The following is a 72,089-nucleotide window of genomic DNA, read 5'->3' on the forward strand; positions in this document are numbered from 1 at the left end:
AAAATTAATATATTTTCTTTCATGAAAAATGAGGGAATTTTTAATGTATCTTCTTTCTGGAAAGGTGTGTGTTAAAGATAACAAAATGAATTATTTGAAAGCAATAAGTCTTATAACCTTAAAAAAATAAGATGGTTAGGACCAATTTCAGCTTTTACCATTGTGTCTTTGGAGTGCAATCAGATTTTTATCTTTTTATATTTATTAAAGGCTTTTGGAAAACAAACAAACAAACAAAGAAAACAAAAAACAGTTTCTTTACCTTTTATCCAAACCACAGTTAAATAATGTCATGAAAATGGAACTGAAATAAGTGCTGTAGGTTTGGTGCGAGGGGGGGCAGATGTTCTGGACTGCAATGAGTTCTCAGTTGTTTTATGCACCTGCGTGTCTGGTGCCTGCATGTGCAACCACAGTTCAGCAGAGCCCTTGCTGTCCCTTCCTGCTGGGATGCTGTACCACTGCCCTTCAGCAAGCTGAGCCCTGGGTCTGGGCATTTCTGTGCTGGCATGTGGCTGGACAAGCTGTGATAACAAGAAAAGTGCCAGGGCAGGAGCAGAGAGTTGCATGACCAGGAGCAGGCATAGTCCCAAGGTTGCCCATCAGAAGACCAAGGCTGCTTGTCCTAGCTTGTATTTGGCCTTGTGCCTGCTTCTTGTAGTCCTTTCTGAAATGCCTCTTCTCTCTGACTGAACGGACACACAGCAGCACCAACTGCTGGCCCTTAGCCCAGGCAGCTGAACTTCTAGAGCTGGGTGTGGAAGTGTGGATTGCACTCTGGCCCCTGACGACTAGTACAGAAAATGTGACATTCTAACTGAAAGTTCCTTTACTTAGTGTCTACTTCCTTTTTGTAACACACAAAGAAGTATGCACCATATATAGTCTTCATGAGGACAGTGGCACTCATTTGGTAACCAAAGGCAGTGGGAGCAAGTGCCTGTCAAGTCAGAAAATCTCAGTGGTTTGGAAAGACTGAAATCTGTAGAGACCAGTAACAAGAAGCACTGTGATCATGGTGTATGCAAAAAGTTCATGTGGCAACTGATGTGAATTGGGTGCTCAGGATGCCTTGAGTTACTGCTTAAAACTACAGTGTTCTGAACACAGGCCCCCTACCTGGTGAGAAGTATTTCCACTTTGTTATAGCTTACACAAATGGGAAGCTAGGTTATAAGCCACAGGAGGCTGGCATCCTCCATGAATATTAAAGCTATTCATACATTGCAACAAACAAAGGCATTCATTTCTTACATAAATTTTTCATTAATTAGTACCCTATTCACTTGCTATATCTGTCGTTTTTCATGTTAATTAGTCTGCATGTGCAATTCTTCCCTTCATTTGAGTCTGTTGTCTGTTTTGAGTGGATGGTCAATGAGGGTGCTCAGAATCTCCAAGCATGGAATTATTTCTTACCCAGTTACTACTCAGTTCTGCTGAGTTCATTATTGATGGCCATTTTCCAGACTGCCCATTAATGTTAGGACTGTCTTCCCATTTCCTTAAAACAAAAATCTAGCCAAGCATACAATGATCACATTGCAATTGCTTAATTATGACTGTCTAGCTACAATGAACAACTAAGAAAAAATTGCAAAGTTTGATTCAAATCTTGAGGGGCTGAAATCTTGAGGGGATTGATATCAACAGGAGTTCTAGAATCAATGTAGGACTTCTAGAATCAATGTTTGTGAAACACCACTGGACAGGTTTCCTTTCAATGGCTGTGTGCCAACCTCCTGGTATTGAATACCTCAATGAAGAATGAAACTGTGTGGGTTCTCAGTGAGGTGGCTGTATGAGACCATATCTGAATTACAGAGTCAGCTTTGGTATGCCCCATGCAAATCAAATGTTGATTGCATGGAGAAAGTAAAACCTGAGGAGGAAAGTGGAGCACTGGACATATGATGAGAATCTGAAGGAACTGGGTTTGCTTAGTCTGGAGAAGAAATAGCAAGGCTGAGAGGAGGCCTAATTACATTCTTCCACTGTCTAAACAGGGTTTTAAAGATTATGGAGTCATTCTATTTTTAAAGTTCAGTGAAGGGGCAAGGAGCAAAGAATTCTGATTAATTATATATATAGCAAGTGCTATGGGACATAAGCTACGTAATTAGACATGAAAATCAAGTTTTTTGTAAGAGTGGACTAGCTAGATATTAGGGTCTCTGTGGACAGCCAGTGCACCTCAGTAAACTCCTGAATGGTCTCACTATTAATTTATGTAGATGAGATAAGAAGCTCATAGAAGACAACAAGGTGACTGGAAACTGGATGGGTGACTGAAGTTCAAGTCACATTCACAATTAAGTAGTTACCTGACATACAGGAGCTTTAGAAATTGCCCCAATCAGCTCCCTCTGTGTATAGTCCAGTTTGTATGTGTCAGTGTGCTGGTTAACTTCCTATGGGGAGAATTTGGTCCTTCCCTCCACAGACTCCCTTAGGTGGATGCTGTTTCAGAAACTATCCTGTTTAGATAGTGGTAGACAGAAATTTTTCCTGCTCTGATGGTCAGGTAGGACAGTCTTTAATAGGTAGATAATACATTTAAGAAACAAGTAGTGACTAAATATGCATGGGCTAGAGTCATTGGCAGAACTGTGGGACAGATGTAGATTATTAGAATTGAGCACAAAAAGGTCTTGCTGGAGCCAGTTGAAGATGTAGCTGGAAGGACCTTTGTAGCAGGTCCATTGCCATTTGGTGAGTAACTGACCATCCCATTCAAAAAATCTGGTTTCAGATGCAAGTGTTCCATTATGGCAATATTTTATCTCCTTTTTCCTCCCCACCTGTTAACAAGCAATCTGCTCACACTATCTATACAACATTAAAAAAAACAATTTTTCACCAAAAGATGGTTGAACACTGGCCCAGATGCCCAGAGAGGATGCAATATCTTCACCTTTGGAGATATTCAAAGCCCAAGTGGACATAGTGGTAAGTAATGTTCTTTAACTTTGAAGTTCATTCTGCTTAGAACAGGGCATTATTGAGCTTCAAAAATCCTTTCCGGTCTACTTTATTCTCTGTTTACTGTTTTAAAATCCTAAGCTCTTTGGGGAAACCAATATATTTTATTCATACTTGTTCTTTTGCTAATTTAAGAAAAAAATCACAACCCCTGAAGGGTGCCCCAAGGAACTGTAAGAAACCACTATGATAATGATAATAGTAGAAGGTACATGGCAAATTTCTCATTGTAGGGTTTTGGGGTTTTTTTGAATATTTAAAAAGAGTTTTCCAGATAAACAACACTCAAAAGTTTGATTTTAATGGTTTTGAGAAAAAAAACCAAAACACATTCTGACCTTCAGCCAGAATATTTATGGCTCATTTCACTAGAACAAATGTTGCTTATTGTTTCCTAATCTTATGTCTTTCATTTTCAGCTTCAATCAACACTCATATTCTGTAAAATATCATAATCTGTGCTATACAAAATTTGTAAAATTTAAGACTCGTCCATTTTTCTATTTGCTTTTGTGGTCAAGAAAATAAGGAATTGGAAAAGAAAAATAAAATAGAAAAATGTTTCCATCCAGTATGAAAGTTTCCAAACCTGTGGTTTGAACCACTTTTTAAATATTTTTTTTTATTGCACACAAGGTGTGTGAATGCTGAAGAGGTCTGAGGTTTATAAACTATGCTGAGATTCAGAACATGTTAATAGAGATTTGGCACTACTGGATTTGATTTAGCACTATGATAAGCACATCTCAAAGTTCAGGAAGGGCAAACCCGAGAATGTAGATTATCCCTTAAAACCTGGGAAATTGTTTTTGATTGTTAAAAGAGCCAGTCTCAAGGTAAACATTTCCTGTTCTTGTGACATATGTGAAGGCATAGGATGTGTAGCATGGAGTGGGTAAGAGAAATTCCACATGAAACCAGGTGATGATCTTAGAAAAAGCAATTTGCAGCTAGTCAAGAAGGATATTAGGTAGGGTTAACTGGGCTTCATTCCTAAAGGAAGATGGGTGTCAAGAGAGTGACAGAGGTAATATTAAGATCATAAATGGGGGAAACATCAGTTTAAGATGTATCAATTTCACAAATCTATATTTAAGGAATAAAAATTGAAGAAAGAATGTCACAGAAGTAAGTCAAATTACTGAGGATGAGAACTAAAGAAGAGTGCAACTGCAAAAAGAGAATTAGGAAATTGAAGCATATAACATATTTCAACAAAAAAATACTTAGAAAACATAGCAATGGACAACAGTGCCCTGGGAGATATTTACAGGGGCATTTCCAGAACATTCAGGGGAGGTATTAACTCTTGCTCCTTGGAACCCCTGAGATCCCATATGAAATGCGACATCTACTTTTGAGTCCCTCAATATTAGACAGAAATTGATAGCTTAGTGTGGCAGAGGACACTGGCCAAGGACTGTAGCCTTTGCTCTGGGGATGAATCTCAGCAACTGCGGTTTGTTAGCCTGGGGGAGAGATCATCTCAGGAGGGCTTATCAAGAATGCTTCAGCACCTGTGTGAGGGTTAGCAAGAGCCTGAAGGGGTCTCTTCCCACTGCTGCGAGGTGGGGAGATAAGAGACAGTGAGTGTAAGGTGATTTCAGACCAGCTTTTAAGAAACACTTTTTTGCTCTGAGAACAGGCAGGCAGTAGAGCAGGCTGCCCAGAAAGGCTGTGCATTCCCTGTTTTAGGATGTTTTCAATATCTGATTGGACAAAGGCCTGAGTAATCCAGTCTGACTGCACAGATGACGCTGCTTTGTGTAGCAGGATGGACTAAGCAATTCTTGAGGTCCCTTCCAGTCCACCTTCATGATTCCATCTCTGTGTATGTGTTTGGACTTCTGTAAGGCAAGGACACATTGCTGAATTGTGTTTAGCTTTTACACCAAGAATTTTAAGTCCTTTTTTTTTTTTTTTTTTTTTTTTGCAAAGCAAATATACAGCTACTCTTGAAAAAAGTGAGGACAGGAAAAAGTATAGACACAGAACCTCAAGTTTTGTAAAATATTTAGGTTAAGTAATAAGGACAATAATAAAATATATGTGTGAATAATTAAAAAAACACAATTCAGCATATAATTGTTTGGAATTGTATTTATTAACGATTTATAAAGTAAAAATATATAAAAGTATAAATGGAGTAAATGGTATGAAGTGTTCGTGTTCTGTATTTTTGAGAGAAATACTTTTTCTGTAGAATACTTTCCATATTATCATTTTTCCAGCAGAAAAAAAATCTTATCTCAAAAATTTAAAATTTCATCAAGATTAAATGATAGCTTCTTGACTGCTCTTCCTGAAGAGTTATGTCCATTTTAGTTCCTACAGTAGAAAGTGGCATTTAAAGATCCTTTCAATCAAATAAATGACAGACAAGAAGAAACTCCACTGATAGTTATCTAAATTTTTAAAACTTTTTGTCTAATTTTTGGATAAATATTTTTCAGAAGTACTTTGGTTTGCTGTTTTGCTTCATTTTGTATCAGGAGAATAAATTTATTTTTCTAGCAATTTCGTGTGTCATATAAGCTTAAGATCTGTTACTGCTTTATTGAGCGGGACACTAAAAATATTTCAGTATTTCAGTTCTCTCCTAACACTAAGAAATCTTTTTAATGTATTTGTGATATGTCAATATATCTCTTCTATTTTCAGTCTTCTGTGATATCAGCAGTGAACCTCTCCTGCAGAATGCAGTTTTTAATGGCAGTGCTAAATGCTTAAATGCTTGAAGTATGATCTTCCTGCTTTTCATTTCTAGGATTACATCATGCAGGATAGATTCCTTAACAGTTAGTACAAATATATGTCTAGTGTTCAAAAACTCCTAATAAGTTAATGAAAATGCAGTGTGAAAGATATAAAGAATCAGCAAAATTTTTAAAATCTGAGGCCCTCGCTGCCATTTTTTATTATTACTATGGCTCCTTCCGGGAATAAATTAGAGGTCAACGTTTCAGAAATATACTGTAATATAAAACAAATACCAGTCAAATAACCCACATAAAGCAAGGTCCAAGTATGAGCATCTAGAGCTGTAATAAAAGTGCTTTCATGGAGTTTCCATAAAAGATTTCACTGAAGACTGAGAGAAAGGGACTGTTGAATGGTTTTATAGATAGCTAGATTTTCTTTTTTAATGCAACATAAATTTTATTTTACATGTCACTCCTCTCCAACTTTTATTGTTTTAATAGCAGAAAGGGTGAGACTACCAGTGGGATTTATATGCTCAATGCTCATTAATTTTAATAGGAACTGGTCATCAAAATCCCTTATGCAACCCTAGAAACATCAGCCAACATTTCCTGCTATATCTGAGAGCAAACTGCAAAATCAACAAACCCCCGAAAAGCTCTCCCAGTTGAGCTGAGCGCATTTGCTGAATTCCCACAGCACTGAATAGAGAATAGGGAGAAGTCTAAATTCCTTTTCAAGGCCCTGAGTCATGAAGAATGCAAACAGAAGTGCTCTGTAGCAAAGAGAGATAACACAAAATATGATCAAAGCTAGATCATCTTCCCCACTACTCTTCAAGCATCTTGTGTTTGACAAATGCGGAATGCTTGAGAGTAAATGATGAACGTCTTTTAGCTATAAATAATTATTACCCAACTTTATCTAAATCACCCTAAATTTCAATTTGCCTCTGTGAAATCACAGATTTAGCAGTCAAGATTTTAATGGGTACTCAACAGACTGAAACTACAATGAAACATCACTGTATCACTATGATCTTTTGGTAACCACTAAAATTAATAAGAAGCCTTCCATAATTCCAGGGTATGCTAAATCAGGTCACTGGTTTTAGATTAAGTTTCACTAGATGCATCAGCTGCATTAATAAAGTAGTTGCTTTCTGTATCTATAACAAATATATGTCTATAACACTATGAAGTCAAACTTTTCATTAATATACTTTATCCCCTAATCTCTAGTTACCAGAACTCAAAGTCCCTGTGACAAAATTAATGAGATTGAAATACATGCATTTTTTCAGTAAATAAAATTAATGAGTAATTTGTCTAGAGCTGAGATTAATTTATTTTGTTTGACATCAATCATCATCTCAAAATGTCCACACATACTTTTCATGTTATTGGATTATTATTTCATTACAGCTCTCCCTCAAAGTAAGAAAATGTTTTCTCAAGTGTTTTGAACAAGTGTTTTGAGAGTTAAAGGTATTATAGATATAATGGAAATTTTAATTATTATAATAGTGTTCATTGTTCTTCTCTTTCAATAATTTTGTGGGAATGTATGACAAAGCTAACCTTTCTCTGTGTCCTTATTTAGTGGAAATAGGTTAAAGTTCTTGTATTATAAGGTACACTTTTTTTCATCCAAACCACTCCTAAATAGTTTTAACATCCTCACATATCAAATTGAATAAAAAGAAATCCAGTCCTAAATAGATTAACATTTTTAGTCAATCAATGTGTTCAAGTAAGTAAACATTTAAACTATATTGTGCTGCAGAAGTTAGATTTGTCCATTAGTAAAGAAAAAAAAGGTTTTTTAAAGTATTTTTACAGTTTGCCATGGAATACAGAACTAACAGTATTATAAGGGACATAAATCTTTAATAGAAACATCATGCAGATGTTTTTCCAGACATTTTTAAATTAGAATGTAGTCTTTGATATCTTGATGCCAGTCTTCATCTTGCTAATGTTACATTTATTTTCTTTTATTTTGAGAAGGGGTGAGAAGAGAGAGAGAAGAACTGTAGCTTTGCTGTGCAAGTGAAATGCAAAGGAAGCACCACTTTCCTGAAGAAGAAAAATGTTTTCAAACATGTGTTTTCAGTTTCTGAAGTAGTATCATATGATAATATATTCAGTTTTCCACTTAAGTCAAGAATCTTCATTCTTCAATTGTCTGCAAATATGCCTGGGATTTTTACTGGCTGTAGCCTAAATCTGCTCTTCTTGAAGAAAATTTAGAAGGCCAGAATGAATTTTGTGCTGCAAATAATTCTTGCCTACACTGGCAATAAACCAATAAACCCATTATACCTCTACTTAATTTCAGCAACTGCCTCCGTCACTACTTCAAGTTCTTCTTTATGCTTTAATCTGATATTTTTGTCAGTTAAATTAAAACAATTAAATTGTATCAGAAGGATCTTAAATGCAAATTTGGAGGACTAGAGAATATAACCGAGGCTAAACACAGAAGTGAGGAACATGCCCCCAGAAAAAGAGGAGATGGGATCTGTCCAAATCCCGAATTTCAATTCATAGTTAGAAAATGTTTTTGCCCCCGTGGCTCTTCCTTAATGAAGTCTTCCACTTAAGACAAAAATTACTTTTGCAGTCCCAATTACACCCATGCTTGTCTAAAGGAGTTAAACTGATATTCAGATGTGTAACTCTTTGAGTTAGGACAGCTGTAGAGGATTATTCCACTGGAGTGACGATTATGGTTCAGAGCCTTGCTAGCAGGAATTGGAGAAAAACCCAAGGCATTCCACCAGGAGTTCCAGGGCTCAGTGAGAGATGAGCAAACGCTGAAGATTTTCCTAGCTTGTTTACCCTCTACCGGAGTACTCTAGACCGCTCCATGAGCTGTGACTGTTTTCTGAGGGATGCAGTCTCGTTGTATGAACTTCTTAATTGACACTACCCTAGGTGTACCATCTTTCCTTCCACTTAAGTCATGAAAGGCCTTCCTTGACACTGCAGCCCCATTGCTGAGGTTGCCTACTTAAATCTTATTTAGGAAAGTCTTTGTTTTGGGCATTAAATTGCTTCTCAGTTTGGATGCATTTTCTTAGTTTTGTTTTTTTTTTTAAAGTCAGTGTCTCAATATAGCACTAGCTACTGTGTTTATGATAAGGAAGCATGGGAGATGATCCAGATTGCCAGTTGTGCATATTTACAGATTTTGTGCCTCACCAGCAGATGTGTGCGAAGCTTCTAGTCCCCCAAATTGTTCAACCCAATTTAAGTTGTCATGAAGTAAAGAAACATTACACTTTGATTTATGGACACAATAATAGTCTGCTTTGAGATAACAGAAACAAATTAGGCAAAGTAGAAAGAGATTGGGGGTTATTTACTTGTCTTTTCTGACAAAAAAGCAGAGCTGTGGAAATGCAGTTCATCTGACAATGCACAGTATTATTTTTGTTGACAATATGCGGGATGTTTTCAGACTGAAAATGAATATATTTAAAATATCTTGGAGGCAGAGGAGTTACAGATGAGTGTTACTCATCTCCATCACTTTTTATGAGAGAGACTTGAACTGTCTTTTTCTGAACTCAAGCAGATTTTGCGCTAGAAGTGATATCTACTACCTATCTGCCTATTTTACAATTATTTAAAGAAAAGAAAGCTTTTTCTTGCTTATTGTCCCAACTTGTCCAAAGCACATGTTCAACACAATTAAATATGAAACTTACTGAAGTAATTTGAATTAAATCCTGAGTTTCTGATCCAGAATATAGTAAATCAAATTGTAAAGGATGTGAAAATTTTGAACTCCAGGATGGAATGGAACTTTACTGATTCCAATGTTTCTGAAGATTATAATTATTCTGGTAAATGAAGGTCCAAGTTTGTATGATGTAATGGTTAATAAAGGAGATATTTCTACTAGATTATTGAGTTGCTTCCATTATTGAATTTTGGTAGGAAATGAGGTTCTTTCTACAAGACTTTCTATGCTACACAGGTTTTTAAAGCCTGTGTAGCACAGAAAGTCTTGTAGAAAGAACACCTGGATAGTATTTGTCAGATGCTGAGATTAGTGAGTTCTGAGTAGGAGGTTCTGCCATGTTATATCGCTCATGCAAAAAGCTTCCAGCATGCACACATATTGTGATGATATTTCAGAATTTATAAGAGAAAACCACAAAACTAATCACTGAAAAAATCTAAGTGGAATCCAGTTCCTAATTGTTTATGCATACTATTAACTGAACCTCCTCATTAGGAATATTACTGTGCTGCATGTACCACAAAGTATTTTTAAAAAGGAACAGCCTTATCAATCCTTTGAACATATTTAATGGGAGACATCTTCTGGTTCTACATATATACTAATTTTTTAATTGTATAATAAAAAGACTTGTTTAAATTTTGTTCAAATAAACTGCTGCCTTTTCTAAAATTTGATTGCTTCATTGAGATCAACATTTCAATTTGTGACATCAATAATCATCTTAGAAATTTGTGTCTTCGTAGCTAATGTGAAAACATGTCCTGGTTTTAATGATTATGAGTGCATCTGGATCCACTGGACTTCAAAAGAAGCTGTAGAGGCTGAGTATTTATGAAAAAAGGAAATATTTGGTTGAAAGAACACAAGCTTTTGTAGCTGTGTGTGAAAATGTTAGAGTAAATAGCTATTTGTTAACATCACTTAAATTTTAGCAATCCTTATTGGATATCTATTTCAGAGTAGCTTTATCAAATTTTTATTGTTTAATGCTTTGTTATTTAGAGATTGAATTAGTGACACTCACTTATTTTGGGGAAAAATTCTAAGAAGATAGTGTCTTAGCACTTCCCACAGGGCTTATAGGCAGACTATTATACCTATTTGTCCCTCACAGTACTCCCACAGTGAAATTTCTAATTTTTTTTTTTTCTATTGCAAGGAATTAATTTTTCTCTGAATGCATCACATAGGAAAAAGGTTCGTGTCAGCGTGCGTTTCCTTTGCTCTTTGGAAGGAGTGTCAAAATTTTGTTTAATGTATTGAAAGCAGGAAACATAACAAAAAAATTAACCAAGTCCTGTCCATTATTTCAGGTCTCCGGTCAGATACAAATAATCTTAAAATTTTAGAAAGACTAACTGGGCTTTGAAGGAAGTCCTAAGTCTTGAGTAATTTTCTGCTTGAAATATAGCTGTACAATAGAATGGATGCGTGGATTTCACCAGTGGTAGGAAAGCAGAAGTTAATGAGGAGGAACCTGTCATGAAAAGAGAGCTACAGCAGCAGCAGAAGAGTTGACACAGGGCCATAACACAGTAAGGGGTTCCTGATTTCCATCATGCTGAATCTAGGCAGAAAAAGTAAGCAGCTGGAATTTTATGTGCTGTATTTCTTTCAGAGACTTAACAGGTCATTAAGGGACAATAGTACCTTTAAAAGACCTGACCAGTAGGAGAGAGAAGAGGTTTGGTTGCTGAAATTTCTGTAATTACTCACTCCTGTTGTGTTCCTTGAAGAAAGGAGTGGAAAGAGTTTTGAGAAAGCTGACCTGCCCTTGGAGGATGGTTTGTGCTCCACAGGGAAGCATACAAAGATTTATCTCAGAAGTAGTACATAAGGATTAAAGTAAATCTCTACAGTATATGGAAAATTGAAAACTTCATACATTTACTTTTCACAGCCTACTATCATTTTTAAACTTTATTGCATGTTTTGCCATAACATTTATTTTTTATTGATATATATAGCAAAGTAAAATTGTAAAATTTAAGAAAGAAAATTGGAAATTCTTTTGAATCACCTATCTACAGTTTTCTTGTAAGTTAAGGGGATATTTCAGTTAAAGCAGTGAAGACAGGTTCAAATATTGCACTCAGGAGCTGTTTCATATCATTATTAGTAAGAACCACCAAGAAAAAAATAATCTCCTTAATTTTCTATTCTATTGCCATGGAGAAACTAATGTTTTAATTTGCTATCCATACTATTTTATGCAGATATCATTTTACATTGTTTTCTGATTTAAATCTCTGTCTTACAGCTTGATGGGATTTTTGCTTTAAAATGTTCTACAGCACATTCTTCTCTTCCTTTAGATTGAAGCCATCAGGACATGCATTTTTGTTAGGTTGCGCTTGTCTTCTCTGCATCACCTGCTCTTTCTCACATAAATCATTAGTCTTAAGTATAGATTCCACAGATATATAGGCATCAGTGGGACTGATCTTTTGCAGGACATACCTTTATTTCACCTGAATTAGCTCTAATGTGGCTGCATTTTTTCCTCCCCTTGGGTGATCTATCATGAGGGTGTAGTCCAACAGTTTTTTGGCTGTTAATATAGTTATTTCATGTAGCTGGTCAGTAACTGTGCAGCTTTGGTTCTACTTTGAAACCTAGGGTAAGTCTTCAAGAGTTAATCTGAGTGCAGGCAAATGAAATGAAAAAAAGCAGTGAGACTATGATGAAAAAGGCAGTAAAAATGACTAATGCCTCATCTTTGTCTGCTTGTTTTTACATATGGAGATATATATATAAATATATATCTTGTGATTTATATATGGAGAATGATCATGGCATTTGAAGGTTAAAGATTAAATGGACTGTTGTGTTACAGATCATATTTTCAAAAGAATTATCACACTAAATTTCAATTTCAATGAGTTTTCCGTACAACAGAATGTAATATAGGAAAAATTCTCATTAGTCCAAATTTTATTCCAGGTGGCTAGAAATGAAAAAAAAAACTTACTTTATTTTTTTTCCCCTGTAAGTAAAAATTATGAAACTTTAGAAAAATTAAAATGTTGATATAGGACCTTTTAAATATTCTTGTAGTAATGCAATACCTTTTTTTTTTAATATATATGATCAGATTTTCTTCTGGAAGTTCATCTCAAAATTTTTTTTTCTCTCCTCAATCTCCTCTTCCCACCTTTTTTCACTCCAGATAAAACAGGGAAATTTGAAAACTTTTGAATGTACTAAAGAAGACAGGCTGATTGTGACAAGAAAACAAAGCAATCTACAAAACTTTCTCAAAAATTTATTCAGTAAGTAAGACCTGCATATTTAAACCTCTGTCCTCAAAGAAGTTTTGACTTTGGCTATGCAGAATTTCCAGTATATTGGTTAGGCACTCAAGTAGTGTGGACAATGTAAACTAACTCACCTACAAGCAAGCTGTAGAAAAATTCAGTATTTTCATTCCACGTCTAAAATGTCAGTTCTAGTTGTGCAGCTCATAGATGACTGTCAGAAAGTGAATTCTAAGCCTATCTGATATTTGTAGGAGCTTTGCCATTAACTGCAACACAACCACAATATTGCTCACAGCTGTTACTATAGTGATTGGAACTTATTTTTGTCTGACATTGTGAGAGAGTCCTTGGAAGTCTTGTTCCAGTTGATTTCCTGTACACAATTTGTGATGCTGTTGTAATTAATAATGACAATATTGCCAATCAACACTGTACCTATGGTGGAAGTTCTTGAGGCTCCTTTTTGTGTTGTGATTTAAATCCAATACAAACACAAAATTATCTTGAGTGACAATCAGCACCAAGAAAATAACCTTCATCTTTTCAGAATTTCAGATCTACAAAGGTTTCTCTATCAGAATATTTGTAAGGCTAGTTCTACATAAAAACTAATTGTGAAATAGTTTTGGAAGATTTTTCTCTGCTTTTAGAAAGAGAATCTTTGAAACAGACAAATCATTACTTTAAGTCCTGGATCACTTAAGAACCTAAGAAAACCATGAAAAAATTAAAGTTGAATGTTCTACCCAAGCCAGCTCGTATTCCCTAATCACTAAGATACCTAGTTTATTCATTCTACAGATGAAAACAATTTATAATCAGTAAATTAAAAAAGGGCATCAGAATATTTTAGGAGATGAAATTCCAATCATCCCATTTTCAGACTATGTTCTAGTTTACTTGTAGTATATGAGAGATGCTTGCACAGATCTGGGAAAACTTGTACTGATTCCCAAGAGCAGGCACATCCTTAAAGAATGTAGTGAACACTGAATGAAACTCTGGCATTTTATTTGAAAATACCATATTACACTGAGTCTAGATCGTATTATGGAACCTGTATGGAGGGACAGTGCTAAGCTTAACTTTTGTAATTTTAATCAGATACTTACTCTGTTAGAAACATTGACCAATAACAAGTTTTTATGCCTTATTGCTGTACATTTTCATACAAATAATTTTCACTGGGAGGTGTCAGAGCTGCTCCATATGTATGTAACTATGTTGCCCTCTTGTGACCAGCTCTCTAAAATGAGAAGTCATAGACCGCTTCAAGAACAGAACTTGATTTAAAGCAATATTAAAATTGACTACCAATAGACTTGCATATTTTGTATGTTTCTTTTAAACCAAACAGAGCAAAAATTTTATATTTTCTAAACATATTGTGAAATATCTCTAACATGTGCTGATTCCATTCCTTTCTGACCCTTGCGTCACTTTTTGTGGTTTTCTCTTGACATCTCACTGTTCTTAGGTGCCAAACTTTCATAAAAACAATATTCACAACCATGTAGGAGCATTTTATATGTTGACTACGACATCAGGAGGTAAATATTGCATTAATTATTATGTATGCCTATAATCCATTGAACGTCAAGTCATTCTTGTTTTGGTTCTTTATCTCCTGTGGTTCACAAACTGGTTGTTGCTGTAAGCAAAACCACAGAGAAAGTAATTTTTCATTTATTTTGGATGTAAATCTGATTAGACTGCTTTTTGGGCTTTGTTATTTGTTTTGGTTTGGTTGGGTTTTATTTTTTTTTTCCTTGTGTGCCAGTCTTTTTCAAATTGATTCCATTTCTTTTGATGCATGTATTGCTCCCTGGGGCTAGTCAATAACTCTTACAAATGACACTTAAAAAGGAATTTTAAAATTATAACTTTGCTGCCTAATGTAGTTAAATGGCAGACTAGGTATGATTGGTGGACCAGGTTAAAAAGTGAGAAATAGAATAATTAATTTAAAAACTAGGAATAGTGCACACTTGATAATAAACATCTTCTGAGATTACTTATCACTTTAGAAATCCCAGGAGGTTTTTCATTTTAAGCAGAAGTCATAAACAATGTCAAGTTATGTTCTGACTTTATGTAGTATTTTCCAATGTTTCAAATATAAATAGGTCTCATTTTGTTGTCTTGTTGACATTTATTATTGATTCAGAATTTACTTGAAATAATTGACTCATCTCACTGTGTGTTATGATATAGAGTGGTCCTAACATATTTACTTTCAAATATTTCAGCCATATCTAATGGGACCAGTAAAAAGATATTGAATCTAAGACAGCTGACATGGGAGCACAATGAGGGACATACAAGTGCATGCACACTCACCTATATAAGTCTTTTGATTGTATTGACTTCTCAAAAAATCACATTGTTGTTTAATATAGAAAATACTGGATATTGCATGTATCTTCATCTTATAGACAAATATTTAGGGGATGAAGCCACTGGCCCAGAAGGCAAAAACATTCTAGCAAGCTGCTCTTTCCCTAAATAAAGAAGTCTTTAAAGGAAATCTGAGCAAATTAAGACTTGAGAGTTAATTTTCCTAAAACAGGGATTAGGTCTCATTAGATTAGAATTGGTGAAGCCACCTCAGGTTACATTTTAATTAACATTTTTTTTCAGGACTTCTGCAGAGGATGCTTGATTAAGCAACATACTTTAGCAAATATAAAATTCTTCTTCATCGTACTTTGGATCCATTCCTTCAATCACAAAGATATCATAGACTAGGGAGCTTGTATTATCCTCAGAACAGTCGAGGAAAAGATAATTAATAGGTATTTTTCCCCTATTGAAATCTAGATACAGTAATTTCTGAAGGAAAAAAAAACCCAAACAAACCAAACCAAAAAACAAACCACAGTTTAGAAGACCAGAAGCTGTTTAATGCTTTTTTCCAATCCAGGGTGAAGGTATTACTCCATTGCAGCAGGGACTCTGGTGAAGTGTGGGTATGCTATTGTTTTATCTGCAGTTGTGCCCAGCAGCAGCACCAGGCTTTTGTTTATTCTGTGAGTTTGGCTGTTTATTGGCACGCGTGCAGCAAGTTGAAAGGAACAATTCTGCAAAACCAAAGCCCTTGGCCTACCTTTATTATGAATTACCATTATACCAATGGAAATGGTGGCTTTGGAAAGCAAAAGCTCTGTATTCACTTTAATACCCATGTACTGTGTTCCAAATGACCAGAATATCTGGAACTGGCAGTTCAGGTGGAGATTCCTAGTTCATTTCTCTGCTATTCTGTCTATGTGGAATTCTGCACAGACAGGTTATTTGAGAAGAAATCTGGAAATCCAGTAATGCTAAAAGTCATATTTGAGACGTAGGGCACAAATTATATGACAGAAGTAATACTCTGTAACAGTGTACCCGTGGTTACACTTGCACAACAAAATTGTCTGAGTTTACAGAGTAATAGATAAGATACTATTTTAAATCTTTCCACAGGAACTGTTGGCTAGAAGTGTACATCAGCATCTTTTGCTGACATTATGCTAACAGAGGTGTATTTTTCCTTGGAATTCTCAAACTGATAGAAACTGATTGACATTACTTTTATGGTTAATTTCAATAGATGTCTGTTCCAAATATTTTTGGTACATTTCTTTTGTTTGGGTTTTTATCCAGCAAACCATCTTAAATCTCACACAGTGTTTAATGAATCAATACCATATTCGTGTGTTTCAGATTCTCCCAGCGTTTGACAGGGATCTTTAATTGTTCATGATACCTGTGGCTTAGAACAACATAGTCTTGATATAAATGCAAATTTTTATAACTTGGAGAAATACTCCTATAAACAACTTTATTTTATCTCAGGAGTGTTACAAAAAATATGTCCACAGTTATTCATAGTTTAAGTGTTTAAACCGAATCATGCTGAGAGAATACAAGCCATTGATATTATTTATATTTAATATGGCAATTCATGCTGCCTCTTAATTGGCTTTTATGCAGGTTAGAGATAGTTTACAATATTTAAGCTTTAAGCAGGAGTTCACATAGGACTTCATCATCTCTAAGCATCTCTTTTCGCTCTCACATATGGAGAATGAAGTCATGACTGGGATCTTGAAAAATAAATCATTATTAAAGATACATAAGGAATGATCAGATTAGAAAAATATGTCCATTAGAAAAAATGAGAGATTGCTTTGTATTCTTTAGCATTCCATACTATTTTTCTAGAAGTTTTTGTTTATGAAAGTGTCTTTAGTACCAATGATAAATAAAACTTGCACATGGATGATTCAGCCTGATTTCAAAACATGCTGTTCTTACAAGAAGAACAAAATATAAGAAAGGCAATTTTTCACTTCCAACTTTTAAATGTTTGTTAGAATTCTTTCCCTATAATGCAGGCATACTTTCACAATTTTATTAATATTTTCAGGGGTATAACCCATTCAGAAATTACAGATTGAAAATCCTCTAACTAAGTCCATTTGGATCAAATTTCCTTTTCTTGGTCAAAGCTTTTTGTTCACTTTTAAAGAGATAATTTTGTGCTTAGTTTTACTGGAAATGAAATCATTTTAGAAACATCATAATCATTTTCTTAAAAAAATTATAAGCCAGGAAGCAGGTATTTTTAAGATATGCCTATATTTTTTATTAGCCACATTATAAAGATTTATTTGGTTTTAACTTGTTAGCTTAACTTTACAGGAGTGAACAGCTTCAAGTGGGAAAACATGATACAACAATGAGAAGGATTATGTAACAGAGAAATTAAAGCAGACTGAATGTTTTGGAGAACGACAGAATAAAGGTGTTAAGAAAACTTGGGTGCATATGATGGAAAATATTTAGGAAAAGCACATCAGAAAAACAGAATATATGACATAAATAGGCATGTGGGAATTTTTTTTATTTTTATTTTTCTGGGTCATACAGGAAAGAGACTAAAACTGTAAAAGAGGAGATGTGAGGACAAAAAGGGATTCTCATGATGGCTTTTAAAGTCACTGATGACCCAGATTTCAGATTACGGTATACAAGATCTAAAATTCAGGCTTGACTTTGCTGTGTTCCTCTCCACAAATTTTCATCAGATTCACTTACAAGGAACGTTTTCTTGTGGGTACATGCTACTTTTTGCTAAAGATGTGCATTACAGACTTCAGCACAGCGTAATGTGGGATGAGTTCACATTCTTCAACCCTTCAGAAAACCTTCTGTGCTCTTTCAGTGAATCTGTAATGTGCTCCGTAGCAGTCTAAAATTGCATTTGGGCTCTGTTAGATGTAATTCCAGTCACTGTGTGGTAATCTAAATTAACTTCTGTTTTAGTCCCTCAAATTTTATTTAGAAGTTTATAACAGTAAAAGGTTGTTGATTTAGAGTACATTTTCTATGAGAGTTCAAAGTACAACACAAAATTTTATTGGAATAGGATAATTGCATATATTCTTACAGATGGTTAATTTGTTCCACAGTTTAATGTTTGGAACAGAACAATGTGAGTTGTGCTATATCCTATTTGACTTGGAGGAGTTGAGCTATGACACTTTTCTGATAGGCAAGACAGATGTTTGACTTGCATAAAACATGCCAGGCAGTAGAGCTTGAAATATGTGCAAGACCTTGGAAAATAAACTAATGATATTTTCTCATGCCCACAGTGTAATTCTTGTATTCCTGCTACAGCTGGAGAGGGAGAAGCAAAGACAGTTGTGTGCCCCTTTTCCATACTGCAGAAGTTGTGGGTTCCTGGGAGCTAATACTTCAGCTGCAATGCAACACTAGTCTTTTAAACACTTTGTGACTGACTCCAGATTGCCCAAGGAAGTTTGCTCTGGAATTTCTTCCTAGTCACATAAAAAGGAAAATGTTAAGTGGGTGATCTGAGCTTTATACTGTATGAGAGACTTCTCTCACAGCATCTGACCTACAATACATACACAGAGCCTTTCATCAAATTATCTGTCAGAGGAGCTTATTGGTCATCATTGTACTTATCTTACTGGTGGCAATGTTAATGGAAAAAGGAAGCTGAAGAAACTTATCTGAAAAAATTCAGAAGCAGAAGTGGAATTTAAGACACTTCTGTTCCATAGTAAATTCTAGACTCTTCTAAAATATAATGCATTTAAGCTTTGAGAATACTGTTATAACTACACACTAGAGACTAAATTCTTTTGTCCTTGTTCAAGCAAATCCTGCCCCCAGACTGAACTGGGAATTTACATTGAGTGAAGACTGCAGAATTGAGCCCTAAAGGAATATGGCTTACTGCAATAAAAGACACAAGAGAGTTGGAATAAAAATACTGCTAGCGACATGTAGCAATGGAACATTAGGGAAACATTCAAATGGGATGAATTAATTAGAAACAAGACTTTGATCTAATGCTTATGACAGTGTTTATGTTCAATGTAACCTATTATTTGTATTACCTCCACTCTGTCACATATTTTTTCTATTTGCTAAGTAGTTTGCTTATCTCTTACTGCTCATGAAAGAAAATGTTTTGCACTGTCAACATATTTGTTTGTTGTTAATAAAAGATTATAACTAAAAATATAATGATGTGTCAAACAGAACTAACCCTCCAGAGAAGCTAAGCAGATGGAAATGGTGCTGTGAAAAAGAAAGCATTGTAATTCAAATAATTTGCTTTTCACAGCAAATTATCTGTAAGTCCCACCTACAACATAAAAATGATGAAGCAGAACTAGAGCAAGTTTATGAATTGATTTGCTATCCTTTACATTGGTATGAAAACTACATAATATCATATGACATCAAGAGAGTTACATTAGATTTACAATAATGTAAATAAGAAGTCAATAAGCAGAAAGTTAGTAAAGCTAAGTGTTTTAAATACATTTTAATTAATGTTTAGTTTTATTATTATCTCACTGAGGAGATCTATCAAAGTCCAGTTTAAAATTTGCCAGCTCCCAGAGAAAGGTATGAATTATGACTGCTTAGAAAACAAAAACATATTCATTGATGAGGTATCTTTGGTTCATTTTCTTTGATTCATATTTTCATAGTCACATCTTTTTATAGTTTAATCTCAGGAAAATATTCAAAAAAGAAAATATTTGTTTTCTGTGGCTTTTTTTCTTATAACTCTGTGTATAAGTTGACTTTATAAGAATGACTGCACAATTTTTTATTATTAATCTAAAATGAATTCTTTTATATGAAAATTAAGTATATTCCCATTATTGTATTTATTCAGAAAATTAAGAAATCAGTCATTCTAAGTATAATGCTGGAATTAATATGGAAAATCTAACTGCAGCTTCACTTATACCTTTCCTTGCCTAAGAAACCTTCATAAATGAAGGCTATTTACTTTGTGTTGTTACTTTTGTTTTTTGGGGAGTTTTTGTCTTGAAAATCCAATTCCACCTTTCTTTCCAAAGTAATTTAAAATCCATTTCTGTGTAAATGTTTATAAACATTATAAACATTTATGAACTGGTGTTCATACTGAATTCTAGTGCATAAGGCTCAGGCAGTTATACTGACTGCATTATTTTTGTCAAGAGCTAGTGGATTTCAGTTTTATTGTTTCATATGTCCCCATTTCTGCTGATATTTTGCAGTGTTGCAAAGCCAAATGCATATGTTTTTTCAAAGCTGCCTTTGTTCTCTCTCTTTGAAAATATTTTGTTTCCTGCTCCTTTCCTCTTTCTTTCAATGACTTTTAGTGAAATCCTTGCACATGGCAGTGATCTTGGAACCAGATGATCTTGGAGGTTCCCTCCCAGCTCAAACCATTCTATGTTTCTATGGCATTCTTAAAAGGGATTCTGATACTTTCCTCATTAATTTCTGGCAGGTACAAGATTTCAGGTGGTTATAAGATTTATTAGGGGAAACTTCAGTTCTTGTGACACTACTGTGGGGCAAAGCTTGTGTGACTACAATGTGACTACACCTGCCACCTATAAAGCTTACTCCAGTTTGCAGAAGAGAGAAACAAAGGAAAAGAAGGAAAGGAGAACAACTGTTAGCATCTTTACCTTCCTACTGCATCACAGGGTTGAGAGGCCAAAGAGTGACAGTAATCCAAGTATGAACTGGGGATTGGCCTTAGAGACAGGGAAAGTCACGGAAAAAGCACTGGGCCTCCATGGATAATGCTTATGGCTTATGCTGACAATCTATTTAGGGAAAAATAAATAAAAGAAAAAGAAGAAGCCATAAATAGTTGGAAAATAAGCCTCTCAGGGAAAGTAGAGTGTAATGGCTGGTGTGGAACTGTCCTAAGCTTCCAGAAAGGACTTGGAAATACTGAATTCGTTGAAACTAGGCTGGAAATTTTGGAAGTTTTTAATTTTTTTTTTTTTGGCTAGGTTTTGTTTCTAAATATCTATAATGTTGCAGGATAAAAAAATCTTTAAATTTGCACTTTTAAAATCTATTCTGCATAATAAATGAAATTTAGATTAAGTGTCATAGAGTGGAGTGGTTCTGCTCTTGGACTTGTTCCATTCAAATTTCCCAGTGTGAGACATTCTGGAGAATTTTTAATTAATATGGCTTTTCTGACTGGGAATAGAACTAATCCCTAGTGAGAGAAGCAGGCTCATACTTTAGAAAGGATCTTTTCCCACTGCCAGTCTACAGGAAAAGACTTTTGAAAAATTCAGGTTCTCCAGAGACTTACCAGGATGAAGAGCAAAGTCTGCAAATAAGAACTATAACATTAAATGACCTCTATCTTGTTCCAATATGCCATCAGTATGGAAGCAAAATAGGATTAAATCTTTGTTTACTGGTGAGTAAAATTAGACGTGGATAAGAGCTTTTCTGATAGACTAGAGATAACTTTTCTTTCTCTATCAACATGATAAAGAGATCTAAATTTTTTTTAAAGACCCTGAATAGAGAGTCATAGCTGTTAATTTATTGTTTTGGACTACTTAATTGGTAGACTGCAAGAGCTTTATTTATTTAAATACTTTATAATAAATCTTGCTAAAAATTCAAAGTACATGTTTTATTAGCAAAACCAGGTAACTTTGAGTATTTCCTGCTGACTTGCAGAAATAAATGTTCTTATTCATTCAAAATAAAAAAAAAAAAAAAACAGAAAAAAAAAGAAAATTACACAGAAGTTTTTAAAGGCTCGAATCACCTTCACCAAGCAAGTAGCTGATGCTCTTTAAGGCAGTTCCCAGGCATTTGTGATTTTCCCTCTTTCAGGTCTTACTGCTGTAGTAGTAGAGTCAGCAGAATGGAGTGTGTGTGTGTGTTTCAGCTGTTCAAGTTTAGTTCAGCAAATTAGTTTCCCTTTTTGACAAGGGACTCAGGCCAAGAGTCTGAGCTAAGAATGGGAGTTGCTTCAGGGTTGACATATGTTGCATTCTTCCATAAAATGATAGTTTGTTACCAAGATTCAGGGATATCTTAAACTACTGAAAAAAATACCAGTCTCTTCTTTCAAAGATCTTGCACATGAGTGTTTCTACCAAAGTTAGCTTTATCAGTTTAGGGCTATTTACCTTATTAGACAGAGCTGAAATAGTGTGACCCAAGGATGCTCCTCCTCTTTTCTCAGGTTAGCAAAACTGTTTTTGCTTCGGTCTGCTGAAAAGAAATAAGTAACTTTCTAAAAGAGCCATCTGAAAGAGTCTTGCCTTCCTCTGCTGATGCTGATGCCCAAGTTTCCTTTACCCATAGGTCCTATCTCCTGGAAATGTGGTTACCCTACAATGCTTCAGATGAAAAATTAGGAGAAAGAATGTAAAAAAAAAATCATTTTATGGAGCACTAGAAAATTTTTGAAGTACTTTTATCAATGCTTTATCACTTTTTTGCACTTCAGCATCATAAGAAAATATTTTAAAATTTATTTTAGAAGTATGCAAACAGTTTTCTGCATTTATATGTATGTCTTCTTTGAGATTTTGGGTCCATATTAATGCAGTGGCCATTTAATTCAAACATTTACAGTTGTTTATCATTGCAATGAATTGGAGGAAATTAGAACACCTACAGCATGATCTATTTAGAACTTAAAACTGTATGGCAGTACTTTCAGTCCAGTGTAGCAGAGAGTCTGAACCAGCCATAAACACACAGTACAAACAGCTCATAGTGTGATCCACATGGTGTGATTATGGTGGGTCTGGAAATTCTGCTTCATTGTTTGTGTGGGCAGCTAGAGCTAGAAAGAAAGCTGCTGGTAGTAGTGCTATAGGGCACTCTTGGAAATTTATTAGAATTTTTCCTGCCCAGATTGTTCAGGTTTAATCACAACTTGGAAACAGCTGCTCATTACAGAGTAATCTGCACTGAAGTGCATTTATTTATTTTTATTCTAAAGTAATTTCACTAACATATTATTTTTAATTTATATATGTTTTAAAATAAATTATTAGGTAATAGAGTTGAAAATCCATACTTGAAGTTTCATAGGTGTATTTTCAAGAACAAAAGAAGTTAAAAGGAAGAAGTTTTTCAAAATTCTTCTGCCTGCGCTGAACTAAATGAATTCAGATAGTATTTATGGCTGTTTTTTCCTGCAATAGATGCCCATGTCATAAGTGGTTAGTGAAGGTATTATTCGTTAAGAGAAGAATTACACAGAATAATTTTATATGTGCTGAAAATATTTTAATAAATTTATTTTTCCTTGTATCTGTGCCTACCTCAGGCTATAAAATGCAAGTCCTAGAAACAACATCCTTTTTAAAAATTTAAAAGAACATTTGAAGTCATTGAGTTCCAAGTTAATTTTAGTGGGATAAAAAAAGAATTGGAAGATAATAAACTTTCTTGTTGTGTAACTTTATATGATCCTTAAGGAAAATTGAAAATTTAATCCATTAATTCATTATAGAATTATAAGTTACAGGCATTTCTGGGGCACTTTAAATCTGATCATACTATATATAACTAATCTTTACATATGTAACAGGGCTCCTAATCCAGCTGACTTTTGCATATTACTACCCTTCCCAAAGAGGTGATTCTTACAGTTCTTGGTGGTTGGGAGGCTGTAGCTACAACCTCCGCTTTCTCCTGACTTACATTTAAGCCAAGGACTTAGCAATAATTTGCCATTAAGTCTGTGAAGCCTTGAAAGGCTGCCTTTGTTACTTGTTTATGTGTTCTAAAGGCAATATTAATTTGGTATTGCAAGCACAGGGTGCTTGTATTAGGACCATTAACTTGCTATTTGTGTAGCAACAAGTATTGGGAATGCACTTTAATATCTTGGTTTGTGACTTGCAGCCAAATAGCATGTGCAATAGCCATCTCAGGCTCTTCCCTCTTTACACTGAAATAAGCTCCTTCTTGTATTCACTGTAATTTCCAACTCAGCTTGATCTTTTAGTCTCCATTTGCAGACTGCCAGTTCTGTGGCTGTGCTGCAAGTTACTAAATGTGTTTTACTTGATTAAAACATTTGTCCTGCTTGACTCTGAACACAATTTTTTCATAATGTGAATTTTAAGCTTTGGTACCAATCCAAAGGGAAAAATCTCTTTTATCCAAAGTTAAACTGATATTTCCTTGATCTTGAAACTTGATTATACTTTCTGGTTTATAATGTCATTGATCTTTAATTAAATTTTCCAACGTATTGTTTATACCAACAACACTTTATTTTTTGTCCTGTTTTTCAAACCTTATCTGGAAAAAGATCATTGTCTCTCTGAATTTTCTCTACCCCTGCACTTGGTATTTAAAGGGATAGAGAAATGGTGTAGAGTTCTATCTGGGTCTCAGAAAGCAAGGGTGGAGAATAACTGTCTTAACAAAGTAGCTGTTTAAACAAGTAGGATAGAAAGAGGAATAAAGACAGCAACAAAGCCTTACACCAGTTCAGATGCTGGGCACTCTGCATCCTCTGACAGACCACACTGATGCATTTCCCAACTATGTCCTGCACAGATTTTGTCTATGGAGAATTGTCCTCCATTTTGGCCATTTGAGTTGTTATATACAGCTTTCTTAAAGAAACCAAATCTATTCAGCAGTGGTACAGTCAAACAGAGTGGATGTTTGCACCCAAGAAACTTCTTGCTTCACACTTAGATAGGGGCAAGACTGCACATCATGTACTTGTGGGTAATGAGTGGGTGGGGGCTGCCTGCAGACTCCTCAGCTGCAACACGCTGGCTGGCTTTGTCCTGTGGCCAAGAATTTGTGCAGCACCACACAGCCTGAAGCCACACTGAACAAGTGGCCCAGCCAGCAGGGCTCTGCCTGTGCTCATGTCGGTGTGGATCACCAACTCCTTGAGGAACAGCAGCCCGTGGTCAGAGCCACCTTGTGGCACCCTTTGATCCAACTTTGCTGGTTTCTGTTTTTGAACATATTCCAAGTTTCCATTAGGAAATTGATCAGCTAACAGAGGGTTTCTTGACGGTCTGGGATGCTCCCTCTCTTGTACCACCCACCAGAAGCTGGCGCAGCGTGCGCCAACAGATCCCAGCATCTGCTTGTCCTGTGTGCAGGTTTCTCAAGCCTGGAGTATGAGCCCCAGGACAGGAGACATGGGCTGTTCAAGGTCACCAGATCCTCAATACAAGGCTTTCTGCAAGGCTCTCAATGCAGCTGCTGAGAAGGAGTCTCTTCTGTAGCATTTCCTCCCACACTATACTCTCTGGTAACTAGATTTGTACTCAGAATATGAGGATTGAGGTAATCCAGTAAGGAAAATATGTCTTTAAGAAGGAAAAATTACTGAAATGTCCCCAAGCATGTAAAGGAAGAAACAGCAGGGTTATCTGACAAAACAGAATTCAGTAGAGTCAGTAAAATATTGCTGCAAAATGTTTTTCTGTTGGAAAATCTTACTTCAATGAAGTAAATGCAAGAACATTTGCTGGAATGTGGGAACGTGTCAACTGCAGTGACATAATTCCTATGGCAGGGAAAAAAGAAAAATGGCAAATTTGAAGCAGTCTTTTTCTACTTGTTTTGCTTGAAATACATAGATTTCTCAGGGTTGAGAACACTTTCAAAATATTCCTTTGAATATCTACAGACAAATCTGTAGTATTGTCAAAATTGAAGGGTAACTGCATATAAATTGCTCTTAAATTGCCATTTTAAAGTTATTTCAAATTTTTTTCTGTTATGTTCTATTTTCTTCAAGGACACATGAGTAGGCAGAGATATTGGCTAGATATGTGTTAAGTGACGAACACCCTCAGAAGTCAGTGCTTTTGGTTAAACTCATATGCTTTAGCCAAGACTTGCCATACCTTCTCCTAGACATGTAAAATAGGCCAAAAGTCTTAAAAGAGAAGGCTCCGAAGACCCACTCAAAGCACAATATTAAAAAAAAAAAAAAAAAATGGAAAATAAGTTGTAAAAAGTGTGTGACCCAGCAGGAAATAAAAGGAGAAGAAAATACATAAGCCCACATTTTGATGTATCAACTGAACAAGTAGAGATCTGTTGAAATATAGCAAATTAAGTAAGAATCTCAAAAAGCTGAGAAATTATTAACCTTAATAAGGAGTACTAATATTAGTGAATTGTTTGCTTCCTAGGATAAGCACATGGATGTTTTAGTTGTATGATTTACATAAAGTAAAACCTAAATTGCAGTCATGAAAGTTCTGTAAAATTCTTTGTACACTTAAAGAGGAAATTAAAGGAAATGTCTGCAAAAGATATGTCTTTTTATTATCCTCCAAAATAAAGACCTTCTTAAATTAAGCAAAGGACTTATTGATAAGAAAGTTGCTTTGAAGGAATGTGACAAAGCTGTTAAGATGTATTGAGTTTCACAGATATGGAATACTGACAGAAACTTAAACCTATACTTCAGCTTTCTGTATGCCAAGGAAGGCATTTAGCAGTTGTCACAGAAAGTCAAGAGTGTGGATATTTTCAGCAGGATGATAGAGCTGACACACCAGCACAATCTCAGATAAAAACGCAGTACCTAGCCACAATCTATAGAGATTTTTTAACACCAAGAGTCTTAACACTGTTGGAGTAATTTTTTTAAATCCCTTACAGAATTACAGCACACATTTGAAGATTTCTGCAAAAGAAGGCTATTATTTTTTCCATTAGTCAACAAGAAAACTGTAGTGGATTATTAAAATGTGAAAAAGTGAAAGTGCCAATGAAGGAGAAAAATGTTGATGAACAAGAGGCCAGACCAAATGGGAAAAAGATTAAAAGAAGAAAGTGTAAACATGATCAGGCATCCCCAAGAGACTCTTTGCACTTGCACCCTTATAAAACAATTTTATCTAAAGCAGCTGTTACAATCACCTGTAAAGGAAAGGATTAGAGTACACCTGATCAATATTTGCATTTCCTGATTTTCTTTTAACTATTTCCATTTGTCTATGTGAAATCTAAAAGGAGCCTTTTGTATGCTTTCTCTTTTATTGATATCTTTCAATAGGGCCTTAAATAGAAAACATTCTGTGGGCAATTCTGAGAGATATGTCCAGCAAATAACAGTAAAGTGGCAAACCTGCTTAGAGAAGAGCTGACCTTTATTCATTCTGGCAGCTAAAATCTTTGCACTAATGTTCAATATTAATTTAAAGTCTGGAGATATACATAGGTGCAGAAAGCTTCTAATAAATATTGCTAGATCAAATATTGATGCTGCACATCTAAGTACAAAAAACAGAGAGGCAAAATGAAGCTTTAAAACTCTGTCTGCACTTCTGCAGTACAAGCAGCATGGGAAAAAAATTACTTATCAGCTTTCTAACATCCCACTAAATAGCCCCAACATGAGGTATCAAGGGCTTTGGAAGGAATCTACAGTCATAAAGAATTCTCAGTGGAGAGTCCAAATGATGTCCCACACCACTTAGAGCCTTGAAAAAGCCTGCATAGCACGGGTGAGTTTTCCGGATTGCTGAAAGTATGTTGTCAAGTGAGAAACCAACTAGACTGATAAAAAGGTATAAATGTGACTTCAAATTTTGCTAGCTCTTATTTCCTTATGCATCTTCAGTTTCAATCAAGCTAGTACAGAATCTTCCTCACACGTATTTGAATTTAACACACATCCAGTACATTTGAGGTAACTATTCACAGAATATCTCTGTGGCCTTGCATTGCAAGACCCAATGTCAGACATTGCCTTTCCTATAATTGCCATTATTAGCAAGGGTAATAAATGTCTAGTTACAGATTCTATTAAAAGTGTTATGCATATAATATATAATTTTATACAAAGTTTCATTTGTAATTTTATGGTTCTTTATTTTTCTCAGAACAAATGAAAAATAGTAGCATCTTCCTTATTCATTTCATAGTCACTTTCCCTTCCTTACTCCAGATCAGGACATTGATTTCTTTACCAATGTGAAGACAAAATATCTAGAAAGAATGACATTCAGCCTTTCCTTTTCTTTTTCCTTTTTTTTTTAAATTTGATTCTAAAATTATAAAGCTATCTAAAAGTATAATGATTTTTTTAGAATCCACTTTTCAGAATATCACTTCTCCACAGTAGACTTTTAACTCTAATTGTTTGTAACAAAGTGATTTTTACTGAACTCCACCTTGATTTTTATTTTAAGACCCACTCAGTTCCTAAGTTATATATGTTTCTTACCTCTGAAAAATCGATGTAAACACATAAGCTCTGTCAGGTTGTTATCAATGTTTCAGAGAACATAAAATGAACCTAAAAGATAACCTTCCAAAACTCAGAGGAAAAGACATACTTTCAAATTTGCCTGTCAGTCTACCTCAAAGGAGACAAAGCTAGGGAAAATGTCTTAAATGTGATGGTCTCTTATGATCTGTTTCTAAAATTGTGTTTCCCATTGGATAGATCTTTTATCAGAACAAGAGAAAGCTTTATGCTGTCTTGCCTGACAGTGAAGCACACACTTTATACAACTTGCTGCAAGGGTTATCTCATTTAAGCTACTGTGATCAGCAACCTGTTTCTCCCACAGGGCTCTTCAAATGGGGCTAGTACCCAAACATAAGAGGGAAAAATATAAGCATTTGAAGCCAATTTTTTGACACTTTCCTGCATTGCTTCCATCTCTCTTATCTATCTTGGATGTGAGGATCATAATTTCAAAATCACACAGGCTCTAGAAGACGCCAGTCTGTGGTTCAGCCCATTCATGTCTGTAGTACATTTTGTACATAAATAACTTCCCTGTGCATCCAAGGTGAAGAAAGTAAAAGATGCTTTGGTATTATATTATTCATGATATAGGATACCAAAAGAAGTCAAACTGTAAAGAATCTTTCAAAATGTGTAGGAAATATATCCCTGTTCTGTCTACTAAGTTTCTTTAGTATAATATTGAATAATAGGAAAGTTGTTTCAAATTTAAATCCATCAGAAGACAGTTGGAAATTATTTGAAAAAAAAACAAAAACAAAAAGCAGGGGAAAAAAATCAAGATTTTCCTTTGTTCTTAGGCCACCTCTGGCACACCTAGTTTATTTATTCTGAGATGGAGTTTCAAGAAAAGGAGGAAGGGTTTATTGTATTAATTGGTGAGAATAATAGGGACTTGGTTATGTCAATTTATCTGTGTAACATTAGTGATACAGAAAGCACAGCCCTCTGATCCTTCTGATCTAGAGATGTTACATGGTAACTTCAAAAATCTATTGTTATCTTTTTTAGCAAGCACAAATTTTCTTGGCTGCACTGAAATAAAAATTACATCCATCAGCAATATGCACCAGAATTCAGATAATTTCTTTTGAAAGGGATGATACTTTACTGATTTCTACTTCTTTTCAGTCTCTGTATCAGTTACAGATATTTTAGTTTCTGTGTGTCTCTGACTTCATTGCACCTAATCATTGGTGCATAGCATCACGAAAATGTGGAATATCTACAAGCACTCTTTTGACTTCAAAGAGAATCTCTCCCAATACTTTGGAGGGGGAGCTGATGCAGAGATTATCCTGAGGAGAAATATAGTGAGGAACGATGTGGGAAATCAATGCTTGAGAGCCAAGCCGAGCCGAATGTGTTTAGGAAATGTGCCCTGATGGAACTGGATTGGAAACTAATGTTGACGGAAATAACAAGCTTTAACCAATGATGATCAATGCTGAAAAATGGCTGCATAATGAGAAGCAGTCTATGTAGTCCCAAATAATATAAGATAATTTACAATGTTCTGGAAGCATGAGAGAGTCTCAAGTGAGTGAGAAATGCCCGTGTTAACATTAGCTTGAGGCTTTTATTCCAACTGACCTGTCTGTAGTGCTTTAGAACCACCTGTGCAACACATTACAGGGATACATTGTAGGATCTTTTGTACATGTTTGGCATTCACTGCACTTTTCAGAGTCTAGACAAAGTGTATGGGGAGCTTTGTAGTGTACCAGTTGATGCACTGGATAAATTTCTCCACAGTTCTTGTTATTGTGAGTATGAAACTTTACCATTAAAAAAAGGACAAAAATATCTGAAAATAGGCCTAACTCAAGGGGATTTGAGAATTCTGCCAAAATAAAGCTATTTCACTGTCATCATTTTTTACAGTACACACGGTTCATGTACACAAATACATTAATCTCCTCCTCTCCTCTCCTCTCCTCTCCTCTCCTCTCCTCTCCTCTCCTCTCCTCTCCTCTCCTCTCCTCTCCTCTCCTTTTCTTCAGTTTTCTGCTAATTTTGTTTTTTATTGATGCAGCACAAAGTTATCAGATTTAACTGCTAGAATTTGAAACCAGCTATGACACGAAGTAAAATAAAGTATCAGTCTCAATTTCTCTCTCAGTGCTAGTGCTTGTGGCCTTCCCATGTGAGCTGTTACTATGATGAATAAACACACGCTGAATTGGTTCATTAGGATGGAACTATAGATCTCTCCTGATGTTTCCTTTATTCTTTGCAAAAGAGGCCGCATTGTTTCTGTATATTTGGTTGTTACAGCTGTGATGTTGCCAAGCAAAACAAAGTGCCATACAATAAAATGCTTCTGCATATATTAAATGCAAAAATAGGAAGCAGAAAAGATAAACGTGATGCAAATTGAATGGTTTATCTTGCTGTCTGCCAGGCCTACTAATGTGGAGTGAAATTCTTCTATAAATTGTAGAGTTACAATGACTTGTTGGAAGTATGTTCTCATCACAACCACAACTTAATATTTAAGGATTAAATAGAGCTACAGTTCAATAATCATTCTACCCTGGAATCAGATCTGGAGTATTACTACTCTGTTAAATCTATCACTCCCCATATGATGCTGTCAAAAACATTTTAGTCACTTAAGCAATGAACTTTAACAAAAAAAAAAAAAACAAACCAAAAAAACAAAAAAAAAAAAAACAAAAAAACCAAAAATATTCATGATCTTTGGTCTAATGCCTTATATTGGTTTGTCCATTTCACCATTATTTTTATAACCTCTATAAACTTGTCTATACATTTCTATTGACATTTTGTGTCTGTGATTTTGGCTCATTAGTGATTGTTGTTGAGTGTTGGAATCAAGAACAATGTAGAATTTAGCATTTCTGGGCATGTTAGTATCTATAGTTTCGGTTCTTAACAAATGGCACATTCAATCTTTGATGCTATTCATCTAAGGTCAAATGACACAGCTTGATGATAGTGTTTCAATAGGGAGTTTATCCAGATGCAGTTGGACATTGTAAAAAACAAAAGCATTTTAAAAATACAGATTACAGTTTCCTAAACAGCATGCAAAAATGAGCGTCACTTATAGTAACATTGAGCAAAAAGATTTCCAAAAAGTTGCTAAGTGCAATCATAAAAAGTAAACTTAGTTTGCAGCTAACAAAGTAATTTGCTATTACCTACAAGTTAAAAATCTGAGAATCAGACTGCAAAAGCTAAAATATTACTGCTATGGCTACTTAATCAGTGCACAGCTTGTGTTCCAATTAAGCATGACATTACTGTGCAAAACTTTAAGATCATAAATAATAGCATGCCAAGAGTGTCTAATAAGCACTAAAATATCAATTGAAATATTTTCCTAACTTCTGCACATTCTTGATAATTTTTTTCATTCCATGCCTTAGACTTATTTTTTAATTTTACTTTGAACACAAAGTAATTCTTGAAACACAGGTAAGGCAATGCACTAGGGAACAGAGAATAATATAATACTTCTTTTTTACTTGCTTTACAAAGTTGCAGTTAGAATGGAATTTATCCCTGTGCCAGAAAATCAGGCATTACCTGTGTGCCACTTAAGTCTCAGTTATCCTGACAAGAGTTACATGGTACCTAAGTCTTTCTCAGGGCTCATTCTCACTTTTAGTCTGCAGCCTGGGAAAAATTGTTTCCACTTTGCAGATTCTGTGTCAACTCATTATCTTCAGGCTAAACAGCTAGCAGCAAGCAAAGGTCTCTACCTCTGTGTAAATGGGAGGAAATGCACTGTGAAAAGAGATGTTGGCTGCAATTTTATTACATAATGTAGAAACACTGTCCCTGGACAGGATGACATTTTCCCTGTGAGTAGACAGAGACAGCATGGTCCTGCACTGGTTCCTACAACACTGGGGAGTCTCTGGTTTAAGGGGCAGCTAGGAAGAAACCTTATACTTTGTTTCATACACACTGCATCAGCTTCCTGTGCTTATTGAGGGATTGAGCCAAGAGAGAAGAGATGGTGGGCAGGGGCTGGAATCTTAATCTTAGGACAGACCAATAGAAACATGAAGCAGCTTTCCCACTAACCTCACCGATCCATAACAATCAGTGTGTAGTTTGGAATTTACAGGGTTAAGTAGTACCTGCTTGTATTCTGTCCTATCCTTGCTGTATTTATTTTAGTTTTTAGATGGTTTTGTGGTTTAGGAATGGTATTCTCCAATTCAGTGGTCCCATTAAAAATCCACGTTTCCACACACTTCCTTTTCCCCTTCAGCTACAAGCACAAAAGGCAGAGGCCACACAAGAACAGTGAGATAAGAACAAATTACCTGAAACAGAAAAGAGATAAGACAATGAATAGTAGCAGCAACAATTTTAATAAAAAAGTGCACAAAAGAGAGAGTGCAGAGGCTGACCTGACTGAAGTGACACCACCCAATCCTCTCCCTCTGCTGAGGACCATTGATACCCTACCACTCCACCTCTCACACTTGCTCCACTGGAAAGGAATGTCCTTTTTCTCAGAAGAGAGACACAGCCCATTTCTCCCATGAGGCAATAAGGTCAGATGGTGTTCCATGACATTAGTAAAATAGTGCTCACACAGCTACAGGCTCCACTCCCTCACAATGACAGAACAAATTAGCCCTGTTCTTGGCAAAATCAGGATATATTTCATAAACATTCCTTAGGGTAGGTATGGTTGTTTGCTCTCTGTTCCTAAAAATATAATTTTGGCATTGGCCATAGCCAGTTTCTTAAACAAATATCTTACACAAGCCAGAACATGTGGCAATCTTATGATATTTTCACATACTTCCAAACAGAAACTCATATTTACTTTTTATTAGAGAATACCTTTTACTCTTTATTAATATTGTCAAGCTTTCAGAAAAATTGCAAGAAGTCTTGAAATCTCCTTTTAAGATTTCCTGTCCTATATTGTCATGCTGTTGTTTCTTTTACACAAATTAGTAGGAAGAGAAAGCATTATTAACTTTTCAATAAAAAATTATTTTACCTTATTTCTAATCCCTTAGAATATGTTTGAAATTCAGAAAATGCTTCTTGAGGTGTATTAAAACCATGAGTGATTTGTAATGTTTTTTTCCAGGTATACAGAATTCATTCATGTCAACAGAAAGGCCATGGCTATTTCAAGTTAGTTAATAAGAAAACAACAAGATGAAAAATATTCCCTCTGCACTCTTCTGTCTGTAACACTTTTGTAAACTACAGGTAACTACTTTTTGCTTGCAGACATAGGAGAATAGAAGTGTTCATAAGGAAAAGAACCATTAAATGAGAGCAAAAATCACCACAAAAATACATAATCATATGTCAGATAAAATAAATGGAAGCATCACTGAGACCTAAAGCATTATTAAGTACAAGTGAGCACTGATAAGACCCCTTCCTTTCAAAGAAGGAAGAAGACTTTTTTTATTATTCTCATGCTGCTTGTGCTGGAGGAGAAATAAGGACAGGGAATCCAAAGAGTTTCATCTTAGTTGCTGCTATCTAATTCTGGAGCATATATGATTTCAAGACTGTCTTACTGGTGGCTTAAGTAGCCATAGCTGTGTCAGTTTTCCTTTCTACTTGAAAACTGCCTGACTTCTCAAAGCATAAAAGGAACTTATTCAGCCTTAAATAATTCCTGCCTTGTACATAGTCAGAATAAAGGAAAAGAGAAAAGCTGTAATGTGTCCTGCACTGCAATATCATCCTGTGTGTGAATGAAGAGATAAAGCACTAGGAAGGTTCTTCTGCACAGCAGCATCTGCAGTTATACATGGACAATTTTGGGAAAAGACTTGTCAAAGTACAGGTGAACATTTGGATATCCTGCTGGCCACACTATTGCTGATACAGGCCATGATGTCATTTGCCTTCTTGGCCATCTGGGCACAGCTGGTTCACCCTCAGCCAGCTGTTGACCAGCACCCCCAGGTCCTTCTCTGCTGGGCTGCTTTCCAGCCACTCTGTCCCTGGCCTGTGGTGCTGCCTGGGGTTGTTGTGACCCAAGTGGAGGATCCTGCGTTTGGCCTTGTTGAACCTCATACAACTGGCCATGGCCCACTGATCCAGCCTGCCCAGAGCCCTCTGCCACATCCTTCCTGCCCTCCAGCAGCATCCTCCCTACACTCACAGAAAACTTGCTGTTAGGAATGGTATTATCCAATTTCCAAAATTTCTCCAATTCTCCAAAACCATAAATTTACTGAGGGTGGACTTGATCTCCTCATCCAGATCATCCATATATATATCAATAAATTAGCACCACTCAATAAGCTCAGTGCTAATAGGGACATACAAGCAACAGATGAGGTAAGGTATCCCATTATTTTAATACTGCTCAAATGACTATTTCTTTATTTTCTGCAGGATTTTCTGGATATTTTAAGCTGGTCTAAGAATTATCTACTGATGACTCAAGTAGCCATTAATAATTTTGTTTCCTTTTCATTGTAATATTTGTGCTATTTTAAATAAATTGAGCCATTTGGTAGCAGAATATGTGAAACCATTATGTTCATACAATTGGACTGTTTCAATTTTATTTTTAGAAAAGTAGAATATGGATCTTGAAAAACAAAAGTAAAATCTGAAATGTTGTCCTTATGCCAAAAAAGGTTGGATCAGATGATTCTTGAATTCCCCTCACTAATTTTTAATCTATGATTCTATCATCCAATCTATTACAGGAATACTGACCTAAATTGTTTATTTGTAAACAATGCTTAATTTTACTCATAAATGTTAATTGAGTGGTGTGTTGGGCTAAAAGTCTACTGGTTATTTCAAACACAATGAATTTTATGCTCTTCCCTCCATAAATCTAGGATTTGGCTTACATTTCAAGGAAAAAATTTATCCAGGCTATGGATTGTTTTCCCTTCAGCAAAAAAATTAAGAATATATGTTCAATGGCAAATTCCACACTGACAACATAATTTTCTCTGGAATCTGTCCATTAGCTCAAAAGGAAGAATTAACATTATCCTCCTACTTGGCAAAAGAAATTAATTAGGATCAGAAACAGTGCTGTCACAATTTTTACAGAGCTTCTACAATTATAGCATAAAAAATCAGATACACAAACACAAACACACAAACACACAAACACACACATACACACACATACACACACACAGAGGTAAAAGCAGAATTCATGCAATTTTTTGGTCTCAAACCCATTGTTTTGCTCAGCCTATTCAGAAAAGCACAGTATATACACATTCCATTATTTTATTAGCTTGTGAATAATATCGGGATATTTTGATCAAAAAGGACAGCAAGCAGAGTGCTGATGATGCAGCTCCCTTCAGACTTCCCACGGGGTGAACATTCAATCTCAACACATGTAAATCCCCAAAAGAGCAACAAACTGATAGTGATATCCACAGTTATTACCCAAAGATGAAGATCCTTTATTTCAGCCAACAGAATTAACAACAAACTGCTGCCCTCTTAAGCAAAGAGGATGCAGGGAATAAGTCATGAGCCAGCTGAGCATCCTCTTTTGTAAGCCTGCAACAAGCACTGTCCTTTACTTCAGGCAGTGCATAGCTCCAGCTCTGTGCCTTCCCACAGTTCCCATAGTGATGAGCTGAAGCAGCACCTCTGCTAAGGAGAAGACACCTCTGTTTTTGAAAGGTTCTGATGCTCGTAGTTTAGCTATATTTAAATTAAATAGGCAGTAAAATACTCATGGGTATTTCTCTCAAAAAATAAAGTTATGCATTTAGAAAGAAAATGTTTGCTGGAAGGTCAGTTAAAAAGGAGGATGACTGTTGCAAACATTACAGAAGGAACAAAAAATACAGTTTATTGAAGAAATAAAATACATCCTGACAGAGAACTGAAATACAGTATCTGGCAGAGATTTAAGTATGGGGTTAAAGATTACAGTAAAATGGGCTGCAATGTCATCAACTTTGACCCAGTGAAAGCAATTAATGTGATACCAGTGTCAGCTGGGTTTATGACAAAATTTAACCTGTCTGACCCAGAGAGATGAAAATAATGACCAGAATTTCTGAGGTCATAGAATAAATCAAGTCCTTAGTACTCTGTGAGGGACTGTGAAGGTTCAACTCATATCAAAGTCAGAGGAAACTGAGGTCATTTAAGGCCAGGCACTCAAAGGTACTTAGGGGCTTAACTTTCCTTCCCCTCCAGCCTCCAGTAATGTGCATGCTTTTCTGTATCTGATTGCCAATATCATGTGAGTTTAGGTTCTCTACCCTTAGTAAGATTTTATCAACAAGCAGCAAGCAACAGCTTAGCTACTACTGTCGAATAAGTACTGAGAGAACTGTACTTGGCTGTTGTTTCATGCATTCATCAAAAAATAAAATGTGAAAAATGACCAATGCACCATTGAAATGTCCTATATTTTTGACTAAGCAGATTCTTTTTACAGCTACAAACACAGTAATGACTAAATTATATCAAATTCCTGTTCTGAAAATATTATTTTGGGGTTTTTAATTTGAAAATAACTGAATATGGGCATTTTTAAAATAACGAATTCATACAGGGACAGTGTTTTCTGTTCTACCACTGCAGTGTAGTGTCTTTCCTTTTCTTTCTGTGTCCTTCAACAAAGTCTGTCAAAGAGGAAAGTTAAAACTAGGGAAACCGCTGTGTGCTTTGCAGCAAGTGCACTACTAGCGGCGCTGTGGAGAATATGTTTCTCTTATTAAAGGAACACAATGCAATTCAGAAGCCCTTTAGCTGAACTTTGATTTGAAACCTCTCCCAAGTGCCTCATGCATTTAAAAGAGCTTTTTGAATATATTCTGCTTCCAGATTTTTCACTGATATTTTCAAATAATTTTGTTTCCTTGTCCTTTTGTTTCAGTCTCTTTGAAAACAGTAACAATAGATTTCACAAGGAAGATTGTGGAGATGATAATGTATTTGCAGTTTATTTTGATACCTTTGGAAATGGAATTTGTTCCTCACACTAATTCAATTTTTTCTGTCTATGTACTTTCTACTTGAAATATTCACCCACTTTCATACTTTTGCTGGAAGAAACCCCATTTAGGTCAATGGAGCAAGAGGGGTCAAAATGTAAAGATAACACCTCAAACCCAGTGGTTTGATTCCTGCAATATATTTAATAATCTGGTAAAAAAACAAAAGTGTCTATGGACAACCTAAGCAAGAAAACCTGACAAAAGTCTAACATCCTCATACTTAACCACACACGCAAATGAAGTGAAAAGAAAGTGAATGAGCAAGGCTAGTCTAATTATTTTTCATGTGAAATCAGATCCCTGCTTTACAACACCTGAGATTTCTGTTGTTAAAATAGAACCTTCTATTGAGGACAGTCAGATGTTACCAAATTACCTTTAAAGCACCGTTTAGCTGGGTTTACACATGAAAAAAAATTATCTGTAGTGTGTTTACATACACACATGCACAGCATCTTTGATAGATGAAAGAAAAATAAACATTTTGCATCTTTGAATCAAGCAGGGTAATCACAAGCCAGGTTTCCTTTAGGCCTCCAAGTCAAAGTTTCTCCCAACAATTACCTGAGCTTTGACAGACAAGGCTCTTTGTGTGTCAAAACTCAGTTAATTGTTGGGAGAAACAATGTGCATGACCATGTCTGAAAATGGTCATGCAATGGACATGCCAAAGTTCTTCTGTGCTAAAAAGGATCTTTTTATTTTTACTTTTAGCACTAGAAAGATGTTCACCTGCAATCCTCAGACCAGGTAAAAAATTCTCAAAGCATCCAGAACTCCAGCATGGAACATTTTCTTTTATTCACTCTTTGCCTAGACAACTAGTTCATTTTTTCTGTGATTAGCCCTATTGTTTGAAAAAATAAAGTTAGACATCAAGCAGTCATGTTTCTCAACATGTACTTTCTTTCCTGCTGAAAGAGAGAAGAGTCTTTATTCACAAAATAGTCAGTGAGAGACCCCTTCCATTGCACCTAATGTTTCTGGGAGGTAATGTTTGACCACTCTCACCACCTCATTAAAACTTCTCTTCAAGGAATTAATTTGAAAGTGGTAGTTTGTTGTAGTATTCATCTCTCAAATATGTTCTGTTTCATATTCTTCAAAGAATATGTGCCATTTTTAAATTAGGCACAGAAATTTCTCATGGTCCCCTTCTCGGTGTCCCATTCAGTATGGAGTCAAAAGTCAGGAAAGAGGGCAGGCATTGTGATAGAGTTCACAGGTGACTGTAAGAGTGTCAACAGAGAGAACTTCAAAGTAGGGCAATAAAAGCTCTTAAGATTCTTTGAAGAACATTTATGATCAACACTGAGAAGTTGGTTGAGTTTTTTAAGTAGTCTAAGGTAGAAGCGAATGCTTTTACAATATTTTAAATGAAAATTGTAAATATTCATTCTTCCAAATGAATTTTCTGATCTTTGCAATAAAAATCATTACCAGCATCAAAAGCTATATTTGTGTGACTGTATCTATCAAAGTTTAAATTAAATAAAACTGCACTCAGGTAATTTGCTATATTTTTGAGTGCATATGGACAAAAATGTGATATATTTTGCTTCTTTTAATGCTACAAATAGCCTATCACAGCTCAGTACCAAGTAAAAACTTTTTCCTTTATTTTTCTAAGGAAAAAAAGGTGGCATGTCTCATCAGTACACAATACACAATCAGTATTCATCAGAGAACACAGATTAGTTTGTACAAAATAAAGTACTTATTCAGCTGGCAGTAAAGCAAGCAAGCTTATAACAAAACACAAAGTAACAAAAATGGTGGGATGCTGATAGTTACAAATACAAGAAATTAGTGTATTGGTGAAATACAAGAGATACTTTCTGTTATAAAATCATACTGGCATGGTGTTTTAACCACTTGTGTAGAAGCAGCATAAATCAAAATTCCGTATTTCACTTTTCTTGATTGCTAGTTGTTATTTTTTCCTTTATTTATTTTTTGCCTGCATATTTGATTGGCAATGATTCAGAGTCAACATAGTAACCTGAAGATGCATTTTGAGGTGGATTACAAAACTTGCATTATGTCTGTAATTAACTTTATTATCAGCAAGACTTTATAAATTCTTTAAACAGGATAAATGAACAGTTCCAATATGAATTCATATAAAGCTAATCATATTTTACACTTGAGATGTATTTCTCCAATTTATTTGAAAATGCATTGCTGCTTCAAAATATTTTATCTTATGAACAAGTGAAATGTTCAATTTCAGACACTACTTAGGATAATTATACTCAAGGCCACACCCAAAAAGAAGATCAATTATTTAATTTCTTTTCTTTGCCTGCTTTTTATTTTTCTTTATTATATATTGCAGTTAGTTTAATTCAGGTGCACAAGAGTGGCTAAGAATATGACAGCTTTTTTAAATGGTACGAGAACTTTTTAGATTTTCTTTCTAAACAAATGACTAAAACAAGATTATGTAATGAATTATTGACAAGAGTAAATCCTGTTGAAGAATATTTTTCTATCTTTAGATTTCTCATAACATATCAAGGAACCAAAGATCTACTGAGCATTGCTCTTAGAAATAGTGCATTTTACTGATCTATTAACAGTGAGAAAAGTGAAGAAAGGATAATATTATAAGAAGAAAATGCAGATTTTTATAAAATCTGTGGCATCTTTATCATTGAAATTGAGCAATTCTTCCTTTTCACATAGAGGTTTATGATTCTTCTAAATGCATGCACATCTTAGAATGGGAAACAATGAAAATTGCTGGTTTTGTTAAAATATTGACAAAATGAGGTAATGATACAGTTTGTAATTGTACTGCCACAACAATGATCAGCATTACATGTACTATAAAAGCAGAAGTAATCCTTTACATTCTCTCCTTGAAAGCTTTTTTCATAGATCTAATTCTCTCATTGAGAAAGCAGAGGTCTGACTTCTGTCAGGAAATTCAGCTGTAATGTATGCCTTTTTACATGGTATTTTTTCTGTATTTTGTGTTCAGAGCAGATAACTGCCATCCTTTTCAGAATAGAAGAGTAGGTAGCAATCGATATTTCCAAAAAAGCTTAGGGAACATACTGCTTTTGTGTGTCTTATGGTGTCTTTTGATACTGCTGAAGAGTTTTTGTTCTCTTCAGTAATCTATCCAGAGACTTGACCCTATCATTCCTTTAAAATGAGTGACTTCTTTAATTCCTCTTTTCTGAGCACTGCTGTGCTTGAGAGCAAACGTTTTGGGTATATGTGTTGACTGAAAATGTTCCTGAAACTCTGGGCAAAGGAACTGCTTTTTATTGTTTGCTTTGTGACACGTTCAAGGAAAAAGAACTTTAAATTCTTTGCAAATACATAGGATTGAGAAAAAACAATGGGCAAAAAAGAGTTCCCATACACTGAACTTCTCTCCTGATTTCTTGCTTAATGGAAGTAAACTGCAACCTACTCAGAGGTATTTTAAAGAGTTCTTCTTCTTCTACTATTGTGTTTGGACCCAATTGTGAAATGCTGAAGAAAGGTAAATTTGCACAAGTTGAAAACTGCTGAAATATATTTACAGAAGTGCAGCTTCTAGCAATAATTTCTCTTGTCTGGAGAACAACATTGTTTAGCCAACATACTCACTATGGCTCTCCATTTTGGCATCATTTTCCATGTGTGTATGGCATCTTAAGAAATTAATTTTTATACTGAAATGTAAAAAAACACAAACCAACAAAAAATAATTAACACCAGCTGCATTCTTAGATTAGAAGCTTATCTAAATGTGATTTTTACATTTAAAGTTAAGGTCAATGCTATAGAATCTGGATGCTAAAATATGTGTCTAAAAAACTAAGTTAGACTTCTCAAAACTGCCTTTCTGAGTTGAATGGGGGAGGCAAATATTTTGTAACATTACAAAAAAACTATCTGTCCTTGCCTGTCTGTAATTTGAGAAACACATGATCTTTTTCACTAGGTAGAATTTAGGCTGGTTCAGTGTTATACCACTATAAAAAAACCATCTTCCCAAATATATTGCTTTAAAATATGACAGAAACAGACAACTATAGACTGAAAACGACTACATGTTACCTCTTGCTTTTCTTTTCTGTGGATGCTGTCTTCCTCACTATGAAAAATTCCTAATGCTTACATGGGATTGTGGAAGTCTTCATAGAGACAGGCATGTTGAGACCCAGCATTTTTAGAACTCAACATGGGATTTTGTTCTGCTTGTGAATATGTATAGATTCCTTCTTCTATAGTGGGTTTAGTAGTACAAACCCTAAGAAAATCCTTTTCCTTGCATATCTTGTACTTATTCAGTGAAAAGCTTATGAATGTCTACCTTCTGTTAATATTTTGCAAGAAATGACCATTCTGTATGTAAAGTTTTAAAAATCCATAAAGGCTGCAAACCCAACATCTTATAAGGTAAAAGAGCTTTGAAATGCATCTGCTTTGGCTGAAGCAATGTTTTTTACTGAAGAATTCTTTTTCACTAAATATGTTTTTTGAAAAAATTTGAACAGATCTTGTCCAATTTTCTAGTGAACCCTCCTGAGGGTAGGGATGATGCTATGAGCCATGAGTTCTGGACCCATAATTGTATGTCTTTGTTCCTTCTGAGGCAAATATCCTCAATGGATCCTGCAGAGTGCCTGACCTTATACAGTAGGTGGTAGATCTTCCAAGAGAGTGTGTGCTCATACAGCATTTCTGAGTTCTGTGGGCTCACGTGCATAATAATCAGATTAATGACTGCTACTGCCATCACAACTGTCATGATCCTAAATTTCACCCAGAACTTACAGTATCCAAGGAGTTTCTAGTTCACTGAAAAATTACTTCTATCCAACTTAAACTGAAACCAAATTAAAAACCAGGACAAAATAGAGCACACTCTAAACAATGACATTTCCATCAAAGTAAAAAAGAAAAAGCATTTAGCTAGGATATTCATAGGAAACAGTGTTCATATGATTCCTTTTTTTCTTCCAAGAGTATGCTTACCTGACTCAGCAGATTAGTGCTGCTTTGAATGTTATTTTTTTTAATTTCTTCCTTCAACCTGTTACATCAAACTTCTTTAATATGCACTAACAAAGAGTTACACTGGAAAAAAAAATATAAAAATAGATTTTTTTTCCCCCTGGATTTTTCTCTGGTGGTATCATTTTAGATTTAGGTTTTAAAACATTTATGACTATTTTTTTCAATGTCCATGTAATAGAGATTGCTGTTACTATTTCTAATCTATTGCTAGAAAACTGGAGATTCAGGGAGCTGATGTCAAAGTCACCGGCTTTGGTTTCCTAATATAAAGTATCTAGATGGAATCTGATTTCTTAAAAGTTCCTGCTGTTGGTGGTACACAGAAAAAGCACCAAGGATATTGGGTTAGAGAAAATGCCGTGCCATCTAGTTAGGTTGTTTTGATTATCAGCTGATTTTTTGGTGTGTTATCATTGAACCATAGGAAAAAATTGAATGATTCTTAAGAATCATTGAGTGCAACTCTCTGCTTTTCACAGGAAAACCTGAAACGAAATCATACAATTTTGTCCAAATGCTCCTTGAATTCTGACAGACTCAGTGAAATGACCACTGCCATGGGGTGCCTGAGAACCACAATGGTTCTCACTGAGGAGCTTTTTCCTAATGTCCAATCTGAATCTCCCCTCATACAGCTTCATTCCATTTCCTTGATCCTGTCACAGGTCACAAGAGAGAGGACACCAACAGGAGGGAGTTGTAGTCTGAGAAGAGGATACTCACTGTCAACACAGACTGAATAGACCCTTGGCTGAAAGTGCCTGTTTTCATTGTCTCCACAATTATTCTAAAATATTTGGTTTCATACCATGCTAACCTTCCCTGACATCACCTTGTGACTGGTGTTCAGGGAAGTCCATCTGTTCCTTTAGAATTTATAAGTCCAACTGAGGATCCAGAAAATTATAACTGATGTCTCATACTATTGGGTTCTTCTTTTAGTAGCAGCTCTCAATTTCTTCTTTTTCCACTGGTTTATGCTATTCGTTCATGGCCATTTGAGTGGTTTTTCTGCTGCTGGGGTGCCAACAAAGTAAAAAAACAGTATGAATTTGGTGACTAGCTCATCTCAATATATGAAGAATTCAAGTTCCTTCTGATTTGAAAGCAATTTCTTTTTTGGCATATTCTAGAAATGATTGCAAAGATTGATTTATATTTTTCCCTGTGTTTTCTTCATTATTACAATGTCAAGAAAAATCATTGTATCTTAAAATATATGTAATGTATATAATCTGAACAGAAGCTTTTTTTAACTTTTTGTTTCCAAACCTGCAAGCATAGTTTTTGTGTATAAAAAATATTATAACACTGATTATAATAGAGGGAATTGTTTAGATTTATTGCTGTTGAAGCAGTTTTGTGAGCTATAAGGGCTATCAAAAATGTGTACAGCTGCACATGATTTAGTAATTACCAGTGTCCAAAGCATCTATCTCTGGCAGATGTTTCAGAAGCTTCTAATTTTAAATTGCATCAAAAAGCATCTCGCATGTAAGAGAACACTTGGGTCTTGTGAAATGTGAAATTATTACCCTAACTTCTACAGTTTTAAAAGTTTTGGGGTTTTTTTGAAGAAAAAAATGTTTAAATAAGCAAAACTCTCTCTTCTGTTAATAGGAAAATGAAGTAAGATGATATGTTCGTCTCAATCTGTGTTAGTGGCTTCCTTAAATAAATGAAAGAAATTCTATGCATTGAAGTTGATGTGTCCATCCTTAAAACTTATAAAGTGATTCTAAGTTTTACTCTCTCTCTAAAGTGTCCAGAAATTTGTGAACAATTCAGGCAAACTCCAGGCCCAAGAAATAATTTCAAACTATCTTCTAGAAACTGTGTACAAGACTCATGCATTGTGAATTTATGCAAAAAATAAATGAAAAATGAAATATTTCTGCTACAAATTGAATTTTACAATGGAACTAATGCAAAGCTTCCCATTGCATAAGTTGTTAAAAATCAGTGGAGGGTGATTTGGCATTCTGACATGGACAATTTGACTCTTATTTCAGATTATTGTGTTAATTATGCTGATGCATCTTTTCATTACTGTCATTCATGGACCAAAGTGAAAATTTGCAAAAATACTGTTTGAACAGGGAGTGGGATGAGGCAGGTGGTTTACTGGTTTGTTTGGTAGGGTTTTTCTGTTTACTTGCTTGTGGGTTTTTTGGCTGTCAATTGCTTATGATTTTCTTGAAGGTGTCATAAAGAGAAGAAAGATTCTCTTCCCTAATTAATTGCATTTTATTCCAGTGTCACGAGGTGACTTCCATCCATCATGTGTTCTTACCTACTAATTTTGTCATTGCAGTTTGCTGGGTTAAGTCTAGCTAAATTAACAACGTTAAACAAGGTTCCTCTAGGCAATTATACAGAACTACTACCAGAAAATAATTTTAAAAAAGCTGTTATGCTTCAGTAAATCTCTGGAGTTGTTTGGAATTTCTGCTAAAGTAGCTACATCACTATGTAGCATTTCAATGTATTTTAGAGCACAAATTTTGAAGGTAATTGTGAACAGTAAAATAATTTACTTTACTTTTAGATTTTTTGACATTTGTAGTATTTTATGGCTCCAGGTGCATAATTAAAATTTAGGACATATGAGCATAGAAGTCAACCATTTTCAGGTCAGAAATATGGAAGGAAATTACAGCAATTTTTTGATGCAATTGAATTTCCAAATTTTTGGCCTAGCTTCCCTCTGAATATTAATTTCTGAGAAAGAAAATGACAAGAAAAACAGAAAAATACTCGTTCCAAAAGGATTTAAGAATGCCTTTTCCTTATGATCCACTAGTAGTGGAAAATTTTACCCCGGCTCTGGATTTCATCTTTTTGAGGACAACCTTTAAATCAAAGAACTGGGTTAAAGCATATGAGCAGTTTACCTAAAAATATTATATTGATCATGATCCATTTTGTTTTTTCAAAAACTTGGAATTTATTAATATTCTTATCTAAAATGGAATTTCTGACCCTGTTAACATGGCACTCAGATAATTTACATTAAAATGTCACTATACATTTTATTACTAGTTATTGTAAATTTAAAATGTAATATGGTGTGTAAATCCAGTTTATTTTCTAGCATATTAGGCTGCCAAAAGGAAAAAAAGCATACACCCCTGTATAGCCCCTTAAAGAATCATTATTGTCTAGCTGTCTGCTTGCAAAGCCAATCAAATTAACACTGAAATTATTTGGTCACTTTTATATTTGTTCTGGTTGATATGTAACAAAATTAAGCATTCCAAAAACTAGAATATATGTTACTGCACATGGCCTGTTCCATAAAAACATCACAATTAAGATGAACACATTGCAATTAAGTTATAACACATTTAATTTACATGAAAATCAAACAGAAATAATGTAATTAAAAATATATGAATTCCTCTGGGATTAACTGAGTCCCATTTACAATTCAGAACAGGAAATTTTATAAAACATATGTTGTGGTTTAGGAATGGTATTTTACAATTTAGTGCTCCCACTTTCACACTCCAAACCATGAGCCCTCTCTTGCTTGCTCCATTTCCCTGTTCCCAGTCCCTTGTGGCAAGATGGAGAAGAAAACTGGAGGCACAAAAGATAAAGAAGGCTGAGATAAGAACAATTTACTGGAAACAGCAAATGAAATAAGAAAAGGAATGGTAGCAGTACCAGTATTAATAACAGAGTGTACAAGAAAAGAGGAGAATGATTCACACACAATTGCTCATCATGAGCAGTCTGACATTTCCCCCAAGCAGAAAGGACTTCTTCTGTGAGGTGTGAAATGGTCTAAATAATCTCCAGGTCCTGGTCATGACCATTCTGAATACTGCAAAAATTAACCCTATCTGGGCTGGAACCAGGACAACATATGAAATAGAAACAGCTCATACCTTTAGCAGACTGTTTATGGCTTGCCAGTGAAAATTTTCTCTTTTACTTCTGCCTCCTTAGCTTCCATGCTGAATTTTCACTTCTATTATGCTGCCTTTCACTATGGGGATTGAATATGATAGAGAAAAATTTAACGGACTCTATGCATAACTAGCACAAGCCTTCAGCACCAGAGTGGATAACAAATTGTAATCTTTTGGCTTCAGTAAAAGCTATTTGCAGAGCCACACAAACCCTAGGCTAACCTTACTAAAGAATATCTGCTTCATCTTTATTTTCTCCCTTGAGTTGCTGAGCTTCTTAAAGGACCATGATGTCCTTGGTTATGACCTTTATAGTGGAGGCAACTCTCCAGAGAAAAGGTGGTAAATAGAATTCACTAAAATGTCAACTGGCAATCTATGATCTTGCTTTAAAAATACAGAATATGGAGAAATCAATATTGCATGAAAAATCCTAAAGAGCCTTTGCAATTTTCTATTATAATATGTAAAAAAGAATAAATATTTAAGTAAGTATATTAGGATATTTAAGTAAAAATACCATCTAAATTTCAAGGCAAATTGGAAGTTAATTTTTTTGCATAGACTCTCTCATAGGTCTTTGAAATTCTAGAAATTATATACTTTAAATTCTGCATTCACACTCCATTTTTACAGAAGCTTATGTTCCTTTTGCACTTATTTTGGTGTGCATTAGAGGGAATTTATTATTCTCTCTTATCCTTTACAGCTTTCATTCTTTCTCAGATCCAGCAATTTTTCATTTGATAGCTATCTCTCTACATATTCTGCTCTAATTTGAAGGTTTGACTTCAGAATATTCAGCATCTCAAAGGTAAAAATAGAAAAAACACAAAACACAACAAAACCCTGCCAGTCTCCCCGACAAAATTCAAGATTTTTTTATGTTTTTATATGAAATTAATATATCTGTAAGACATGGACATATTTTTAAACATTCCTTATGTCTTATTTCCACAGATATTTTATCTAGCCTGAACGGTTATAACTGCAGTTTGCTTAAGGAATTACAGTATATCAAGCACTGTACAAGACACGTTACATGTATGTACTCCATCCCACAAACTCACAGATATTTTGCTGAGTTCCTGACTTATAAAAATACATCTGAGAAATTTTCTAAGTTTACTGGTGAAAACTGAACATATCTTTTGCTAACATCAATTTTAACTGTTGCATCAAGCAGGCTGCAATACAGATAACAATGCCTGGTTACAGCAGCTACAGTGGTGTGAACTTTATAGCACTCTCATGCAATTGTATGAACATCTGCTTTTATTGCTCTCCTACTTCTCTGCTTTTCAAAATGTGAACAGTATTTTCCTATTATGTTCTGTACTAAGCAAAGCCATCAATTTTAAGCATCTTTTTCACATGCGCTGCAGAATGAAATAATTTTCTTTTCTCATCAAACAATCTGTATAATTAGAGTACTTTTAGCTATCTGCATCAAACAATTAGCGTATTAATTGCTGAGGGTTGGACTATACTAGTGAGCATGTAAGCAAAATTTTATAAATGTGATTACGTTGCTGCAAGAGTAATGAACAGGAATGGCATTTCTATGGACAATGAATCTTTTTCTCCAGAACTCAACAACAAAGATTTTCATTATAGATAGTCAGTTGTTTATCCTCATGGGATATTTCCCTTTCGTTTATCTCAGCTTCCTCTTTAGATTTGAAAGGCCTAATTCTGACCTGGCTTATTTGGATTTTATGCTAAAGGAAATAAATTGATTTTTTAAAAGTTGATCTAAGAAAGAAACCATAACTGGTAACTTACTGTGGCCCAGAGTGTTTTGTGCAACTTCTGAGAGTTCACTGAAAGCTAGTCCCTTGTCTTGCAGATTCTTAACAAATAAGTATGCAAGGCACAGCAGCAAGGCTCCCATGTTTGTTGACAGATACTTAGCATATTATTCTAGTCACTAGGAACACATCTGAAGTGTGCATGCTTTAGTATATACATGGCCTGTTAGTTAAACTGAGAGGTCTGTAATGTGCTTCAAGATTGCTCTTCTAGATTCCCCTTGCAAGCTTAACTACTCTATCATCATCCCAAAGTATCAATTGGGCAGTCTCATCTGTGATAGGTCAGGCACGCAAGAAAATATTCTTGAGACAACAGCCTTTGATCACCATGCTGATATTCAGAATGTAATAGAAGGCCTGGTTTGCAAGGAACCATAAAGATCACCAATTCAAGCCCCTCTATGCGTCGGGAGATCTTTCACTGGTTTGGGTTACTCAGAGTTCTACCCAGCCTGGCCTTGAACACTTCCAGGGCTGGGTCACCCGCACTTGTCTGAGCAATCTGTTCCAGTGCCTTACCAGCCTCAGAGTAAAGAATTTCTTCCTAATCAAAGATAAACCTTCTCTCTTTTGATTTGAAGCCAGTGCCCCTTGCCCTGTCGCTAAATGCCCTTGTAAAAAGTCTCTCTACATCTTGTATCCCTCTTCAGGTGCTAGAAGGTCACAGTTTGGTGACCCCAAAACCTTCTCTTTTCCAGGCTGAACAATGCCAATTCTCTCAGTCTTTCCTCATATGAGAGGTGCTCCATCACTCTAATTGCCTTGGTGTCCTCCTCTGGGCTTGTTTCAATAGGTTGATATCCCTCCTCTGTTGGGGACCCTAAATCTGGATGCAGCACAGCAGCTGGGATCTCATCAGAGTGGACCAAAGAATCCCCTCCCTGGCCCTGCTGCCCACGCTGCTTTGGATGCAGCCCAGGACACGTTTGGCTTTCTGGGCTGCTAGTGCACATGGCTGGGTCATGTCCCGCCTCTCAACCACCTGCACCCCCAAGTCCTTCTGAGCAGAGCTGTTTTAAATCTGTTCATCCCCAACCAGGATTGATACCAGGAGTAGCTCCAACTCAGGTGCAGCACCTGATATTTGGAGGATTATTTATTAATCCTCCTGAGATTCCCATTCTCCCACGTCTTGATATTGTCCATGTCCCTCTGGCATCCTGTCCTTCAGGATGGCACCCTGACCTTTGGATGTGTAAACTGCAGCACTCAGCTCGGTGTAATCCACACATTCGCTGAGGGTGCACTCGATGCCTTTCTCATTATTGAAGATATTAAATAGCACTGGTGCCAGCACAGATCCCTGAGGGCCACCACTTGTCACTGATGTCCATTGTGACCCTGAGCCATTGACTGCTAACATAATTTGGGTTTCTTTTAAGGAGAAATGCCCAACTACTCTACAGTAATACTGGGACTGAATCATGAACAGGAGCAAGTTTATGTGTCTTTATAGTGTCTGTTTTCTCTCTATATATTTTTTTATCTTAAAAAATTAAGTTATCTTTTTAAATTTTAAAAATGGAACTCATTAGGTATGTTAGTATTTGTAAATGTCTTCCTGAGTTAAGGACTGGTAAAGAGGAACTCTTAGCCCAGTGCAGAGGAGCTGTGCAAGAGAGCATCAGGAAGCAAAGTTTAAAGGGTACTCTACTTTTAGATGCCCAAAGAAAATAATCCAATCTTACAGAATGATATTATAAAAATATCATTGGAGCTACATTTAAAAAGAGACTGATACGCTACTGTTCAGGAGGCTCAGCAAAGTTCTTTAGAGATCAATAACAGCTGGACATGATTTAAACATTTTGATGAAACACTAAAAGTTACTGTCTATAGAACAGTCAAGGTAAACCTGTTCTTTACCTGTTCTGCACAGCAGAACTAAGAGATTACACAAGGTTAGTTCTTGACTACTGAAGACTTCTTATAGAAAAAATATTTAGGAGCCTTCTTGCTTGTTTTTAACTTGCTTTGAAATTGGCCACTGAACAGAGAGTAGGAGGACACAATCACATGATTAGATTTTCTTTAAGAATCTTAAGGAAAAGTATTATAATTTTGTGGGAAAGAATAGAAACTGAAAGTGAGAAAAAGTAAATCAATGTTCTCAGGAAACTTTCATCACTTTTCCATTTTTCAGCCATCTGGAATTTTTAATCTTTATATTAATACTTTACAGGGAAATGAAAAGCCTGGGGTCTTCTTAAGCTGTGAAAAAAAAATCAAATTTACAGGAATACAAGGCATTAAAACATCTCCCTGAGGTACTTTATTCTTTAATTGAATGTGGTTCACATGATTCATTATCAATAGAGAGTATTATATAGCATTTTATGTATTATTGAGTCATTGCAAACAAGATAGAAATTTATGCACATAGTGATCCTATGTGTGCAGTTTATATTTTTCTGCTTATTTATACATCATTCTTCTGCAGAATCTTTGTAATAAAGACCTCTAAAACATACTAAGAATAATTTGTGAGTTTTTCCATGAAGCTTTGGGAAGAACAAGCTGGTGTTTTCTGTCATATCCATTCTATGGTTGAAATTATCCCCATCCACTCTAATGAAGACAGAACCTTGTGCTTTTTAGAAAATTATATTTATTTGAAATTTAGAAAAATTTGGATTTCAAAATCTGCATTAGAACTTTGTTTCACGATACATAGAAATTTTAAATTAATTGTGCTCTTAGTGATAGCATTTTATAGTCATCATGACTATAGAAGTTTTATATTTGAGACACATTCTACATCTTTTTAAAGTATTTGTTGGTATACCTTAACATATTCCTTTGTGTACTTGGTTAGATTTTACGATCTTTTATCCTGTAGGTAAAGGAATTTTTTTCATTAATTGCAGAGCATAATTTTTTGTTTACTATAATATTTCCCATTAATCTCTTAATGCTAATTATGTCATAATGTTTAATATTTTTGTGTCTGGTTTCTTTTTTTAGAATTGTATTGGAAACTAAGTTGAGATGCTTTCTACTTAGGAAAACCTTCCCATCCATGAAAATGTGTTTTTCTTCAAAGTATTAAAAAATGTATGGGCCTTGCTTGGTTTTGTTTTGTTTTTTAACAGGATTTACTATGCAAAAACCACAGCCATAAAAGCACATAATGGTTTAGTAAAAGCACTGCAATTTATCACAATAGAATTCTGTGTCCTATGCAAGGAAAATCTAATTTCTGCTGAGTAAAGAAATGAGTACTCTCTACTGTATTTTGTTATTACCTCTGATTTTGTTTAAGGAAAGCTAAACTGCTGTTATGAAAAGCAGGACTTGGTAACTCTCATGACAGTAAAAGAGGGTTAATGCTACATTGATTCTAAATATTCCTCTACCTCTTCACAAGAAATCTTTCAAGGCTGTTGACTTTCCATTCTGTCACAGAAGGTTCCCTATACGATCCCATACCCCTAGACACTGTGAGAGATTGTAATAAAGTAGATAGTTAAAAGTAAATACCTGCCTAAACTGTTTGCAGACAACACAAACAAGATAAATATCAAGATAAATAGCTTTTTTATGGAGAAAAGATGGATGCAATCAGGGAATAAATGTTTAGGCCAACACTATCTAGACGTCTGCAGTTAAATTTAAATACAGTATGTCAAATATTTTGTCTGAAGCCATCACACAACAATTTTTTTGTCCTTGCCAAACTGGACTTTGTGTAATTTTATTGTACTGTCGAAATTGCATGAGATTTTAAGACCTCTTAAAGGAATTTATTCATGCCCTTGTTAACAATTTAAGTCCTAGGAGATGATTTAAGGAAAAAAAAATTGGTAGGGTAAGAGATTCCCATTCTAGATGCCAAAAAAGCAACCCAATTGTAAAGGAGACAAGGAGAGCTCATGGAAAATAAATTCATTGGGATCTTACATTTAGTACCTGGCTAGATTACTTTCCAGTTTATTCAGAAGCTAGAGAAAAGGACAGGATGGTGAGGAGCTCCTTTTCAAAGGTAAATCAATAAATCTGGATGCCTCTCAGAAGTGTCTGAAACATTATTTGATGAACAAAGAAACTAAAAAAATTCGTGGACACCTTTTTAACTTACTGCACTTCCCGTTTCTTTCTTCTGTAACACACTTAGAAGACCAACAATTGGCAATGAAAACAGAAAACATCTGAGTGACTACAAGGATAGATGAAACTATAAATACATGGTTCCTCAAATATGTAGAAAAAGCATTTTCTAATACTTTTTCAATACTCTTCTGGTAGCAAAAAAAAAAAAAAAAAAAAAAAAAGAAAAAAAAGGAAGAGAATAAATTCCCCAGAAAAAGGAATTTTTTGAAGCAGGAAGAGTTTGGTGTTTTAAACTTTTTCGAGATGCAATCAGTGAATTCAGTGAGATGGAATGACTTAATTCTACTTTTAGGAAATGAGAGGACAAAAGGTTTGGATAGAGAATTATGTATAAAAAACTATCAAAAGGGATGATTTTTTTCAAGGATGCTAGAAATAGTGTGAAGAAAAAGTAACAAAGAAAAATATATTTGTTTCTCTGGCACTTTTTTTAATAAATACATCTATTTTGTCTTTTCACATTTACAAGGAGTCAGCCGCAAGAAAATATACGGAGCCCATATGAAGAAATTTGTACTACAAAAAGTGTATACATGCTAGATGTTTATTTGTGAAGCTTCTCTGGACAAAATCATGGCAAAAATTGTCAGAACAAACTAAATAAATCTTAGTTAAAGCCTTTATTTAAGGTCTTAAAGAAAGTAATTCAGTCCTTTTTCAATATATGTAGATACTTCTGAGATTTTTTTCCAACTACCCATAGAATTATTTTTCCACTGCTCTGTATGTCACATTCAAAAATTCCTAACTCCTTTTAATACAACATTTAATTTTATTTTTACAATGTATACACTCCTTGGAGATTAATTTAGGTTTTTAGAATTCTAGACAATAAAATTTGGAAAAGACTCCTGGAAGGCATACAAAACAATCCCTGTCATAACATGACACTTCCATCAATGAAGTTCTTAAAGTCTAGTCAAGTTTACTATTGCACGCTCTTTCTGACCATCCTGACTCCATAAATTTCTTTCTAATATTTCTTTCTTTCTAAGAATTTTCCTTGTTGAAGCTGGTGTCTTTTGGCTTTTGACCTGTCACAGAGGGCCAAGCTGAAAGAACTGCAAAAATATGGTTACCCTCTTAAATCTACAGCTATCAAACAAGTAGATCTAGTAGGGTTATTATTTGTCTGAAGTTTTAGTCTTTATCACAGCTAACAGCTATCCTAAAATCACAGCTCTGTTGATATTTAAATAACATTAAAAATAACAGTGAGAGAATTTCATCACTTCCTGGAGCTGCATCTCTGTCTTTCTCTTCAGTAGATGTAGATAGCAAGAGGTACTTCCATAATCTTCTCCCCTTGAATCTGAGCACATCCAGTTGTTTTGCCCTCTCCTGCCATGTCATAGGGTGGTGCATCTGCGCTAATTATGTTTGTCAGCCTTTGCTGGCCTTGCATCAGTGTGTCAATGTCTCTCCTGTAAAGGTAAATCTCCATTTTCGCCTGTACTTGACATGTGCCAAGTGCAGCCAATGGAAGAGAAAAGAAAACAGCCTAGCTGTCAGAGATTCAAAAATAGGCATGGAAATAAAAGAAAAGAAAACAAAAAATTAATTCAGTGTGCTAAACACAGAGGCTCCAAAAGGGTTCTGGCAGTCACTGTAAGCCTTTAATCATAGGTTCCTTTCAGTGACTTAGTCTGCAGAACAAAATTTTGTAATCCAGTTTGGTCTTAATTGTAGTTTCACTAACATGGGTGTGCACTTTTCTGTTGGATGTTGTTTACTCACTAACTTTTATTTGGTGAGCTTTATTTTCTCACTGTTAATTTTAATGCGAATTGAACAGCAGCAGAGCTGTCACTATAATTAGAAGAGTTATCTATAACAATAAATAGAACTTTATATAAATACAGAATTGTAGATTTGCTTGTGTGATAGATAATCCAAGGTTTAATACAGTGACTGCAATTTGCAGTTCTTCCAGTTTTTATCCTTTGCAGTCTTTTTTGAAGTTTCATATAGTCCAAAATAAACTGGAAATTGAAATTCATGGTGTATCTTTTTGAAAGTGTACTTCCATGTTAGAGATTCTTGCAGCAGCTTATGGAAGGCTGGTACAGCTGCATCACAGGACACTTAAGCTGTGACACAAGTGAAAATAGGGTCATGTTCCTATCTTAAGTCAAACGAGAGGTTGGACTTGCAGGGTGAATTTTGGTAGGAGACTAAAAATTTTCGACTAACAATTTTCACTCTATGCACAGGAACATAGATTTAGGGGATTTTTTATATCTAGCCTGTAGCTCTGATGTCTGGGAAACAAAAGTCACACCTAACCTTCCTAGTAAATCTACACCTGGGCTATGTGCTGTGCCTGGGCCGCCTCAAGCAAAGACACAGTGACTCCACTTAGGGTGTCACTTAGGCAGGTATTTTCCTATAATTGTAGACAAACTTGGGAATGTTTGCACTTTGTTATATCATTGAAGCTGTGTTATTCCAGTCACTTGAGAATTTTCTCCTAATTTCATTGCTATATCCTAATCTAATGTTACTAAATGAAAATTCAACTGAAAAATCAGAATTTTGGAAAATGATAAATGGCTTGAAGATTCTGTATTTGAAACAGCCTAATAAGATCTGATTTTCAGAGGCAGCATGCCTTTAATTAGGTGTATTCAAAATTACTGAGAACTAAGAAGGTTAAAGTCTTTCCTCAGAAGCAGTCCCCTCATACGCAAGATTCACATTTCTCATATTCATCCTACTTGTTCATTCTTTTAATAATTGCTAATTAGGTTCATATTTTTAATATATTTACTGTAAACAAGTATGACTTTATCTGAAGTTAAGAGTTCTTTAGGCTGTTTCTGTAAAAAGGACCCTTTGGTGAAATATTGAGAGTCCCCAAAAAATCCCTCATTTCTGTTATTCTACTAATACACTTAGGAGCAGAAACCGAATTGGCTTTATCAGTCCCAGTGCAGGAAAAATAAGCTATGAGAACACTGAAAGTGTCTGCAAGATTGTAAAATAGGAAGAGGAAATGAGAAATATGTGAACAATACCTTGCAAATTCAGACTTATGGAAAGTCTTCAGCATAGTGTTTATTTTTAACTTGACACTGAGCAGTGCAGTTGAGTAACAAAATTTAATTTCAGTGGAGGAGCAGAAATCTCCCCATCTTAGCATTATTTTCATATGAATTATATTAGCTCCTAATTTTGAGAAATTAATTTCTAAAGAACTTAATATTTTTGACTGTGCTTTGTCTGCTTTATCTTAATATTTGCTTACAATTTTCATTTCTGTTGATTTCTGTTACAAAACTCCTGCTAGTTGTTCTATGTAGTGCAAATTGTTTTATCAAGCTGTGAGAAATTGTGTAACTAACCTACCGAAACAACAACAAAAGAAAATAGCAAGAGCGGAGTAATGCTGGCTTGGTTTCCAGTAGGCATATTTTAAAGTAAATTGAGCTGTAGAACACTAGACTGAAAAGTTTAAGATGAGTTTGACTCCCTTTCTTGTCTTTGGATGAAATAAAATATGCCCAAAATATTTTAGCACTAGCAAAGTGTTTGAAGAATTTAACTAAGGATTTAATGAACTAAATTGTGCATTGTAAGTCCATTAATCTTCTGCAATATGAGAGTGCTGAGTTTACAAAGATCTTCACTAAGGAGAAATAACTGCTTTAAAGAAAAATCAAGATAAATACTTTAACAAGAGATAGAGTAATATCATAATGGAACATATTACCACAGTTTCTATACTTCAGTGATCTCTGCAGAGTACCAATATTTATGACAATCAACGCATTAGAATAAAAACCTAATACAGCACTACACAGATGTGGCATATTCTTATACTGCAATGTGTTACATAAAAGAAATTATTACTTTATATTTTAGGCTTTCCTTGTCATAATACTTCATATCCATATTAGGGATCCTGATTTCATACAGAAGTTTATGTCATCCAGATGGAACAAAATATTAAAAAAAATCATGGCTTTTTTTCCTAAATTTTTTTTTTGTAATCAGAGGATGTGATTTGTGATAACTTTTTGTATTAGAAGGAATGGTTTATTTTAGCTTTTATGCAACTGCTTAGAAAATAAAATTACTCAAGCTTTGTTTAGAAATAGATTTCTTATTCATCTTTTTGTCCATGGTTTTAGAGAGAAGACAGCTATTATTTCAAAATATCAAACTTATCCTTGATGAAAATTAGAACAAAGTTAGAGAGGCAGCTGTCATGAATTTTGCAGCAAAAAAATATAGAGTTTTTTTTCTAAGTGAAATTTTGTGGGATATAGGGTAGAAACTGATATTTCAAAGTAATTGATATAGGTAAACATGCTTTTCTTATTAGAACAGAGTTTTCATTTGGTTTGGCTTTAGTATAAAATCATCTTTCATTGATTAATTGCTTGTTAGAGAATAACTGTACACATTCTTTACACATTTAGGCTTAACTAATTCAAGTGAGTGCTCTCTGTAGAGATTAGTGTAGCTTTTCTTGTGTGCAAAAGATACATGCGCATTTAGAGACAGCAGGCCAACATAGCATTTAAATTTATGTTATAAAAATTTGAGCTTTAAATATGTACTCCAGATCAGAGCTTGTGTGGGTAAATGCAGTCTGCTTTATTACTGCTATGGCATACTTACAGCCACCTGGAGTCCCAGCTGGAAAAGTTGTCACGCAGCATAATTCAGAATGCCCCTGGTGGAAAGATTATTATTTGCTGTTCTATTGCATAGACTTTTAGGCCTTTTTATTAAAACTAACATAATAAGAGAATATGTTTCTGAAGAAGTTTCATGAAGTTTCTTTGGTATGAAAGAAAAAAAAGCATAAACCTATTCAAAACTTGAAAAAACTATTAATTTTGGTTATGTTTAAAGGTTTAAAACATTTTTATTAGCTTAAATGCTTTGAAATTTCCATTAAAATGTCATGTTATGTTGTGTTTGGTAAGTTTAATGTCCTAGTTACTCCTTCTCCAGTTTTACATTCATTTTGGTGAGTGGAAATGGATCAAATAAATAGTATAATGCAGAAATGACTGAAAAAAAATAATATGTCACCTAATAATAGATCTCATTATTAAATTTAAATATTACAAAAGTTTGATAGGTATTAAAACCAGTTGAATGCTGTAGGCATACATTTTTTAAAGGCAAGAGCTTACTATTATTTCTAAACAAAATTATGGCATCCTACCGAAGGATTTAATTCCTTTTGCTAATGCTGTGGAATGACAGCCAATTTTAACCTCTCTGTAGAACTCTTTCTAACAAATCCATTAGAATCACTGCTGTGATGCTTTTAGAGGTGTATTTCTAGCCAACCAATCACTCTGTATCTTCAGATGGAAATTATCGGAACAATTTGATTTGAGCATGGACTCTCCCAGCTGATGCTACCTGTCAGAGCTGCTGGACAAGCAAGTACTGTCGGCTTAATGGCTGCAGCTGTGGTCTCCCTCAACAGCAGCACCTGCCTCACTTGAGACTCTGTCTGTGTTGAACTAAGTAAAGGAATGAACACTGAGTAACTAAAACAACCTGAGCCCAACTGGCAAAATTTTTATTACTGCATACAGCTTATGCTGTTTCCCTTCTTTTATATAGAAGTGAAAATAAAATTTTCTATGAAAATAAAGCATCATGGTGACTTAGGAAATGTCCTGAGGCCTGAAAAAAACCCAAAAATCACTCTGATCTTCAAAGGCAAGAAGGAAACTGCAGCAAACAATATGCTGGTGAATTCCTGGGAAGGTGGTAGAGCAGGGCTGCAGATGGGATCAAGGGTTCTGCTTCTTGTAGACATCCATAGTGGAAGCAGCCCCAGATCCCCTGGCACCAAGCTTCAAGCCTTGGCAGGGTCCTGCTCCCACAGCTGCACTGCGTGGCCACTCCCCGGTGGGCCCAGATGATTCCTCTGCTCCCTGAGAGTGCTTCTGTCCCATTTTCCTTCCCCACACCCATCTTCCCTGCAGGCTCCACACCACCTGCCTCTGTGGGGATAAATTTGCCAGCTTTATCTTCCACTTACTCTTTTCCATCCTGCTGTCATGGGAAGGACTTGGAGTCTGGCATTAGAACATTTCTCCTATTCCCCTAATGGCATGCCAAGAAACTGTGTCCTGTGCTGAGCACACACAGAGCAGCATGAGTCCCAAGCAGAAACCTCAGCTCCAAAAAGGCCATGTTTGACATCTCATCCAAAAGAAAGGGTGACGCCCTTGGGAAGGTCACAAAATTCAAAAGTCCCACTGGGACTTTCTTGATCTGGTCTCTGGTCACAAAATAGTCAGTGAGGGCTGACCATTTTTTGCCTCTCCCAAGCTTTGCCTCTCCCAAGCTCCTTGTGGCACCCAGCACTTCTGCAGCATCCAGTCAGTACCAGCCCAGCCTTCAGAGACTCCAGAAAACACAAGGCATAGGAGCAGCAAGGTGGTTCTCAACCCCACTGATTTTAAACTGATCTTAAAAAGGTTCTTTTGTCTCAGATCAATGGATTGATTTGTGTTTGTAGATACTTTCTTCCAACCTCTTGCATCTCAACAGTGTATTAAAAAATTCCTTTCTGTGGCCTGTTTCAAAAATTACAGTTTTTTTAGAGGGACTAACATGCAAATAAGAGGGGTAAACTGATTTCAAGTTAATATCCTAAAATCCAATAAAAATTAAAGAAAAGCACCTTAAGGGTACAGAATGGCAAATATGTACCAAGCAGTCTTGAATTCTTAATAATGCCTTTAATGTTGCAACTATCTATAAGTTTAGTCAAAAGTCACACAGATATTTTATTTACAACAAGGGAGGCATTTAGGTGAAACTAAATGAAACTTCAAGAAATAAAGAGTCCTTAAGAGACAATAGCATCACTTTCAACTTCCCAGAAAATGATTTTTAAATTCTGCTTTCCTAGCTGATCATCTCTGATTCTTTAAGCATAGATCCAATGACACAGTCGTTAGTAAAATTTCATCTTCACAGAGGTAGGTTAAAAATACCCAAGAGGTGTAGTAGGTGTATCAGCTCAATGGTGTCACTCTGCCCTCATACATTCACTCAATTTGTGTTCCACATTATTTTGAAAGGACAGGTGGCACTACAAGTGAGCTGCATTCTTGTGTTTATAACCTTCAGTGCTGGCGTCCTGGTTCAGAAGAAGACTTCTGTGGTGTATACCATTCAGTTGTGACAGGCCCTAAGTAGCACTCATAACTAAGCTGTCCTGCAATATTTAGTGTTAGGGTGGGAGAGAAAATGACTTGGTGGGAGGGTCAGTTCCAAACACCTTGCTAAAGAAGATTGCTACAGTCCATCAGCTGCAAGCAGCTGAGCAGATGAAGAAAGCCCTGCACGGAGTCACATATTAACTCTATGTAGCTATATATTACTTAGCATGTGTATAGTTGTATTACTGATAAGAGATTATAGGCTAAGTGGAAATGAAATAGCAAATCTCTTTTAGATGCACAGATGGTTTTATATGCTTTATATTTATGGAGATCTAGTATTTGATGTGCTTCTATTAATATTAAGATGATTAAGGATGCATTTTTAAATGTGATTTTGTATCTGAAGTTAGGTGAAATTTTAGCACTGATCACCAGAATTTCAGAAAATATTTCTTACTTCTCCTTTCAGTTCTAAGCAACCTGAGTGATACAGGTACTGCAAAAGAAGTGTAAACTTCAATGAGTAAACACAGCATGAGGAATGTTTAGCCAAAAGCCATAACAAAGTAATTGCAAACAGCCTACAGGTCACAGTTAACTTATCAAATGTGTTAGCATTTATTTATACCTAGGAAAAATGGTTCTGATGAATTGGGACTGATTTGCAAAAAGTCAGATGAATTAGTTGGTTTATTTTGTCGTGAGCCATGCAGCTACTAGGTGAAAGTCTGCAATGGGATTTTTCCTTCTTCTCTTGTAATGGGTATACATCCTACCTTTTCCTTTGCCTCCTAACTAGCAGAAGTAAGCAGATAAGTAAGCCTGACTGCGTGGAATAATGGGATGTCCTTTTATTTCAAACAATTACATTATTAATTATTGGAGGTAAAATCTTTTAATGATACTAATCCCTATGTTTCACAACAGTTAAAGTCTGTAAGGTGAAAACAAGATCTATTTAGATTTTCTGACTTTTCTGATAACTACATATCACAGGAAAAATGGGATTTTCCTTCATGTTAATCAAATTAGCACAAAAGTATATTTCCATTCATTTTATACATGTATATTTAAAGAAATTTGAATGAAAGGGATTTTTTGACATGTTACCTTTTCACAAGTTTGATGCTAAACTGCTGTAATATCTTGACTAGGTACATGTCCTTCTAGCAGTCTTTCAAGATCACATAGTCTTTAATATATACAGTGAAGAATGAAATTCTGAAATCTTGAAGAGGTATAGATCATTATATATTTCTAATCAGAATGTTTACTTGTTAATTTTGAAACATTATTAAACTATATATGCAGGGAAAAAATGGCTAGCTGCAAAATTAACATGATTCTAAAAATACCTACAAGGTGTGGGTTTTCATCCCAAGCCCCTGAATATTTCTGCCTTAGAACTCAAGTCACTTTAACGTTTTTGTCTTCGTAACAAACATCTCGATTTTTTTCACTTGTTTAATCATTTCTACATATGCACCAGTACTAATTTCAATCACAAATGCTTAGTACTGAATAGATATGAATACATATTTATGAGGTCAGTGATAGGACAAAGGGACACAAAAAATGTAGCAGTCACACATGTGGGATATATTATGGTTATCTAGATGTAAAGTAAACATATATTTTAGAAAGAAATTTTTTACTTCATGCTATTAACTACTGATTTTAAAGGATTGGAGAAAGCCCATTAGAAATAAAGTCAATTTTGCATGGACTTATTTCAGTCAAAGCTGGTATAGATGTATCCTCTCTATTCTTATGGAATTAGACACTAAATCTCTTCTTAGGATAGTGATCTACAAAAACTGCAAATCAGTTACCAGTCCCCAAAATTCCTGAGTTGCTTGTGGCTGTGAGAAGAGGACAGGATGAACAGGACAGTAAATCCTGGCTTAGCTAACCTAAGTTGAAACTGTTATTTATAGTTGTCTTAACTATTGCTTAAATTACTGTAATATAAATACTAGAAAAATGTGATCCTTCATTCTTTGGGAATATGTGCCATCCAATACAATATTTTTGAGTTCCAAGCTTTTCCTTTTACGGGCAAGAATGTAATTGGTCATTTCCAAACAATAAATATTCTGTCTGGTAAAACTTGTGTTGTCTTTAATTATCCTATGTTTTCACTTTAAGATGCAATAATTGTTCCATGTGACCAACTCTATTGACAATTTGTCCCACCTACCTCTGTTTCCATGTTATGAAACCCATAAATGAACTCTTTTGAAAGTAAGACTTAAAAGTATTGAACAGTCCTTCACAGACTCCATGAAACAAAAAATTCCATAAATTACATTGCACTCTTATTTCATCCTCATTCTAACAATCTCACAGCACTTCATAGCATTTAATTGTATTTGACATGAGCTTCTACAGTGAAATTTCTTGCTTGACATCACACAGGAGGTGTATGGTGGACTGTCCCTGTGTGCTGAAAGACGAGTCGACGAGGAAAATGTCCAGCCTGAATGGGCAACTTAGGAATAAAAAGGAGATGTATTATGCTTGGAAGGAGGGCCAGGTCTCTCAGGAAGTATTCAAGGGGGCTTCTAGGGCATGTGGGAAAAAAATTACAGAGGTCAAAGCTCAGTTTGAACTTAATTAGGCAACTTTTATAAAGGATAATAAAAAATGTTTTTACAAATATATTAATGGTAAAAAGAAGGGTAAGACCAACCTTTGTTTGAGGGAGGGAACTTAGTAACTGCAGATGAGTAGAAGGCAGAAATGCTTAACGCCATCTTTGCCTCAGTCTTTAGTGGGAAGATAGCTTCTCCTCAGGGCAACTGTCCTCCTGGTTTGGCAGAGGTTGTCAGGGAGCAGAATGGTCCCTTTTATCCAGGAGGAGGCAGTCAGAGAACTGCTGAGCCTCTTGGATGTTCATAAATCTATGGGCCCAGATAGGATCCATCCCAGAATGATGAGGAAGCTGGCAGATGAGCTTGCGAAGCCACTCTCCATCATTTACCAACAATCCTGGCTCACTGGGAGGTTCCAGGTTAGTAGAAACTGGCCAATGTGACAATCATTCACAAAAAGGGTGGGAAGGAGGATCCTGGTAATTATAGTCCAGTTAGCCTGACCTCAGTACCCGGTAAGGTTATGGAACAGTTTATATTCAGTGTCATCACACAGCACTTACAGGATGGCCAGGGTGTCAGACCCAGCCAGCATGGGTTAGGAGGGGTAGGTGGTGTTTCACCAACTTTTTATGACCAGGTGACGGGCCTAGTGGATGCGGGAAAGGCTGTGGATGTTGTCTATTTGGACTTCAGCAAGGCCTTTGACACTGTCTCTCACAGCACACTCCTGGAAAAGCTGGCAGTCCATGGCTTAGAGAGGAGCACTCTGTGCTGGGTTTGCAGCTGGCTGCATGGCTGAGCCCAGAGAGTGGTGGTGAATGGTGCTGCATCCAGCTGGGGCCAGTCACCAGTGGTGTCCCTCAGGGGTCTGTGCTGGGACCAGTTCCGTTCAATATCTTCATTGATGACATTGATGAGGAGATTGAGTCTTTTATTAATAAATTTGCAGATGACACTAAGCTGGGAGTGTGTGTTAATCTGTTGAAAGGTAGGAGGGCTCTGCAGAGAGACCTGGAAAGGTTGGATAGACTGGCAGAGTACAATAAGATGAAGTCTAATAAGTCCAAGTGCCAAGTCCTGCATTTTGGCCACAATAACTCCCTGCACTGCTATGGGCTGTGGACGGTGTGTCTGGACAGTGCCCAGGCAGAAAGGGACCTGGGGGTGCTGGTGACAGCCAGGTGAACATGAGCCAGCAGTGTGCCCTGGGGGCCAAGAAGGCCAATGGCATCCTGGCCTGTGTCAGGAACAGTGTGGTCAGCAGGAGCAGGGAGGTCATGATTCCACTGTACTTGTCGCTGGTGAGGGCACACCTTGAGTGCTGTGTCCAGTTCTGGCCCCTCAGTTTGGGAAGGACATTGAGAGGCTTGAGCGTGTCCGGAGGAGGGCAAGGAGGCTGGTGAGGGGCTTGGAACACAAGCCCTGCGAGGAACAACTGAGGGAGTTGGGAGTGTTTGGCCTGAAGAAAAGGAGACTCAGGGGTGACCTTATCACTCTCCACAACTGCCTGAAAGGTGGCTGTAGTCAGGTGGGGTCAGTCTCTTTCTCCAGGCACCAATTGACAGAACCCAAGGACACAGTCTCAAACTGCACCAAGGGAAATATAGGTTGAATATTAGGAAAAAGTTTTTTATGGAAAAAGTGATAAAGTGCTGGAATTGTCTGCCTGGGGATGTGGTAGAGTCACTATCCCTGGATGTGTTTAAAAAAAGATTTCATGTGGCACTCAGTGCCATGATTTAGTTGAGGTGTTAGGGCTGGGTTGGGCTTGATGATCTTGAAGGTCTTGTCCAACTCAGGGATTCTGTGATTCTATGAATTTCTATCTGACTGCAAGTCTCACGCTTTTGAAATGTCATCCAAGCTTCAGGCTTTTGAAAAGTTCCACTTGTTGAAACACAAGAAAGTCATAAGAAAACCTTAATGCAAACAGGGCAATTGTTACTCTTCTTTACGAAGATCTTATTTTTTCACTTGTATTGGCCAGAGTTAATGAAGTTTCTTCATCTCATTCTATTTGTTTGAATTGCTTTCATTTTTTTCCCCTTTTCTTGTAAAATGTTTTATATTAACCCTTTTCCTCCTTCAATCAACTCTCTGTTTTCACCCTCTACTTAAAGGTGCCAGTGCGGCACTTGTGAAAATGGAAACACTACCCTGAAACACAGTCACCCACACATTCAAAAGATAGTTTTACACAGATTTCCCTTGCATTTGGTTTCTCACATTGTTTTGGGTTTAATATAGCAGTAGCGGTCACTTCTTTTCATAGAATCACAAACTCATTAAGGCTGGAAAAGACCTTTAAAATCACTGAGCTCAACTTTGACCCACCACCACCCTACCAACTAAACCACAGCACTATGTACTGTCCATGTACTATGACTATGTACATCCAGTCATTTCTTGGACAGGTCTAGGGAGGTAACTCCATGATTTCCCTGGGCACCCCATTCAAGGGTGACATTCAATCACCCTTTCAGTGAAGAAATTCTTCCTTATGTCCAACCTTGAGTCTTCCTTATGTCGCACAGCTTGAGTCCATTTCCTCTTGTCCTGTCACTCATTGCTGGGAGAAGAGTCTGACCCTGACCTGGCCTCACCTTCCTGTTAGGGAGCTGTGGAGAGCAATGAGATCTCCTCTGAGCCTCCTCTTTTCCAGGCTAAACAGCTTTGGTTCCCTCACCTGCTCCTCAAACAACTTATTTTCTAGCCCTTCACCAGCTTTTTTGCCCTTTTTGTTTTCTTTCAATTCCTGCCTTTGTCTGATTCTCTTTACAATTCACTATTTTTATGTCTTGACTTTTTAATGCTTTTCTTTTTTATTTTTAAAATTTTTTACAAGCTTATAATTTTCCATATTCCACTTCCTTGCACTTACAGAACTACTTCATATCAGACCAGAAAACTGAGGCAACTCCACTTTATGTATTTGTTCATTTCTGCAGTTTTGCTGCTTCAATGTGTACTGTGATAACTTAATTGAGCTTCATATTCATAACCTTGTTAGTTTCCCTATCCTTTACTCTCTTCTTATAACCCATTCCCTCATCTTTACATCTCTTACATAATTTCTTTTTTTTTTATGATAGAGTGCAATTCCCTTTATTACCCTTTATTTTATTTCCTCGTTACACTTTTTTCATCACTGAAAGCCTGATCTACTTTCTCCATTTTCTACTTTTACTATCAAAACCCTTTCTACCAGAACAAACTGACCTCATAAATATTTTATCAAAATGTTCTCTGAGTAGAAACAATATTGTGTACCAACAGGTTAACCCACATCAAGACTATATTGTCCTGTTATTTAGCTGGAAAAGTATGCAATTTCTCTTTTTCTGCAAAGAGGAAGCATAATTTTTCTGTTCTTCACAAGACAAACCTCTAAAGAATCTATTTTCTTTTTGCTTGCATTTTGAGACTTGTTAAACTCTTTACGTGGTCAATGATGTCTTTCTCTTTCAAACTTTTGTTTCTCCCCTAAAGGAAAATTCCATGAAAAGAAAAATATAAAGAACAATGTTCTAAATAACATATTTAAGAAGACATGAAGTAATTACAGAAATAGAATAAAACAGCCAAGTGTATCTCAGTGATTAAAAAAAAAAAAATTGACATTTCCATTTTAGCTCTTTAGTTGAAGGGAAAGATATGTAATGGAAACACTCAGAAATAAAGAACCTATCATCAAATTCTAAAAAAAAAAAGCCCTCACTCATTTATATTTATTGATTAAATTGTGCCTTATATTATAAGAAATCTGTGATAATGGACAGTCAGGAAATTTTCAAAACCACAGGAACTTAATGAAAAGCCAGAAAGTCATGTTTTGTTACCCTTTTTGTTTTCACCTTGCTTGCACCATTTCAGCTTTCACGATTTTCACTCCTGGGTGACAGGTTTTAAGGGACGGTGTGAAAGAGAGAACAACTGCAGGCACAGATATAACCACACACCTGGAAGAACTTCCTCAATAGTGTGATTGTAATATCCTGAACCACTGGTGCATCATGAAGAACCTGAATAAGAGAAAAAAAATATAGCTAAGTTTTTGGTTCGCCTAACCCTGGTCACAGTTATGATGTTTAAGTCTATATGTGACTATGAGTTTGTTGAATTAGTTGCTGATATCAGTAATTTTTTGGGTATGTATCTCCCATTATTTCATTTCCTTTTTCTTGCATTTAATGATGAGCCGTGCCATCATAAATCAGATAAGATTTTAGGCAACATTTCTTGTCCGAATGCAAAGTAAATATGCTTTAGACTGTCCTAACTTACATTTTTGTTCTCGCCAGCTACAAATTTGTTAAGAACTGACCTATTCTCATTCCATCAGGATGAAAATATTTTACCATCTTCATTCAGAGCATATAAGCAGGTTAACTATTGTCTTTGATCATTCTTTCATAATTAATGGAATTCACTGGTAAGCAGCCTGAAGCTAAAATATATATTGGTATAAGTAGGGTAATATAAACTGCAGAAGGCTTAGAAACAAGTAAAATTAGATATTCTAAAATTGTCTAAAACCCAAATTTATTTCCTAATATAATATGTGAATGTTAAAACACTTTCAGTACAAGCACTTCAGGTTCTTAATATTTGTTCTTGCCTATAGGAATGAAGGCAAAGGACATGGATGAAAATGTACCATTTGACATGTGCTTAGCTGCTATTAAATGGAATTGTTAACAATTAAATGCATCCCCTGGGCAACATTGCTTTAACTTGAGAGGTTCTATGCTTTGTATTAAGAAAATGACTTGAGAAATAGTCACTTACCCCTGCATACCTCAGTGCTGTGATATATGCTCATAAGAAATGTCTGTTTTATAAATCCTTTCTCAGAGTAACAGGGTAAGAGAATAGGAGCAATCAGTAAGCTAAGATTAAAAGGCATGACTCAAGTGATGATGAATGATCAGAATATTCTGTCTACACAATTTTAGTGTTTACATTTCTGACTTACTATGAAGGAGCTACCTTACTTTTGAAGCAAATTTGCCTGGGGAGTGATCAGTGCTTTACAGCTAGGCTGCTTCTAGTCCCAAGCAGGTTAATTTAGAGTTAATATACACACACAACTCCTCCCTCCATCTTTGCAGTCTTCATTGTGGAAACACTGTCTTTGTCTAAGCATTTGGGACCGTTTGAATTCAATTCTTCCGAAACCTTAACAGGCTAAAAAAAAAATAATTGCAAACTATGCGCTTACCTTCTGTTCCTGTCTTGTGGGCCTTAGTTTGGCTGACAGGCAGGATATTTAGAGGCTGTCATTAATGCATCATTGAGCTTTTCTGTTCTTTTCTCTCCTGTAAACCACAACAATGTAAGATCAAGCCCTCCATTATTTTTTTTTTTTTTTGGTACTTGTGCATTTCCTAGTTATCTGCTGAAAGCCTCAAAAATTGGAGTTGTTTTGCTTAAAAATAAAAAAAAAAAATAAAATCACCTATGCTTCCATAATTGTAACAAGTCAGAATTTTAGCTCCTTAAATCAAGAAAGCTACATACTCATGGAGTTGTAGCAAAATGCAGGACATGGGATTTTTAAAATAATAAATATATATCAAATGAGAGTTATGTTTTTTATTTTCAGATAGCATTTTTGCCATGCTGATGCACAGTATCTCCAGTATTAGATGCTGTAATTCCCCCAAGACAGATGAAGCTCATAACACAAATAGTGTAATAGGAACATGAATGGTATGACCAAAATGGAGATTTAAAGCAACAGAGATAAAACCTGGGGTTTCTTTTCTGTAGTTTTTTTGAAGCTTAGGGCAAGCTGGTATGGGGTCTTTCAAAATAAGTTGGCAAGACATCTCTCAAAATATGTTACCATTTTCCCAATCCTATTAAAAAGGAGAACAATCTGGTAAGGTGGAGAAGAAGTTAAGGAATGATGAGCAGCAGTGAAAAGTTGAACATTGAGGGTAAGATGCTCATGAAGTATGGTGATTGAGATACTCATGCAGTCCTTTGGCTGCACAATGCACCATTGTCTCATTCTGCATCTTCAGGGCTAAATTATAATTAAATAAAACATATAATTCCTCAGGTTATGTGTAATAGATTTTGGTTTGCTTGTTTGTTTGTTTTTGGTTTTGTTTTTGTTTTTGTTTCCTGATTTATTGCAGACCTGAATTCACCTCTCTTAACTCCTGTAAGTTTCCACAAGTTGGTAGCAGATTCCTGGTTGCAGTCATTTGTTGTACGTAGACCAGCTTCTGAGATGACCTGGGACCGGCTTGGATGACCAGCTTCAGAATCTTTTCTTTGTAAGGGCTCTTGCCCTGGGAAAAGCAGGGCAAACCAGTAAATTGGCAATGACTCTTTTGTACAAAAGCCAGTCAGCAGCAGTGGCAGCTGCACAAAAGCTGGTAATGGCTTATTACAGAGTTTGGAGAAAATCGTATTGCTTGAGAACTATGTTGCTGTACAACAATAAGGGCAGACAGAAAACATTTAATAGGATTATTTTGTTTTCTTCAGTAGCAGGCTTGAAAAACTTGGAAACATTTTGTCAGATAATGTTTTATATATTCATGAATGTGTTTTGGGGCATGTGATCATGAAATATTGTCAGACAGCCTGGCAAAAATCTGGGAAACAATTTTGAATGGCTTGCCAGGCTTAAACTAAAGAGTTCTCCAAGCATCTCTTCTCTAACCAGCTACAGAGTAGTGGGAATATGGCCACTTCAATACTGAAGGTAAAAAGATATAATACCACTAGTATTGCTCCCTTGCATGCTCTCTCTCAGTTTCAGAAATGTCATGCCTGAATTGTGATCTTCTGATATTGTGGTTTTTCTTTAACTTTCTGGACCCTGTGAAGCTGAACTACTAATATGTATGATGCAGCATTCCTGTATGACAACAGGAATACTGCTTTAGAAACACACAGGGAAAACCCTTCCAATCAATTTGTCTACCCTTCTTCTGCTTGTTCCCGTCATATCGCATTCATTCCTAGTCCTCACTGCCTCAGACTACAGGCTCACTTTTTAGTCATCATTTTTTTTCTTGGCTGTATCCTCCCCAGAATGCTCCCCATTCTGCCTACTAAGAAGTCTCTTGCTCCCAATGGCTGACCATTACCCAAATAAAAAAAAAAGTTTTCTGCATCCTCAGAACCAATGTAGACAATAATTCAGTGAGAGGGAAATCATCACCAGGATACAGAAATGACAGCTGGTTTCCAGGAATAAGATTAGTTTTCCTTTTTTTTTTTTTTATGTATTTGTCATTGTCTTTCAACATTTCTATCAATCCAGATATCTGCTAGTTTTGGAGGTCCCAACATTGTTTCAGTGATATTAAAGGCTTGGCTGAAAGGAGTTTACAGCAGCATTCTGTGGTGCTCACCGGCAGTATATGCACAGTCTGGCAGATATATACAGTCTGGACTGATTGTTGATTAAATGTTGATATGGATACTTCTGTTGATATGGATATGCTGATATGGATATTTCAGAAGCTTCACAAGTGAAGTTTATGAATGTGGTTATCCATAGAAGTGTTTCTTTTCTTGATTATTAACATTTCAGGATTTTCTTAGAAGTGCTTACGTGTCTGTTTAGGTTCTACATCAACATTTCTGTGTGCATAGGACAAGGAAAGGAATTATTATGTTTTTGAGACGTCCCACTTCACAAATGAAAGTGAAGACAATAATTTTTACTGCCTCTCCACTAGGAACTCACCTGTCAGAAAGAAATTCCTTTGACTTCTTATTATGAATAGCTATATTTTCCAGTATATTTTCATTTACTGGTGGATTCTTTCATTTAAAAGCTTCTCTCCAGTGCATGTGGTTGTGTTGCAAATAAAACCTAAGTCACTTGCTATATTAATGATACTGTTAGACATTTCTGCTTTAAGGGGCACATCAGCAGTAACAATAGCAAGTCAACTCCTTTCAAGTATAGATCAGTCCTAAATTATTCTGTGAAGAAAGGAGAATGCTTGAAATATCTCATCCTGCTTAGTGGGTACAGGGGAAAGCAGTTGGATATACTCTCGGTGGTGCATGGAAGAAAGAGCAGAGTTCTGAAGCAACTTTACTTGCAAACTTTAGAGCATCCAGAAAGAATAACGCACTTGGCATGGCTTTGACTGGATTTTTTGGTCAGGTTTAAAATCTATGTTGAGAAGATGGTAAAAGGGGAGTGGAGAAGGGCAGGGGGAAAAAGGGAGGGAGAAGGAGAGAGGGAGAGGAAAAGGGTCTCCAGTTGCAAGAACCATAATGGCAAAGGGAGGGTAGGCATAGATGGGACCATTCTGTCTCATTCTCCTGACCTTTGGTTTCTCATCCCTCACTTCAAATAAATGTCACTGGAATGATGATGGGAATAGGATGATATGAGGCATTTAAGGGGAAATATGTCTTTGGTATCTTCCCTGTGTGCTGGGATGAAGTGAGTGGAGCTTTCTTTCCCTTGTTCCCAGCTTTGTGCATTTGAGGGCTCAAATTTCATTTGAGGGCTCAAATGAACTTTCTTCACACAGCCCAAAATGTAAATACCAAGAATGGCCCTTGGACTGACCTTGTAAGAGTATTTTGCGTTTTGCCCTAATTATGTATTTTATTTATTTATTTATTTATGGAGTGCTATTTGCGTGGATTAAAATAAGGGAAATTTTATGGCAACTTTCTGCACAGGATTTTCATTTACTAAGTTACCAGGATCCACAATTAGGGTGGTAAATTCTACTGAACTTTTCTGATTCAGTTTATGAGACTATAATATTGTCTTGAATGCAATTTGAAAGAGATAGTGAATTTAGGGGAGGTTTCTATCACTGTTTGGAACAAAGTTTTAAGTTGAATAATTAACAGTGGAAAATGGAATCAAATGAGACAATGTTGCAATTCTTATTTTAAAAAATTATTTAATCAATTCACAACATTTTTGATTTTTTTGCCACTTAAGTTCTAGGACTTTGGGTAAAATTTGACGCTTGAAAAAGTTTATATTGTATTCATGGATAATAAAAAATTATGCACTGTATATTTTTGTTATTATTGGATTGCTATACATATTTGTTCTGCAACATATTTGTTATAGAGTCTACATTCAAAAGTCATTAAAATACAATACAAACTCAGTTTGATTCAGAATTTATTGTGAATCAGTTCTTATTTATCACCTATATACTTGCTTATCAGTTTTCAGAGTGTTTGGAATCTGCATGCCCATGCGAATGACATACTCATCAGCTATAATAAGATTAATAAAATTAGTAAATCCCCTTTTAAACACAGAATAGTGGCAACCTAAATGAAATAACAGAGGTAGATGTGATTCAGAATTCTATAAGTTCTTTAATCTGTTAAGTGTTTTGCATAAATATGGGATTTTAGTTTTTGTTTTTCCTTTGCTGGATATATTTTGAAAAAATTAGATGCACAATATTGGAACTTCATATTCTTCATAAAAAACTCCCATGTCCTGTTCCTCTTAGAGCAAGTAAATTCTCAATTACTCTTTAAATTCTTCTTTAGTAGCACTTTTAAGCTGAGCACTTGAGAATTTGTATTAGTACAAAGAAAGAAGGGCAGTGTTAGTAACCCTTCATGTTATTGTTCAGGGCCAAGTGTGAAGATAATAAATTGTTATTACTGTATGAACAGTTTTATTGTGAATTGTGAATCATATCTAAAAGAATTTGCCTCATAATATTCCCTCAAATACCAGAGACATTACTAAAGGGAAGATTCAGCTTTCAAATAGATACACACGTACCCATTTTTCTTAACTGTAGTTACACTGTGACATTCAGGTTAAGCTTCTGTGGTGCAGAAATAGTTTAGAAATCAGTGTGCTTCAAAGCTAACAGTCTTCTGTCATTATTTGATTTGGAAGGACAGAATAAAGTCAGAAAGGATTAAGGCATGAAGGACGTTAATATAAAACAGAGGGTGGGGTAGAAAGACCAAGTCTAATATTCACGCTGTGAAACCCTGATGGCCAGAAGGAGAGATTCAGGTCAGAAATGGCTGATGCCAACAGCATCCTTACCAAGCTTTCATTCTGCTCTATAAGTTGATAGACAGTAATCAACATCAAAACGTGCAGATAACTGAAAAAAGTAACTCTGCTTATAATCTGTCCTTTCTGCATTTTGTGTGAAAGACAATTGACATTTTTCACTCAATTTACATGTAGAGTACAATATTTAATAGAATTTTTGGTGAGAAGGGATCTTGGAGGACATCTTGCCTGACC

This window comes from Melozone crissalis, unplaced genomic scaffold (assembly GCF_028551555.1).
Source record: "Melozone crissalis strain CALT ecotype California unplaced genomic scaffold, PUWL_Pcris_2 ptg000042l_1, whole genome shotgun sequence".
Lineage (NCBI taxonomy): Eukaryota > Metazoa > Chordata > Aves > Passeriformes > Passerellidae > Melozone > Melozone crissalis.